Source organism: Electrona antarctica (assembly GCF_951216825.1).
Source record: "Electrona antarctica genome assembly, chromosome: 8".
Classification (NCBI taxonomy): domain Eukaryota; kingdom Metazoa; phylum Chordata; class Actinopteri; order Myctophiformes; family Myctophidae; genus Electrona; species Electrona antarctica.
The window spans coordinates 33,561,002-33,633,090 of record NC_136789.1 but is presented as its reverse complement, the minus strand read 5'-3'; the positions used below and the strand labels follow the sequence as shown (position 1 = coordinate 33,633,090).

The 72,089-nt window shown below is 43.9% G+C and overlaps 1 protein-coding gene and 1 long non-coding RNA gene across 2 annotated transcripts; one reads left to right on the top strand and one right to left on the bottom strand.

The window, feature by feature from the left end:
* Positions 1-26,941: 26,941 nt before the first annotated feature.
* LOC306928250 lies at positions 26,942-30,790 on the top strand. Its single transcript, XR_013790661.1, has 2 exons — positions 26,942-27,033; positions 27,402-30,790. It is a non-coding gene; the product is annotated as an uncharacterized lncRNA (long non-coding RNA).
* On the bottom strand, positions 28,677-62,613 carry LOC306928248 (homeodomain-interacting protein kinase 1-like). The gene is given in 21 exon segments (XM_079508216.1): positions 28,677-32,151; positions 32,942-33,051; positions 34,245-34,513; positions 35,038-35,193; positions 35,568-35,642; positions 38,041-38,207; positions 41,268-41,402; positions 43,981-44,099; positions 45,478-45,667; positions 46,989-47,148; positions 47,811-47,995; positions 48,387-48,473; positions 49,411-49,530; positions 51,039-51,162; positions 52,268-52,449; positions 53,151-53,342; positions 56,224-56,472; positions 56,474-56,703; positions 57,963-58,271; positions 60,048-60,208; positions 62,093-62,613. Coding segments are annotated over 20 exon segments (3,828 nt in total). The 5' UTR covers positions 60,133-60,208; positions 62,093-62,613; the 3' UTR covers positions 28,677-31,467.
* Positions 62,614-72,089: the final 9,476 nt, after the last annotated feature.

Sequence of the window (72,089 nt, the reverse complement as noted above, 5' to 3'; positions counted from 1 at the left end):
TCGGAGTGATTTTCGTCTTTTTTTCAAATCCTCAAAAATGATGGAAAACGGCATGCTATAGTATGCTGTTCGAGACCATGGGCTATAGCCCATCGCCATGGTCATAAATTATGAAAAACAAGGATTTGAAAAAAAGACGAAAATTACTCCGAGATGATGGGCTATAGCCCATGGTCTCGGAGTGATTTTCGTATTTTTTTCAAATCCTCAAAAATGATGCAAAACGGCATGCTATAGTATGCCGTTCGAGACCATGGGCTATAGCCCATCGCCATGGTCATAAATGATGAAAAACAAGGATTTGAAAAAAAGACGAAAATGACTCCGAGACGATGGGCTATAGCCCATGGTCTCGGAGTGATTTTCGTCTTTTTTTCAAATCCTCAAAAATGATGGAAAACGGCATGCTATAGTATGCCGTTCGAGACCATGGGCTATAGCCCATCGCCATGGTCATAAATTATGAAAAACAAGGATTTGAAAAAAAGACGAAAATTACTCCGAGACGATGGGCTATAGCCCATGGTCTCGGAGTGATTTTCGTCTTTTTTTCAAATCCTCAAAAATGATGCAAAACGGCATGCTATAGTATGCCGTTCGAGACCATGGGCTATAGCCCATCGCCATGGTCATAAATGATGAAAAACAAGGATTTGAAAAAAAGACGAAAATGACTCCGAGACGATGGGCTATAGCCCATGGTCTCGGGGTGATTTTCGTCTTTTTTTCAAATCCTCAAAAATGATGCAAAACGGCATGCTATAGTATGCCGTTCGAGACCATGGGCTATAGCCCATCGCCATGGTCATAAATGATGAAAAACAAGGATTTGAAAAAAAGACGAAAATGACTCCGAGACGATGGGCTATAGCCCATGGTCTCGGAGTGATTTTCGTCTTTTTTTCAAATCCTCAAAAGTGATGGAAAACGGCATGCTATAGTATGCCGTTCGAGACCATGGGCTAAAGCCCATCGCCATGGTCATAAATGATGAAAAACAAGGATTTGAAAAAAAGACGAAAATGACTCCGAGACGATGGGCTATAGCCCATGGTCTCGGAGTGATTTTCGTCTTTTTTTCAAATCCTCAAAAATGATGGAAAACGGCATGCTATAGTATGCCGTTCGAGACCATGGGCTATAGCCCATCGTCATGGTCATGATGAAAATCACTCCGAGACCATGGGCTATAGCCCATGGTCTCGGAGTGATTTTCGTCTTTTTTTCAAATCCTCAAAAATGATGCAAAACGGCATGCTATAGTATGCCGTTCGAGACCATGGGCTATAGCCCATCGTCATGGTCATGATGAAAATGACTCCGAGACGATGGGCTATAGCCCATGGTCTCGGAGTGATTTTCGTCTTTTTTTCAAATCCTCAAAAATGATGCAAAACGGCATGCTATAGTATGCCGTTCGAGACCATGGGCTATAGCCCATCGCCATGGTCATAAATTATGAAAAACAAGGATTTGAAAAAAAGACGAAATATACTCCGAGACGATGGGCTATAGCCCATGGTCTCGGAGTGATTTTCGTCTTTTTTTCAAATCCTCAAAAATGATGCAAAACGGCATGCTATAGTATGCCGTTCGAGACCATGGGCTATAGCCCATCGCCATGGTCATAAATGATGAAAAACAAGGATTTGAAAAAAAGACGAAAATGACTCCGAGACGATGGGCTATAGCCCATGGTCTCGGAGTGATTTTCGTCTTTTTTTCAAATCCTCAAAAATGATGCAAAACGGCATGCTATAGTATGCCGTTTGAGACCATGGGCTAAAGCCCATCGCCATGGTCATAAATTATGAAAAACAAGGATTTGAAAAAAAGACGAAAATTACTCCGAGACGATGGGCTATAGCCCATGGTCTCGGGGTGATTTTCGTCTTTTTTTCAAATCCTCAAAAATGATGCAAAACGGCATGCTATAGTATGCCGTTCGAGACCATGGGCTATAGCCCATCGCCATGGTCATAAATGATGAAAAACAAGGATTTGAAAAAAAGACGAAAATGACTCCGAGACGATGGGCTATAGCCCATGGTCTCGGGGTGATTTTCGTCTTTTTTTCAAATCCTCAAAAATGATGCAAAACGGCATGCTATAGTATGCCGTTCGAGACCATGGGCTATAGCCCATCGCCATGGTCATAAATGATGAAAAACAAGGATTTGAAAAAAAGACGAAAATGACTCCGAGACGATGGGCTATAGCCCATGGTCTCGGAGTGATTTTCGTCTTTTTTTCAAATCCTCAAAAATGATGCAAAACGGCATGCTATAGTATGCCGTTCGAGACCATGGGCTATAGCCCATCCTCATGGTCATGATGAAAATCACTCCGAGACCATGGGCTATAGCCCATGGTCTCGGAGTGATTTTCGTCTTTTTTTCAAATCCTCAAAAATGATGGAAAACGGCATGCTATAGTATGCCGTTCGAGACCATGGGCTATAGCCCATCGCCATGGTCATAAATTATGAAAAACAAGGATTTGAAAAAAAGACGAAATATACTCAGAGACGATGGGCTATAGCCCATGGTCTCGGAGTGATTTTCGTCTTTTTTTCAAATCCTCAAAAATGATGCAAAACGGCATGCTATAGTATGCCGTTCGAGACCATGGGCTATAGCCCATCGCCATGGTCATAAATGATGAAAAACAAGGATTTGAAAAAAAGACGAAAATGACTCCGAGACGATGGGCTATAGCCCATGGTCTCGGGGTGATTTTCGTCTTTTTTTCAAATCCTCAAAAATGATGCAAAACAGCATGCTATAGTATGCCGTTCGAGACCATGGGCTATAGCCCATCGCCATGGTCATAAATGATGAAAAACAAGGATTTGAAAAAAAGACGAAAATGACTCCGAGACGATGGGCTATAGCCCATGGTCTCGGAGTGATTTTCGTCTTTTTTTCAAATCCTCAAAAATGATGCAATACGGCATGCTATAGTATGCCGTTCGAGACCATGGGCTATAGCCCATCCTCATGGTCATGATGAAAATGACTCCGAGACGATGGGCTATAGCCCATGGTCTCGGAGTGATTTTCGTCTTTTTTTCAAATCCTCAAAAATGATGGAAAACGGCATGCTATAGTATGCCGTTCGAGACCATGGGCTATAGCCCATCGCCATGGTCATAAATTATGAAAAACAAGGATTTGAAAAAAAGACGAAATATACTCAGAGACGATGGGCTATAGCCCATGGTCTCGGAGTGATTTTCGTCTTTTTTTCAAATCCTCAAAAATGATGCAAAACGGCATGCTATAGTATGCCGTTCGAGACCATGGGCTATAGCCCATCGCCATGGTCATAAATGATGAAAAACAAGGATTTGAAAAAAAGACGAAAATGACTCCGAGACGATGGGCTATAGCCCATGGTCTCGGGGTGATTTTCGTCTTTTTTTCAAATCCTCAAAAATGATGCAAAACAGCATGCTATAGTATGCCGTTCGAGACCATGGGCTATAGCCCATCGCCATGGTCATAAATGATGAAAAACAAGGATTTGAAAAAAAGACGAAAATGACTCCGAGACGATGGGCTATAGCCCATGGTCTCGGAGTGATTTTCGTCTTTTTTTCAAATCCTCAAAAATGATGCAAAACGGCATGCTATAGTATGCCGTTCGAGACCATGGGCTATAGCCCATCGTCATGGTCATGATGAAAATCACTCCGAGACCATGGGCTATAGCCCATGGTCTCGGAGTGATTTTCGTCTTTTTTTCAAATCCTCAAAAATGATGGAAAACGGCATGCTATAGTATGCCGTTCGAGACCATGGGCTATAGCCCATCGCCATGGTCATAAATTATGAAAAACAAGGATTTGAAAAAAAGACGAAATATACTCCGAGACGATGGGCTATAGCCCATGGTCTCGGAGTGATTTTCGTCTTTTTTTCAAATCCTCAAAAATGATGCAAAACAGCATGCTATAGTATGCCGTTCGAGACCATGGGCTATAGCCCATCGCCATGGTCATAAATGATGAAAAACAAGGATTTGAAAAAAAGACGAAAATGACTCCGAGACGATGGGCTATAGCCCATGGTCTCGGGGTGATTCTCGTCTTTTTTTCAAATCCTCAAAAATGATGCAAAACAGCATGCTATAGTATGCCGTTCGAGACCATGGGCTATAGCCCATCGCCATGGTCATAAATGATGAAAAACAAGGATTTGAAAAAAAGACGAAAATGACTTCGAGACGATGGGCTATAGCCCATGGTCTCGGAGTGATTTTCGTCTTTTTTTCAAATCCTCAAAAATGATGCAAAACGGCATGCTATAGTATGCCGTTCGAGACCATGGGCTATAGCCCATCGCCATGGTCATAAATGATGAAAAACAAGGATTTGAAAAAAAGACGAAAATGACTCCGAGACGATGGGCTATAGCCCATGGTCTCGGGGTGATTTTCGTCTTTTTTTAAAATCCTCAAAAATGATGCAAAACGGCATGCTATAGTATGCCGTTCGAGACCATGGGCTATAGCCCATCGCCATGGTCATAAATTATGAAAAACAAGGATTTGAAAAAAAGACAAAAATGACTCCGAGACGATGGGCTATAGCCCATGGTCTCGGAGTGATTTTCGTCTTTTTTTCAAATCCTCAAAAATGATGCAAAACGGCATGCTATAGTATGCCGTTCGAGACCATGGGCTATAGCCCATCGCCATGGTCATAAATGATGAAAAACAAGGATTTGAAAAAAAGACGAAAATGACTTTGAGACGATGGGCTATAGCCCATGGTCTCGGAGTGATTTTCGTCTTTTTTTCAAATCCTCAAAAATGATGCAAAACGGCATGCTATAGTATGCCGTTCGAGACCATGGGCTATAGCCCATCGCCATGGTCATAAATGATGAAAAACAAGGATTTGAAAAAAAGACGAAAATGACTCCGAGACGATGGGCTATAGCCCATGGTCTCGGGGTGATTTTCGTCTTTTTTAAAAATCCTCAAAAATGATGCAAAACGGCATGCTATAGTATGCCGTTCGAGACCATGGGCTATAGCCCATCGCCATGGTCATAAATTATGAAAAACAAGGATTTGAAAAAAAGACAAAAATGACTCCGAGACGATGGGCTATAGCCCATGGTCTCGGAGTGATTTTCGTCTTTTTTTCAAATCCTCAAAAATGATGCAAAACGGCATGCTATAGTATGCCGTTCGAGACCATGGGCTATAGCCCATCGTCATGGTCATGATGAAAATCACTCCGAGACCATGGGCTATAGCCCATGGTCTCGGAGTGATTTTCGTCTTTTTTTCAAATCCTCAAAAATGATGGAAAACGGCATGCTATAGTATGCCGTTCGAGACCATGGGCTATAGCCCATCGCCATGGTCATAAATTATGAAAAACAAGGATTTGAAAAAAAGACGAAATATACTCCGAGACGATGGGCTATAGCCCATGGTCTCGGAGTGATTTTCGTCTTTTTTTCAAATCCTCAAAAATGATGCAAAACGGCATGCTATAGTATGCCGTTCGAGACCATGGGCTATAGCCCATCGCCATGGTCATAAATGATGAAAAACAAGGATTTGAAAAAAAGACGAAAATGACTCCGAGACGATGGGCTATAGCCCATGGTCTCGGGGTGATTTTCGTCTTTTTTTCAAATCCTCAAAAATGATGCAAAACGGCATGCTATAGTATGCCGTTCGAGACCATGGGCTATAGCCCATCGCCATGGTCATAAATGATGAAAAACAAGGATTTGAAAAAAGACGAAAATGACTCCGAGACGATGGGCTATAGCCCATGGTCTCGGAGTGATTTTCGTCTTTTTTTCAAATCCTCAAAAATGATGCAAAACGGCATGCTATAGTATGCCGGAGAGGGTGTGGGTTAACGTGATTATTGCCACGACAGGGATGCGGTGAGGAACGAGACGAAGTCGAGTTCCGCAAGCATCACTGAAGTGGCAATAATCACGTTAACCCACACCCTCGAGTGTAATATTGCAATTATACAACAGTTACCCTTAAAACTAAGAAAATCGCTGAAAGAATATATTTTTTTAATGACAGATGTAGTCACTAAGACCACAAATGTCCCAAGAAACTAGCTAGCCTAGCCACCGAGTTTGCTAGCGCTCTGGGAGAACAGAGCAGCTGAATTCTTTGTTTTGATTAGGTGGTGAATGGTGCTGGTTTAACCCACGGCTAGAAGGCTGTTTCAACCAATCAGATTGCTTCCTCGAAACGACCTGTGGTATAATAGCCCATCGCCATGGTCATAAATGATGAAAAACAAGGATTTGAAAAAAAGACGAAAATGACTCCGAGACGATGGGCTATAGCCCATGGTCTCGGAGTGATTTTCGTCTTTTTTTCAAATCCTCAAAAATGATGCAAAACGGCATGCTATAGTATGCCGTTCGAGACCATGGGCTATAGCCCATCGCCATGGTCATAAATGATGAAAAACAAGGATTTGAAAAAAAGACGAAAATGACTCCGAGACGATGGGCTATAGCCCATGGTCTCGGAGTGATTTTCGTCTTTTTTTCAAATCCTCAAAAATTGATTCAAAACGGCATGCTATAGTATGCCGTTCGAGACCATGGGCTATAGCCCATCGCCATGGTCATAAATGATGAAAAACAAGGATTTGATAAAAAAGACGAAAATGACTCCGAGACGATGGGCTATAGCCCATGGTCTCGGAGTGATTTTCGTCTTTTTTTCAAATCCTCAAAAATGATGCAAAACGGCATGCTATAGTATGCCATTCGAGACCATGGGCTATAGCCCATCGCCATGGTCATAAATTATGAAAAACGAGGATTTGAAAAAAAGACGAAAATGACTCCGAGACGATGGGCTATAGCCCATGGTCTCGGAGTGATTTTTGTATTTTTTTCAAATCCTCAAAAATGATGAAAAATGGCATGCTATAGTATGCCGTCTGAGGCCATGGGCTGAACTTGAACCCACGACCTGTGGCTCACATAGACAGGAGCTTATCACAGAGTGCCACCATGCTCTCTGAGAATCTCCTCAGCTTTCCATCTCTTTCCAGTTCTCTTCTGGATGTTATTCTCCAAAACATGCTGCAGAGTGAAAGTAGGAGGAACTCAGCTGGATTTTAACTCACAACCTCTGGCTCACATGGACGTCATCTTAACAAGGGTGCCACTGAGCTCTCAGTGATTTTTAGGTTGTAAGTTGTTCTTCTTGGTGTCACTTTTCAAATGGGGCCTTGGGATCATGTACAGAGCATTTGAATGGTGCTGTGCATCAAAGGTGTCTTTAGTGCTTTTAAGTGTTATCGTGGATGTTAATCAGATAATACAGAGGAGAGGCCATGACAGAACACAGACAGCCTGATAGCTCAATGTGTTAAGAGGCTGCCTACATGATCCAGACGTTGTGGGTTCAAATCCCACTCTGGTCTTTACTGTGAAACTTTACTTTGAATAAAGAAGAAGATAAAAGCGCCCGGAAGTCTCACTCAGTCAGGCTATAATTGTGATAGTGATGGTGCAGTTGGTAAAGAAAAGTCCATTCACACTTTTTATAATTCAGCTTACTGTGGAGACACATGCTGGAACTTTTTACTTTGAAATGTTTTGTAGTTTCTGAGTTATTGAACTTAAACGCCCAATGCATTCCCAATGGCAATAGCACAAACTTTGGCATGCTACTAGTCCTACATACTTACACCTAGAAACCCCATTCCAACCTATTTAAGTTCATCTTACGGTGGACATGTTTGCCTGAAAAGGAATCTTTGAAATGTTTCATAGTTTTAGAAATATAGTGCTTCCAAATTTGAGACATTTATAATGGGGCTCAATTGCAGCTCTATGGCACGTCAAAAAATCACTTTCACCCAGAAACTCCATTCACTTTTTTTCAAATCCTCAAAAATTGATTCAAAACGGCATGCTATACAGCTATAGTATGCCGTTCGAGACCATGGGCTATAGCCCATCGCCATGGTCATAAATGATGAAAAACAAGGATTTGAAAAAAAGACGAAAATGACTCCGAGACGATGGGCTATAGCCCATGGTCTCGGAGTGATTTTCGTCTTTTTTTCAAATTCTCAAAAATTGATTCAAAACGGCATGCTATAGTATGCCGTTCGAGTGATTTTCGTCTTTTTTTCAAATCCTCAAAAATGATGCAAAACGGCATGCTATAGTATGCCGTTCGAGACCATGGGCTATAGCCCATCGCCATGGTCATAAATGATGAAAAACAAGGATTTGAAAAAAAGACGAAAATGACTCCGAGACGATGGGCTATAGCCCATGGTCTCGGAGTGATTTTCGTCTTTTTTTCAAATCCTCAAAACAACGGCATGCTATAGTATGCCGTTCGAGACCATGGGCTATAGCCCATCGCCATGGTCATAAATGATGAAAAACAAGGATTTGCATCATTTTTGAGGATTTGAAAAAAAGACGAAAATGACTCCGAGACGATGGGCTATAGCCCATGGTCTCGGAGTGATTTTCGTCTTTTTTTCAAATCCTCAAAAATTGATTCAAAACGGCATGCTATAGTATGCCGTTCGAGACCATGGGCTATAGCCCATCGCCATGGTCATAAATGATGAAAAACAAGGATTTGAAAAAAAGATGAAAATGACTCCGAGACGATGGGCTATAGCCCATGGTCTCGGAGTGATTTTCGTCTTTTTTTCAAATCCTCAAAAATGATGCAAAACGGCATGCTATAGTATGCCGTTCGAGACCATGGGCTATAGCCCATCGCCATGGTCATAAATGATGAAAAACAAGGATTTAAAAAAAAGACGAAAATTACTCCGAGACGATGGGCTATAGCCCATGGTCTCGGAGTGATTTCGTCTTTTTTTCAAATCCTCAAAAATGATGGAAAACGGCATGCTATAGTATGCCGTTCGAGACCATGGGCTATAGCCCATCGCCATGGTCATAAATGATGAAAAACAAGGATTTGAAAATGACTCCGAGACGATGGGCTATAGCCCATGGTCTCAGAGTGATTTTCGTCTTTTTTTCAAATCCTCAAAAATGATGCAAAACGGCATGCTATAGTATGCCGTTCGAGACCATGGGCTATAGCCCATCGCCATGGTCATAAATTATGAAAAACGGGGATTTGAAAAAAAGACGAAAATGACTCCGAGACGATGGGCTATAGCCCATGGTCTCGGAGTGATTTTTGTATTTTTTTCAAATCCTCAAAAATGATGAAAAATGGCATGCTATAGTATGCCGTCTGAGGCCATGGGCTGAACTTGAACCCACGACCTGTGGCTCACATAGACAGGAGCTTATCACAGAGTGCCACCATGCTCTCTGAGAATCTCCTCAGCTTTCCATCTCTTTCCAGTTCTCTTCTGGATGTTATTATCCAAAACATGCTGCAGAGTGAAAGTAGGAGGAACTCAGCTGGATTTTAACTCACAACCTATGGCTCACATGGACGTCATCTTAACAAGGGTGCCACTGAGCTCTCAGTGATTTTTAGGTTGTAAGTTGTTCTTCTTGGTGTCACTTTTCAAATGGGGCCTTGGGATCATGTACAGAGCATTTGAATGGTGCTGTGCATCAAAGGTGTCTTTAGTGCTTTTAAGTGTTATCGTGGATGTTAATCAGATAATACAGAGGAGAGGCCATGACAGAACACAGACAGCCTGGTAGCTCAATGTGTTAAGAGGCTGCCTACATGATCCAGACGTTGTGGGTTCAAATCCCACTCTGGTCTTTACTGTGAAACTTTACTTTGAATAAAGAAGAAGATAAAAGCGCCCGGAAGTCTCACTCAGTCAGGCTATAATTATGATAGTGATGGTGTAGTTGGTAAAGAAAAGGACCTTGAAGTCAAAAAAACACTTTCAACTAGAAACTCCATTCACACTTTATAATTCAGCTTACTGTGGAGACACATGCTGGAACCTTTTACTTTGAAATGTTTTGTAGTTTCTGAGTTATTGAACTTAAACGCCCAATGCATTCCCAATGGCAATAGCACAAACTTTGGCATGCTACTAGTCCTACATACTTACACCTAGAAACCCCATTCCAACCTATTTAGGTTCATCTTACGGTGGACATGTTTGCCTGAAAAGGAATCTTTGAAATGTTTCATAGTTTTAGAAATATAGTGCTTCCAAATTTGAGACATTTATAATGGGGCTCAATGGCAGCTCTATGGCACGTCAAAAAATCACTTTCACCTAGAAACTCCATTCACACTTTTTATAATTCAGCTTACTGTGGGCACACATACTGGAACTTTTTACTTTGAAATGTTTTGTAGTTATTTAACTTAAACGCCCAATGCATTCTCAATGGCAATAGCACAAACTTTGGCATGCTACTAGTCCTACATACTTACACCTAGAAACCCCATTCAAACCTATTTAGGTTCATCTTACGGTCCTTTTTTTTGCCTGAAAAGAAATCTTTGAAATGTCTCATAGTTTTAGAAATATAGTGCTTCCAAATTTGAGACATTTATAATGGGGCTCAATGGCAGCTCTATGGCACGTCAAAAAATCACTTTCACCTAGAAACTCCATTCACACTTTTTAAAATTCAGCTTACTGTGGGCACACATACTGGAACTTTTTACTTTGAAATGTTTTGTAGTTTCTGAGTTATTTAACTTAAACGCCCAATGCATTCTCAATGGCAATAGCACAAACTTTGGCATGCTACTAGTCCTACATACTTACACCTAGAAACCCCATTCAAACCTATTTAGGTTCATCTTACGGTCCTTTTTTTGCCTGAAAAGAAATCTTTGAAATGTCTCATAGTTTTAGAAATATAGTGCTTTCAAATTTGAGAAATGTATAATGGGGCTCAATTACAGCTCAATAAAAATCACTTTCACCTAGAAATTCCATTCACACTTTTTATAATTCAGCTGACAATGGAGACACATGCTGGAACCTTTTACTTTTAATTGTTTTGTAGTTTCTAAGTTATTTCCGTCTTTTTTTTAAATTCTCAAAACCATGGGCTATAGTAGCCTGGATCCAGCCCAAAGACCCCGCCCACTCTCTGAGTGGACTGCGTCTCTTGAAGCTTCAAGAAAGCTACAGTCTGATAATCAGGCTAGGGCTATAGCCCATGGTCAAAAATGATGAAAAATGAGGATTTGAAAAAAAGACGAAAATCACTCCATGGGTAGAGACATTTAGAATGGTAACTCTTCATTTCTTGACCCCCACACGGTAACTCTGTCATTTCTCGACCGCTTCGGACGCGAGGCGGCTCGCCGGGAACCGGGCCGGCACCCTGGCCGTGTTCCTGTGGATCTGGAACTTCTGGGGACCCCCTGGGGACCCCCACACAGAGTTGCACTCACTTCACACGGGTGTGATTTTTAAAGCTTTGGTTCCAGTGTGCGGACCTTATTTTCTTTTCTAAGATGCTGTACATTGTACTCTGTTATCAACCCTAAATCATGCATGTTCAAGTGAATGCTATCAGACAATGAAAATGGAATTCAAGTGAACCTGACACTTCTGTCACAACTTCCAAGGAACCGTCATTGTTACCGTCATACAAAGGTACTTCCAAGGAACCGTCATTGTTACCGTCATACAAAGGTATTGTTGAAAAAACCAAGGTGGAGCAGTGCAAGTGAGTTATTCTGTAGTGTGGGAGTATACACTTTTCATGCCTTACTGAGAATCTTAATGTATAAATGTATGTGTCGGCTCAAAACTGTATAATTATTCTGCTGTGTAACCCCAGCTTCAGTAGCACTATGTACCGGTCTGCTGTGTAACCCCAGCTTCAGTAGCACCAGGTACCGGTCTGCTGTGTAACCCCAGCTTCAGTAGCACCAGGTACCGGTCTGCTGTGTAACCCCAGCTTCAGTAGCACCAGGTACCGGTCTGCTGTGTAACCCCAGCTTCAGTAGCACCAGGTACCGGTCTGCTGTGTAACCCCAGCTTCAGTAGCACTAGGTACCGGTCTGCTGTGTAACCCCAGCTTCAGTAGCACTAGGTACCGGTCTGCTGTGTAACCCCAGCTTCAGTAGCACTAGGTACCGGTCTGCTGTGTAACCCCAGCTTCAGTAGCACCAGGTACCGGTCTTCTGTGTAACCCCAGCTTCAGTAGCACCAGGTACCGGTCTGCTGTGTAACCCCAGCTTCAGTAGCACCAGGTACCGGTCTGCTGTGTAACCCCAGCTTCAGTAGCACTAGGTACCGGTCTGCTGTGTAACCCCAGCTTCAGTAGCACCAGGTACCGGTCTGCTGTGTAACCCCAGCTTCAGTAGCACCAGGTACCGGTCTGCTGTGTAACCCCAGCTTCAGTAGCACTAGGTACCGGTCTGCTGTGTAACCCCAGCTTCAGTAGCACCAGGTACCGGTCTGCTGTGTAACCCCAGCTTCAGTAGCACTAGGTACCGGTCTGCTGTGTAACCCCAGCTTCAGTAGCACCAGGTACCGGTCTGCTTTTTGGAAGCACTGGTATGAATGTTTATTGTAAAATGTACGTGTTTATGGGTTAGGGGTGTTTCTTCTCTGTATGTTGTCTGTTTTTATTGGACCCTGAGTCTGAACAAATACAGTTGATTGATTGTATTGGCATCAAATGTACTACTACTTCAAGTACCACAAGTAAAAGTACTCAATGTGGTGAATGTCCCATTTAAAGTATTCAAACGAAGGCTATATAACTCATTTGAAAATTGCAGATTTAATTCAAGCTCACAACGTGTCGCATCGCGGCGCATTGTGTGAGCTTGTAGATGGGCTATTTTAAAATGGCCGGAATGTACTGTACATAGGACTGAAGGGGTTAATGTATGTAATGAATGTACTGTACATAGGACTGAAGTGGTTAATGTACTGTACATAGGACTGAAGTGGTTAATGTATGTAATGAATGTACTGTACATAGGACTGAAGTGGTTAATGTACTGTACATAGGACTGAAGTGGTTAATGTATGTAATGAATGTACTGTACATAGGACTGAAGTGGTTAATGTATGTAATGAATGTACTGTACATAGGACTGAAGTGGTTAATGTATGTAATGAATGTACTGTACATAGGACTGAAGTGGTTAATGTATGTAATGAATGTACTGTACATGGGACTGAAGTGGTTAATGTATGTAATGCATGTACTGTACATGGGACTGAAGTGGTTAATGTATGTAATGAATGTACTGTACATAGGACTGAAGTGGTTAATGTATGTAATGAATGTACTGTACATAGGACTGAAGTGGTTAATGTATGTAATGAATGTACTGTACATAGGACTGAAGTGGTTAATGTATGTAATGAATGTACTGTACATGGGACTGAAGTGGTTAATGTATGTAATGAATGTACTGTAAATAGGACTGAAGTGGTTAATGTATGTAATGAATGTACTGTACAGGACTGAAGTGGTTAATGTATGTAATGAATGTACTGTACATAGGACTGAAGTGGTTAATGTATGTAATGCATGTACTGTACATAGGACTGAAGTGGTTAATGTATGTAATGAATGTACTGTACATAGGACTGAAGTGGTTAATGTATGTAATGAATGTACTGTACATAGGACTGAAGTGGTTAATGTATGTAATGAATGTACTGTACATGGGACTGAAGTGGTTAATGTATGTAATGAATGTACTGTACATAGGACTGAAGTGGTTAATGTATGTAATGAATGTACTGTACATGGGACTGAAGTAGTTAATGTATGTAATGAATGTACTGTACATAGGACTGAAGGGGTTAATGTATGTAATGAATGTACTGTACATAGGACTGAAGTGGTTAATGTATGTAATGAATGTACTGTACATGGGACTGAAGTGGTTAATGTACTGTACATAGGACTGAAGTGGTTAATGTATGTAATGAATGTACTGTACATAGGACTGAAGGGGTTAATGTATGTAATGAATGTACTGTACATGGGACTGAAGTGGTTAATGTATGTAATGAATGTACTGTACATGGGACTGAAGTGGTTAATGTATGTAATGAATGTATTGTACAGGACTGAAGTGGTTAATGTATGTAATGAATGTATTGTACAGGACTGAAGTGGTTAATGTATGTAATGAATGTACTGTACATAGGACTGAAGGGGTTAATGTATGTAATGAATGTACTGTACATGGGACTGAAGTGGTTAATGTATGTAATGAATGTACTGTACATGGGACTGAAGTGGTTAATGTATGTAATGAATGTACTGTACATGGGACTGAAGTGGTTAATGTATGTAATGAATGTACTGTACATGGGACTGAAGTGGTTAATGTATGTAATGAATGTACTGTACATGGGACTGAAGTGGTTAATGTATGTAATGAATGTACTGTACACGGGACTGAAGTGGTTCATGTATGTAATGAATGTACTGTACAGGACTGAAGTGGTTAATGTATGTAATGAATGTACTGTACATAGGACTGAAGTGGTTAATGTATGTAATGAATGTACTGTACATAGGACTGAAGTGGTTAATGTATGTAATGAATGTACTGTACAGGACTGAAGTGGTTAATGTATGTAATGAATGTACTGTACATAGGACTGAAGTGGTTAATGTATGTAATGAATGTACTGTACATAGGACTGAAGTGGTTAATGTATGTAATGAATGTACTGTACATGGGACTGAAGTGGTTAATGTATGTAATGAATGTACTGTACAGGACTGAAGTGGTTAATGTACTGTACATGGGACTGAAGTGGTTAATGTACTGTACATGGGACTGAAGTGGTTAATGTATGTAATGAATGTACTGTACATGGGACTGAAGTGGTTAATGTACTGTACATGGGACTGAAGTGGTTAATGTACTGTACATGGGACTGAAGTGGTTAATGTATGTAATGAATGTACTGTACATGGGACTGAAGTGGTTAATGTACTGTACATGGGACTGAAGTGGTTAATGTACTGTAATGAATGTACTGTACATAGGACTGAAGTGGTTAATGTATGTAATGAATGTACTGTACATAGGACTGAAGTGGTTAATGTATGTAATGAATGTACTGTACATGGGACTGAAGTGGTTAATGTATGTAATGAATGTACTGTACATGGGACTGAAGTGGTTAATGTATGTAATGAATGTACTGTACAGGACTGAAGTGGTTAATGTATGTAATGAATGTACTGTACATAGGACTGAAGTGGTTAATGTATGTAATGAATGTACTGTACAGGACTGAAGTGGTTAATGTATGTAATGAATGTACTGTACATAGGACTGAAGTGGTTAATGTATGTAATGAATGTACTGTACATAGGACTGAAGTGGTTAATGTATGTAATGAATGTACTGTACATAGGACTGAAGTGGTTAATGTATGTAATGAATGTACTGTACATGGGACTGAAGTGGTTAATGTAGGTAATGAATGTACTGTACATAGGACTGAAGTGGTTAATGTATGTAATGAATGTACTGTACATGGGACTGAAGTGGTTAATGTATGTAATGAATGTACTGTACATAGGACTGAAGTGGTTAATGTATGTAATGAATGTACTGTACATGGGACTGAAGTGGTTAATGTATGTAATGAATGTACTGTACATAGGACTGAAGTGGTTAATGTATGTAATGAATGTACTGTACATGGGACTGAAGTGGTTAATGTATGTAATGAATGTACTGTACATAGGACTGAAGTGGTTAATGTATGTAATGAATGTACTGTACATGGGACTGAAGTGGTTAATGTATGTAATGAATGTACTGTACATAGGACTGAAGTGGTTAATGTATGTAATGAATGTACTGTACATGGGACTGAAGTGGTTAATGTATGTAATGAATGTACTGTACATAGGACTGAAGTGGTTAATGTATGTAATGAATGTACTGTACATGGGACTGAAGTGGTTAATGTATGTAATGAATGTACTGTACATAGGACTGAAGTGGTTAATGTATGTAATGAATGTACTGTACACGGGACTGAAGGGGTTAATGTATGTAATGAATGTACTGTACATGGGACTGAAGGGGTTAATGTATGTAATGAATGTACTGTACATAGGACTGAAGTGGTTAATGTATGTAATGAATGTACTGTACATAGGACTGAAGTGGTTAATGTATGTAATGAATGTACTGTACATAGGACTGAAGGGGTTAATGTATGTAATTAATGTACTGTACATAGGACTGAAGTGGTTAATGTATAGGAGCCAATAGAAGGGTGGAATTATTATTAGATTATTTTCAGTATTATTTTTGACCACTTGGTGGCGGGCCTGAGAAGGACAACTGGGTGTGCATTTAGAAGGTGTACTAAGTAGGCCTAGACACAGGAATTGGGGTATGGAATTGGGGTCCAGGAATTGGGGTATGGAAGCATAAAGCTGCCAAAATTCAAATTTGGGGAGCCAAACCGTTCATACCAGCAGCACTCAGCAGCCACAAACAGACCAAACCAAGAACCATTCAATATCACTGGTATGTTTATTATTATAATATCACTGGTATGTTTATAATTTCAACTGCTCACTTCTGTTCAATAGAACGACAAAACATTGCATGGATGCTCATGGGACATATCCTCAGTGATCAATAAATAACACTCACACTGGATCAAAGACTGGACGTCCATCTGTTTCTGTTTGTCTGTGTGTGTAGCCTACTGGTAGGACCACTCCCACCATATATACCTGTGTGTGTAGCCTACTGGTAGGACCACTCCCACCATATATACCTGTGTGTGTAGCCTACTGGTAGGACCACTCCCACCATATATACCTGTGTGTGTAGCCTACTGGTAGGACCACTCCCACCATATATACCTGTGTGTGTAGCCTACTGCGTAGGACCACTCCCACCATATATACCTGTGTGTGTAGCCTACTGCGTAGGACCACTCCCACCATATATACCTGTGTGTGTAGCCTACTGGTAGGACCACTCCCACCATATATACCTGTGTGTGTAGCCTACTGGTAGGACCACTCCCACCATATATACCTGTGTGTGTAGCCTACTGCGTAGGACCACTCCCACCATATATACCTGTGCGTGTAGCCTACTGGTAGGACCACTCCCACCATATATACCTTTGTGTGTGTGTAGCCTACTGGTAGGACCACTCCCACCATATATACCTGTGTGTGTAGCCTACTGGTAGGACCACTCCCACCATATATACCTGTGTGTGTAGCCTACTGGTAGGACCACTCCCACCATATATACCTGTGTGTGTAGCCTACTGGTAGGACCACTCCCACCATATATAACTGTGTGTGTAGCCTACTGGTAGGACCACTCCCACCATATATACCTGTGTGTAGCCTACTGCGTAGGACCACTCCCACCATATATACCTGTGTGTGTAGCCTACTGCGTAGGACCACTCCCACCATATATACCTGTGTGTGTAGCCTACTGGTAGGACCACTCCCACCATATATACCTGTGTGTGTAGCCTACTGGTAGGACCACTCCCACCATATATACCTGTGTGTGTAGCCTACTGGTAGGACCACTCCCACCATATATAACTGTGTGTGTAGCCTACTGGTAGGACCACTCCCACCATATATACCTGTGTGTAGCCTACTGCGTAGGACCACTCCCACCATATATACCTGTGTGTGTAGCCTACTGCGTAGGACCACTCCCACCATATATACCTGTGTGTGTAGCCTACTGGTAGGACCACTCCCACCATATATACCTGTGTGTGTAGCCTACTGGTAGGACCACTCCCACCATATATACCTGTGTGTGTAGCCTACTGGTAGGACCACTCCCACCATATATACCTGTGTGTGTAGCCTACTGGTAGGACCACTCCCACCATATATACCTGTGTGTAGCCTACTGCGTAGGACCACTCCCACCATATATACCTGTGTGTGTAGCCTACTGGTAGGACCACTCCCACCATATATACCTGTGTGTGTAGCCTACTGGTAGGACCACTCCCACCATATATACCTGTGTGTGTAGCCTACTGGTAGGACCACTCCCACCATATATACCTGTGTGTGTGTGTGTGTGTGTGTGTGTGTGTGTGTGTGTGTGTGTTTGTGTGTGTAGCCTACTGGTAGGACCACTCCCACCATATATACCTGTGTGTGTAGCCTACTGGTAGGACCACTCCCACCATATATGCCTGTGTGTGTAGCCTACTGCGTAGGACCACTCCCACCATATATGCCTGTGTGTGTAGCCTACTGCGTAGGATCACTCCCACCATATATACCTGTGTGTGTAGCCTACTGCGTAGGACCACTCCCACCATATATACCTGTGTGTGTAGCCTACTGGTAGGACCACTCCCACCATATATACCTGTGTGTGTAGCCTACTGCGTAGGACCACTCCCACCATATATACCTGTGTGTGTAGCCTACTGGTAGGACCACTCCCACCATATATACCTGTGTGTGTAGCCTACTGGTAGGACCACTCCCACCATATATACCTGTGTGTGTAGCCTACTGCGTAGGACCACTCCCACCATATATACCTGTGTGTGTAGCCTACTGGTAGGACCACTCCCACCATATATACCTGTGTGTGTGTGTAGCCTACTGGTAGGACCACTCCCACCATATATACCTGTGTGTGTAGCCTACTGGTAGGACCACTCCCACCATATATACCTGTGTGTGTAGCCTACTGCGTAGGACCACTCCCACCATATATACCTGTGTGTGTAGCCTACTGGTAGGACCACTCCCACCATATATACCTGTGTGTGTGTGTAGCCTACTGGTAGGACCACTCCCACCATATATACCTGTGTGTGTGTGTAGCCTACTGGTAGGCCCACCCCCACCATATATACCTGTGTGTGTGTGTGTGTGTGTGTGTGTGTGTGTGTGTGTGTGTGTGTGTGTGTGTGTGTGTGTGTGTGTGTGTGTGTGTGTGTAGACCTGGCTGGAAGACATTGCAGTTACAGTAATAATGATAATCAAAATCTACAAAGCAATTAGTATCTAAAGTTTTCAAACAAATGTATAGTGGAGTAAAAGTACAATATTTGGATCCAAGATGTAGTGGAGTGGAAGTAAAAGTATTGGACATAATAAATCCACAAGGAAAGTGCAAAATATCTGAAATTCAAGTGTGTATTAATGCACTTAGATCATTTCCACTTTCCATTTCCATATAATAAGCACACAGAGACTCAAAACAGAAGGAAGGTTCCAAGGAAGGAAGGTGGTTTCATATCGACTTACACTGACCTACCTGGCCAGTTCCAAGGAAGGAAGGTAGGTTAGTCAATATATCTTGTAAGTTGTTACTTCCTAGGCTTCCTTGGAACCTCCGTAATGATACCATAAGGCCACGTGACACAAAGAAACAAAACCTGTCGTGACAGGCTGAACCTGTGAGTTTACTGAGGGGCAAAACACAGAGAGAGACGTATATAATCTCTCTCTCACACACACACACAGAGGCAACAAGAAGTCACAGATGTGCTTATCAAACTCTGGGGTAAGTCATTTTTTAAGTAAGATTATATACGGCTATATTATATTGACATTATATTGATATGTGTTTCTCTATGGTTAACTATTGACGATGATTATGCTGTTGAGGATGATTGTTAATAGTACAAAGGACTCAAATTATGGTTGAAATCAAATCAACTGTGCTCACATGAATAGTTCCTCTAGTTAATGTATGTAATTGGGTCTGATTTCTGATGATGTTAATTATTCATTTATTTATTTTTGATTGGGTTTTAGACTAGTGTTGTTCTATTTTAGAAAAGCCTCCTGCATGTGGACAGGTGTTGAAAACTAGCAGTCGGTGCTATAATAACACTTTAGTTTAAACAATGCATCTGGTTTGTCCGCAATGTGATTGTGATGTCCATGGCACGTCCGTTTGTAAATACATCAAAGATGCGATTATAATATCTTTAATGGATGAAGCCATGGCCTGGAAGAGAGGTCATCAGGTGGTCCCCAACCTTCTTAGAGCATGTCGACCCTTAACCACAACACTCTCCAGTTGGCGGGTCAGCAGTGATCGGCCAAATCACTGCCCCTCTCCTCCAGGCTTCCATGCAGCTACTGTCCTTTCTCTTATGCCAGGCTGTCTCTCTGCCTTGTGTGTTCTTGGGGGGACTGCAGGCACTGAGAGGTCTGTAGGACTGGTTTAATTGTGTCCTGCCTATAGGGTCCTCCTACGTCTCACCAGACTATAAGTCAAATACTATTCATTTTCATTTTCATTTATTTATTTATTCCGAACATGTTAAAATATAAACAATAAAAGACAAATTAAAGATTAAAAACAAAAAAAGAAGCGTCCAAAAAATAATAATAGTGATCTTTCATAATCCTTAACTTATTTTTATGTTCGAAAAAGGAGTAGGAAGAAGTTTATTGAAAACTTATCAAGTCCTACCCCTTCTTTGTGTAATACATCAAAACTTACCAAAATTATATTCTTGTTGATTTTTTTTTCTTTGTTTACACACTCACAGTATTAATAACAAAATGTAAATACAAAAAAATTAAATACTACATTACAGTGGTACTGGTAGTCTAGTATTCTTTCTTCCATAAACCCACCTTCTCCCATCCGGCCTTCGCTTGCGAGCTCCTTGTTGTGCCACAAAAAACAGGCACAAACATTCCTTTGTCCCTGTCTCTATTTGCACACTGAATGCTGCTGAGGGTAGATCTAGGAGCTAACCTTATGATAAGCACTTTTTACTTTTTACTGTATTGGTCTCGTGCCTAATGTCTATGCACACGCACTTTTTACTGTATTGTTCTAGTGCCTAATGTCTATGCACACGCACTTTTTACTGTATTGGTCTCGTGCCTAATGTCTATGCACACGCACTTTTTACTGTATTGGTCTCGTGCCTAATGTCTATGCACACGCACTTTTTACTGTATTGGTCTCGTGCTAATGTCTATGCACACGCACTTTTTACTGTATTGGTCTCGTGCCTAATGTCTATGCACACGCACTTTTTACTGTATTGGTCTCGTGCACACGCACCTTTTATGACCTATCGCATATAGCACTTTAACGCCTGCACTTGAATGGTTATGTGCACCTTACTGTACTTTGGTATCTGCTATGTGAACCGTTTGTTTATTTGTACTGTTTCATTGTTTAATGTACTGTCTATGCTGCAACCCAATTTGCCCTTCGGGGACACTAAATAAACTTGAACCTTGAACTTTGAACCTATCTTTATGTTTAATGTTTTTTTTGTACCGTTTGCTCAGTTTCAGGACCAGCAGTCTTCAAATCATTCGCGGTGAACACAACTGTACAGGCTACAGTACAACAACCTTCAACAGGCTGCAACCATCACAGAACTCTTCCCATCATCATCATCATCATCATCATCATCATCATGCCAGTGAACGAGGAGCTGGAGTGCGCCGTGTGCTTCCACGGGTACTCCCGCTGGCACCGCATCCCCAGGATGCTGCACTGCGATCACACCTTCTGCGCGCCCTGCCTGGAGGCCATGTCGCGGCTGCGCAGCGGCATCCGCGTGGTCACCTGCCCGCTGTGCCGCTGGATCACCTGCGCGCACGCCAGCTACACGCTCATGACCGGCGCCCTGTGGGTCAACACCGACATCTGGGACCGCATCTCGTCGCAGGACGAGCAGGAGAAGATGAAGAGCCGGGAGGAGGAGGAGGACAACGCTCTGCAGGAGTGGATTCAGAGCCACAGGAATGTGGAAGCCCTGAATGCTGTGAGGTAAAGACAACAATTAACTTCAACTGTCAGTCGCTGTGTCGAATTATACTGTTATCGTTATACTGTCAACAGTAGACTGCTGTGGGCTGTTGTTGGGCATTTTCAGCACGCCTGAAAACCTTTTCAGAGATTGTACTGATAAAAAGATTGTACTGATTGTTGTAAACAGATCTGACAGTGGTTCTCAATGTGGGGTCCAGGGACCAAAATGGACCCTTACAGGTCTGTAACTCTGAGAGTGTACAAATGGACCCTTACAGGTCTGTAACTCTGACAGAGTGTACAAATGGACCCTTACAGGTCTGTAACTCTGAGAGAGTAGTGTACAAATGGACCCTTACAGGTCTGTAACTCTGAGAGAATGTACAAATGGACCCTTACAGGTCTGTAACTCTGAGAGAGTGTACAAATAGAACCAAATGGACCCTTACAGGTCTGTAACTCAGAGAGTAGTGTACAAATGGAACCAAATGGATCCTTACAGGTCTGTAACTCTGAGAGAGTAGTGTACAAATGGAACCAAATGGACCCTTACAGGTCTGTAACTCTGAGAGAGTGTAGGCCTACAAATGGTCAAGCCAATGAGAAGCAGTAGAGTGGGTAGACGGAAATTGTGATGCCTTATAATGAAACGAATTAGTGAAGACCATGCAATTCAATGAAGACACTGTTGGAAATGTCATTACTGACAATCTCTCTCTCCCTCTCCCTCTCTCTCCTCTCTCTCTCCCCCTCTCCCCCTCCCTCTCTCTCTCTCTCATATATTTTAGCTCAGCTTCCAGTCCTGTGAGTTTTAAGTCCACGATGCACAAGCTGTTGAGATTCCTCTGTGGCACATCGAAGACCGCCGCCTGACGTCCAGAAGAAAGGCTAGTGATTACCAGCCTGCGACATTGTTGCACTTGGTAAACTAATGCAGGCGACCAGCAATCAATTCAAGGATGAATTGATCTCATCATAGTAGAATTACATGTCGGTAATAACGGTCAATAATATGTTTCATTGAGTCAGTTTCATCTGATAATGAGACCTGAGCATATTAACAGTTAATAGACACACAGAGAGATTTAAATGTCTTGGCGTGTACAGGTGTTCGTGCTCATGTTTATTTTAATTTGCATACCGGTAACATGATTAACTTATGCGTGTTATGTCTGTTCTTGTCTTATGGGTTTGGTACAATACATAATCAATACAGTATTATAGCAAGTATATCATACGTTTTAGTATGATGTCTTCTTTTTTATATGTATGAGAGAGATGTGAATTACTTTATTTTAATTCATTGTCTTTGTTTTTAAGTGGTGCGACCACTTCATTACGGAGCTTTGTGTGTCCCTGGCTGCCTTGGTCTGTCCGAGCATGAAAATAGCGTTCAAAACCAACTGTCACTGTTGTGCAGCCTAACACACACATACATATTAACTGTATATATGATGATTTCAGGTGTTACAGTACAGTACAGTGACAGTACAGTACAGTACAGTACAGTATAGGGACCCCCTGGGGACCCCCACACAGTAATTGTCATTTCTCAACCGTTTCGGATGCGGTGCGGCTCGCCGGAACCGGCCCGCCCCCCCATGGGCGCGTTCCTGGGGGTCTGGATGTTCCGGGGACCCCCCGGAACATCCTTCCTTAATGTTAATTGTGTTAAATAAAACACAATCTTAACAGGTGCTACACATGACCAGTATAGTAAACAAATTTCAATTCATGACCACCTGCAATATTTCGAAATGCATGGGATTTATACGTGAACCTGTTACCCTCCATTGTACTGTATGGTACTGCATCGGGTGATGGAGAAAACATTTGCATTTTGAAATATGACGAGTGGCCTTTATCGTTTTCTATTTAAAGAATTCTACAGGTCCGCGCCTGTTTCCCCTCAGGATGAATAAAGTAGGCTGCCAACTGAATCCATTCTCTTTGGATCTAATAGTAATCTCAGCAAGGCAGATGGCTTCTTGGTTAGAGTGGGTGACAATATTATCACACGAAAAGATTCAATTACCTACAACCTATAGGTTCCATCCTGGAGGCAAATCTTTCCGGTGATAAAATGGCCACCAACATAATCAAAAAAGTCAACCAAAGATTCCTATAGAGGATCTCCTCACTGGTCGACAAAAACACATTGAAGACCCTAACAGGAGCCCTCGTACAAGGTTTCTATGACTATGCATGCACAGCACCTCAAAGGCCCTTATAACAAGGCTCCAGACTTCCCAAAACAAACTGGTCAGGCTATACTGGGCCTCACCCCCCTCACCCACCTCACCCCTGCCTACTTTGACAGGCTGTAATGGCTTAGGGTTGATGACAGAGTACAGTATCTTGCAATGGGTCTGGTCCACAAGATTCGATACACCACCAAGATACCCATGTACCTGTCCAAATACATCCCTAATGTCAACGAAGTCCACAGCCACAACACCAGAGGGAGTTCAACAAACCATTTGCAACCCAGATTCGGCACAAACAAGGGACCAAATTCCTTCTGCTCCTATGCCACCAAAATGTGGAACGCCCTACCAACAGTCATTAAGACAGTCATGTGAATCCCTTGACTCCTTCAAAACCGCTCTCAAAGGGCACCTACGGACGGCTGCAATTCGAAACTGGCCCCCGTAAAATCTGAATCACCCCCCCCCCCCTTTTCCCCTCACTGTATATGTTTGTTCCCTTTTTACCTCCTTTTATGATGATTTTCTGTTTTTGGTTATATGGAAGTGTATGTCGCTACATGTTCTGATTAATTGAAAAGGATGGACCTTCTTGTAAACAAGTGTAATGTTTTTATGGGGTTCGTCCACATTTAACAGTTATTTGTATCGAGTTGTGCTTGAAATGTACTCTAATTCTCCAAACTGTTAATGAATACTTCAATCAAAACCTATAGCCATATCAACCGGTTAAGATTGATGTAATCACCAACTCCAGTAGGCCTATACATACCAAGATATTTCAATAACAAAGCAAAGCCGTTGAGACTTCAGTGTGGTTAGCTGCATATTTAATCACATCATCATAATGAAAGCTGAAGCTTATGACAGGTTGAATGAATCCACAATCCAGCCTCACATGCAATAGAGTTCGATCGTCTTACATCACGCTATTTACCGGTATTTGTTTTGGGATTACTATTTTTTTTAAATGTGACTCAATGTGAACAATGTCTTCAATGTTTTCAAACGTTGTGCCCCAGGCTCATACAACAAAGGGCAAGTCAAAACCTTAAAGGGCCACTTCACCCCTTTTGCAACCATATCTTATTCTAATGATGTTTGGGAGACAAGAAACACTTTCCTGGGGGGTTTTATGTGGGTAATATACTGTGTTTTTAGATATTTAAAGGTTTTTAAAGTGTCCATGGGCTCCGTGATGTCATGGACACTGGGCTCACTTGCTTCCTGGACTACATCTTGTCTCAGTAAGACAGCCCTCCCCCCTATCCACAAGGAGGAGCAGTGCACCAAAGCATTATGGGAATTGTAGGGTTAAAATCAAACCCATTGTGAATAATTTGTAAATATTGTTTAGCAAAAACTGTGAACTGTTATTTAATTTGTATTTATGAAATGTTTTAATGTTGTACAAAATGTAATTTACTAATTAAGGTCAATAAACCATGAGATTAAATCAAACCACCAGTCCAGAATATGTCTAGCCTATGATTATTGATATGGAGCAACCAATGTGACCATCTTTACATGATACTGAGTTACTGACCATGATACTGATATGATACTGACACAATACAGCACCGAAGAGGGCGCAAATCCACGGGTTCATGTACTTTTTATTTGCATTGTAATCCCCATAGGGGGGATTTTAGATCGCCTCATATAAGAACTGTGTTTTATTTGCATTGTAATCCCCATAGGGGGGATTTTAGATCGCCTCATATAAGAACTGTGTTTTATTTGCATTGTAATCCCCATAGGGGGGATTTTAGATCGCCTCATATAAGAACTGTGTTTTATTTGCATTGTAATCCCCATAGGGGGGATTTTAGATCGCCTCGTATAAGAACTGTGTTTTGTATATGAAGAATCAACGGACTGAGAGAAAACGCTATGTTACTGCTACTGAATTAGTTACATTTTCGCTAGAAACAGACGGTATCATATATGAGTGACTGACTGTCGCAAACGATACAGAGACACCTCCCTGACAATAACGCAGAGACAGCTTGTTTATTTTTGGACCACAAGGCTTATATGAAACGATTTTAAGATGAGCCCATGTTATCCTCCATAGAGAAGGTACTTCCGTGAACCGGGCAGAACCAGGGGATGAGAGAGTGATGTCAGGATTTAGGCGCTCTATACTGACCATGATACTGACATACTGATCATGACACTGGCCATGATACTGACAAGATACTGACCATGATACTGACCATGATACTGACCATGATACTGACAAGATACTGACATGATACTGACCATGATACTGACCATGATACTGACATGATACTGACCATGTTACTGACCAAGATACTGACAAGATACTGACATGATACTGACCATGATACTGACATGATACTGACCATGATAATGACCATGATACTGACAAGATACTGACCATGATACTGACCATGATACTGACAAGATACTGACATGATACTGACCTTGATAATGACCATGATACTGAGTTACTGACCATGTCACCGACATGCCAACCATGATACTGACATGACACCGTCATGCCAACCATGATACTGAGCTACTGACCATGCCACTGACATGCCAACCATGATACTGACATGACACCGACATGCCAACCATGATACTGAGCTACTGACCATGCCACTGACATGCCAACCATGATACTGAGCTACTGACCATGTCACCGACATGCCAACCATGATACTGACATGCCACCGACATGCCAACCATGATACTGAGCTACTGACCATGCCACTGACATGCCAACCATGATACTGACATGCCACCGACATGCCAACCATGATACTGAGCTACTGACCATGCCACTGACATGCCAACCATGATACTGAGCTACTGACCATGCCACCGACATGCCAACCATGATACTGAGCTACTGACCATGCCACCGACATGCCAACCATGATACTGCCATACTTGTAATGCATTATAAGAATGTTTAACACATTATACAAATGGGATGAATAGAACGTGTTACCAAACGTAGAACGCATGCATATTCAGGACTAAAACGTGCATATTCAGAGGAATAAAACAGCCACCGGTGTTGTTGGACTTGAGGTTATTTTTTTTATTGAAAACAGTGATAGTGAATTATTTGAGCCGAAACATCTTTCCCTGAATTAGTTCTATATCAGACTTAGTTCTATATCAGACAGCCTCTCTACTAAACCATTAGTTCTATATCAGACAGCCTCTCTACTAAACCATGTCAAAATGAATTAGTTCTATATCAGACAGCCTCTCTACTAAACCATTAGTTCTATATCAGACAGCCTCTCTACTAAACCATGTCAAAATGAATTAGTTCTATATCAGACAGCCTCTCTACTAAACCATGTCAAAATGAATTAGTTCTATATCAGACAGCCTCTCTACTAAACCATGTCAAAATGAATTAGTTCTATATCAGACAGCCTCTCTACTAAACCATGTCAAAATGAATTAGTTCTATATCAGACAGCCTCTCTACTAAACCATGTCAAAATGAATTAGTTCTATATCAGACAGCCTCTCTACTAAACCATGTCAAAATGAAAACACATAAACGGTTAAATATCCAGACATTTAAACACAAACTGATTATCAACACAACACCAAAGGGTTCTAAAGTAACCAAGGTCTCATTTGCATATTATAACATGATGATGGGGATTTAATTTATAGACGTGACTCCATCAGCTCAGGCTCCTTGAATTACATCACTTTGAAAGCGTTTGTATTTAAACGTGCCGAGTTCAGTGTTCTCACAGTCGTTTCCCTCTACGGTGTCAACTCCACTCGGGAACTGGTCTGCACACCAATTGTACAAACTGTATATATATAGATATATCATACAGTGCAAAGTGTGTACATGTTAAAATATCAATCGGTTATGATGACACTTTCACTAACATCCTCCATTCAAAACCATAATTATTTTTGCAGGCTTCTTATTTGAGTATTTTTAATCAATCAATGTTTCCAGTGAACATTTCAGAATATTTTAACATCAATGTTTCCGGTGACCATTTTTAAAATAATGTTTTTTTTAATACATTGAGTTTGTTTTTGTTGAAAGTTTGATATAGCAGTGGTTCTTCAGGAAGGGGAGGGGGGGGGGGGTCCCTCCAGAGCGTACAAATGCTTGTACAGTGACAGTACTTGAAAAATATATAAAAAGAAAAAACTTTTTTTCAAAAATAGCAGACGTACAAGCAGACCTATGAGCTTGTAGATCTGCTATTTTTCAACAGCTAAAGCATAACATGATGTTTAAAACACCAAAAGGGGGTTCCCGACCAAAATGGGTTTTAATAATGGTCTTATAATTAATGAAGCTTGGTATCGGGTTTTCAAACTAACTGTATTATGTTATAGTTAGTATACACAGTGTGGATGGTTGGTGGTGACACAGCTCACCAACGTTAACAGAGGTACGGTACATGGATGGTTGGTGGTGACAGCTCACCAACGTTAACAGAGCGGTACGGTACATGGATGGTTGGTGGTGACACAGCTCACCAACGTTAAAGAGAGGTACGGTACATGGATGGTTGGTGGTGACAGCTCACCAACGTTAACAGAGCGGTACGGTACGTGGATGGTTGGTGGTGACACAGCTCACCAACGTTAAAGAGAGGTACGGTACGTCCTAACCAAGCAGGTCGGACAACATTTCAAACACCATCAAAATGCCACACTATGCTATAGTGATTGGTAGTAACTGTCGATATAGTCACATCTCATCAGACAAGACATGAAGTTGCATGTCAAAATAATTAGTATGTGCATTTCAACAGCTCAGGGGTGGCTCACTCCCTTCGGTTTATTGTTTTTTTTTCAGATCCCTAATCAAAAGCTAAATAATAATAATATTAATAATAATAAAGTTCATTAATGTGTACAACTTGCAGATGTGATATACTCTTCCATCCGACACAACAGACAAACTATTTGTGTGTTATATAAGCCACATCAAAGTCCTTTTTCTTCTTCTTCTTCTTTTTCAAATCATTTCATTTCCTAACAAGTGGACAAAAAGTTTATAAATGTTCCATCATCATCAAACTTAATTACATTCAACACTCACAGTTGAAAGTTTAAAACGTTACTATTGCATGAGGACGGCGGCGTCTTTTAAAGTAAAAAAAAACACCGCCGTCGCGACAAAAGTAAAAATGTGTTTGAAAACGTAACGTGCATTTTAAATTAATACATGATTCCATCACAGCTTAGCGAAACCTTCCTCGACTTAAACAGAAACTCTTTATAGAACATCTTTAGAATTACTTCAGCGTGCGACAACCAAAACCTTCCTCTGCAACACCTCACACCCGTCCACAAAACATAATTTATGCAGAATAAAATAAAATGGAGAAGAAAAACAAAACGTGGGTATTTAAGCCATTAGTCATAAACATTATTTTATCCAAAGCACACACACACACACACACACACAGGGAATAATCAGTGGATTAGTGTGAATTAACTAACTTTTGTTAACAATAAGACGACGAACACAAAAGGACCTGAAACCCTCTTTGTTTGGTAGCTATCGACTAGCCGCGTGTGCTAGGCTCCTAGCTATCGACTAGCCATGTGTGCTAGGCTCCTAGCTATCGACTAGCCGTGTGTGCTAGGCTCCTAGCTATCGACTAGCCATGTGTGCTAGGCTCCTAGCTATCGACTAGCCGTGTGTGCTAGGCTCCTAGCTATGGACTAGCCGTGTGTGCTAGGCTCCTAGCTATCGACTAGCCATGTGTGCTAGGCTCCTAGCTATGGACTAGCCGTGTGTGCTAGGCTCCTAGCTATGGACTAGCCGTGTGTGCTAGGCTCCTAGCTATGGACTAGCCGTGTGTGCTAGGCTCCTAGCTATGGACTAGCTGTGTGTGCTAGGCTCCTAGCTATGGACTAGCCGTGTGTGCTAGGCTCCTAGCTATGGACTAGCCGTGTGTGCTAGGCTCCTAGCTATCGACTAGCCGTGTGTGCTAGGCTCCTAGCTATGGACTAGCCGCGTGTGCTAGGCTCCTAGCTATGGACTAGCCGTGTGTGCTAGGCTCCTAGCTATGGACTAGCCGTGTGTGCTAGGCTCCTAGGTTTAACCCAACGTGTCACGGCAGAGCTTTTTACGAGGAAGTAGGAGAAATCGTCTCTCTCTCTTCGACAACAACGCCCCCAACATAACAAACAGAATGTGTCATAATATAGGTTTTTTTTTACACTACATCTGAATAACATAAGGGATCAAATATAGGGTCGAATAAACGAGAAGACGTGATTCCCTAAAAAGAAAAAGGATGATAAAATATCAAATAATACTAAAATTTCATCACAGAACGTTAAAATAGTCCAAAAAGAAAAAGGAGCAACTAAAACTAGCCGGAAGTTAAAACACTGTCTCAGTTTTAAAAACCCAGCGATGATGAAAACATGTGACCATCTTTAAAAATCGTGCCATAATTGCTCCGGTCAAATGTCTAAAAGTCCCCTCGTTGCAATAGACGACACACAGGGGGGGGGTATTTCCTTTAACGCATTCCCCGCCGTTCCCGTAGATCACGCCAATAAGCTTTAGTCTCCGATCTCGTGACTTATGTGATAAGGGTTTTTTATTTAATTAATCCATGTTTTGATCCGATCGAGTCGACAGCCTGAGTCCCGTCCGTCTGCATGCTAGTGTCGAGTGCGACGCTGGAGCACCGTGCCATCTTAAGTTGCGCACGCATCTACGTGCGTTCGATGTGCTGCTTTCAATGGATTTCATCTCCAAATCGGCGCCATGAATGTCGTTTCTGGTCAAAACGAGGTTTTTCCAACGGCCGACAGCCGGCGCTGTGATACTCGTTTTTTTTCACACACACACACATCATCGTAACATCCGGTTACGGATATTTGGCTCTTCAAAATAAGGGTTGAAACTGGGGAAAAACCATGGCAATGCGCGATAAATAAATGAATTAATCCCGGCGGGGATTTAAGTGGGTAAAATGTGTGAGCCATCATTGTGACTAGGGTTGGGATCCCTTAGGATTGTAACGATTCCTATTCCTTACCAGTTCCCTTTAACTACTCATACAGGGGGGTTCCAAATGGACCCTCACGGGACTGTAACTCAGAGTACAAATGGAACCAGATGGACCCTCACGGGTCCATCTGGGTCCATCTGTAGACCCTCAGAGTGAAATTAAAATGTTTGAGAAATACTGGTAATAGTCAGTGTGATACAAATAAAAACGGTTTAAAAACCTAATTCCTGGGTTCTTCAATGTCTGAACCAGCCGGGTCTGAAAAGAACCGGGTTCCGGGTTTCCCAACCCCAACTAACTGAACCAACCGGGTCTGAAAAGAACCGGGTTCCGGGTGTCCCAACCCCAACTAACTAACTGTGACTAGTGGTGGTGGCTCTGTCATCTATAGGTACTGCGTCAGCACCCTCTACCCCTTTGTATCTATATAGTTAGGAGTACTACGTTAGTACCCCTACCCCTCTGGTATCTACAGGTAGGGGTACTGCGTTAGCACCCCTCCCCCTGCCCCGGCATCTATATCTACAGGTAGGGGTACTGCGTCAGTACCCCTCCCCCCGCCACGGCATCTAGAGGTAGGGGTACTGCGTCAGACGCCTCGGGCTGAGCTGGTAGGCACCGTAAGCCTCAGCGGCTCGCGGCGTCACGCTGACGTAGGGCGAGCCCACGGTGGCGAACTGGTGCTGGTGGTAGGCGGCGGGCAGGCCGTGCAGCAGGCCCCCCGCCACCGAGACGGAGGACGAGGGGTCCTTCCGTCCGGACGAGTCCCTCCGGGAGGACGAGGAGGACGAGGAAGACGACGAGGAGGCGGCGGCGTACGCGGCGGCGTAGGCGGAGGAGGGCGAGTGTCCGTGGATGTGAGCGACGGCGTGGTGGTGGTGGTGGCCCCCACCCCCCACGGGGCCCCCACGGCCCAGCAGGTGCTCCATGGCCTGCGAGGCCGAGGAGAGGGCGGCCGAGGCCGGGTACGTGGCGGTGTAGAGGCCCCCCCCGGGCCCCACGGTGGCGGGGAGGTGGTGGTGGTGGTGGTGGGGGCCCACCACCCCGGGGCCCACTGAGGAGGCCAGGGCCGACACCTCCTGGAAGTTGTAGTGGTGGTGGGAGGCGGCGATGGCGGAGGCGGCTGCAGCCGCCGCGGCTGCCGATGCCGTCGGGGGGAAGGTCTGCTGGCGACGCAGGGAGGAGGAGCCAGAGGAGACGCCGTGGTGGTGGGAGTGGCGAAGCTCCTGAGACGAGGACACCACGGGCTGCACCTGGGAGGAAACACACGCATACAATTTATTTTCGGATACTACGGCAACGTGATCTGTGAGAGTGACGACTCATTGTAACAATGGAATGCGGAAGTGCTCATTCTATCTCAATGGGATAGTTCCAATGTTTGGAACTATAGCCCATAGAGATCAAAGCGTGTCGTCACTATCTCCTTCTACGGCTCTGAGCTACGTTAAGTGAGCGATTGTTCAGTAGAAAGGGCTTATATAAAGTCTATTCCAAGTTTTATTGGTCATGAGGTTGAACTCTATATAAATGAACTTCTTTCTCATTCGCACATATCAAGGACATACAGTACGCACCCCTACATGAACTGCATGTTGGGTTTTGCTTATGGAAAATACACCCTCCTTTAGTCACTATATTTAGACCTGGGTGTAAATGTCATTAGTGAATCAGTCCCAAAGGGAGGAGTGCACACCGATGTCGTAGTAGACTACGGTGAAGAGTTCAAGTTGAAACATACGAAGCAGTCACACTCGTAGCCTCCGTGCAATGTGGACTTTTATCAAACATAAAACAGCCTTTCCACAAACAAACAAACTCGGCCTTGCATGACCCCGAAGAAAGCGTTGCTTGTCAAAACATCTTTCCGTTTGAATAAATAAATCCACATTGCGACTGCTTCATCCTTCTATCGTAGGAACTCTTCATGCAACATTAATTCATGGTAGTGGCAGCTATAGGCCTCGTCGTTACACACAGCAGGGCACAAGATGAAACCCCAAAGCAAGGAAAGCTTGTTCTTGGTCTCTTGATGGTTCTTACCTGGCTGAGGTTTAAGGGGTGAGACTGACTGGGCACCAGTCTCTGCCGCTCCATGCTCTCCCCAGAGCTGCAGGGCTGCCTGGACGATCGCTTTGGCTTCATGTAGCTTACTGTGGAGGGAACAAACACAGACCATCACATCCAACCTCATTCATCACTGTGGAGGGAACACACACAGACCATCACATCCAACCTCATTCATCACTGTGGAGGGAACAAACACAGACCATCACATCCAACCTCATTCATCACTGTGGAGGGAACAAACACAGACCATCACATCCAACCTCATTCATCACTGTGGAGGGAACACACACAGACCATCACATCCAACCTCATTCATCACTGTGGAGGGAACACACACAGACCATCACATCCAACCTCATTCATCACTGTGGAGGGAACAAACACAGACCATCACATCCAACCTCATTCATCACTGTGGAGGGAACACACACAGACCATCACATCCAACCTCATTCATCACTGTGGAGGGAACACACACAGACCATCACATCCAACCTCATTCATCACTGTGGAGGGAACAAACACAGACCATCACATCCAACCTCATTCATCACTGTGGAGGGAACAAACACAGACCATCACATCCAACCTCATTCATCACTGTGGAGGGAACAAACACAGACCATCACATCCAACCTCATTCATCACTGTGGAGGGAACAAACACAGACCATCACATCCAACCTCATTCATCCAATTATTGGAACTAGAGATTAGAGTTACTGACATGGAGCAAAAAAACTAAAAAAGGGCTACAACTTTCAAACAGGCGTCCCCCTATTTCGGTCCCGTCATTAAAATAGCAGATCTACAAGCACACAACGCAGTGACAAGCAACACTCTGTGAGCTTCTAGATCGGCTTTTTCCTGCTACTAGAGGTCCGGGTGGCCATGCGGTCTCACACCTAGAGTTTTTATCAACGACGGACAAAACCTTCAAAACTCCACTCCGCTGAATTTGGGTAAAGTGGTGTAATGACACTTATCTGACGATAGATACAATCACAATACCAACTTTGATGAGGCAGTATTGCTTCGTTTAAAAATCCCCCCCCCCCCCCCCGCCCCCAATTTCCTGAAAATTTAGTTTTTTTCATTTCCTGAACAATTGGGCTGGTTTCTGTTTTGTTTTTTTTTAACAAAAAACTAAAAATCTTGGAGCAAAAAATTGCTCCAAGATTGATTCTTTTCTGGTAAAAATCGATAATCAATAAACGATTAAATCGATTAGTTCAATTAACTGCTGCATTAACTACTACCCAGCCAGATATACTCACAGGTGTCGACCAGGCGCAAGCGGCTGCTGGAGGCCGAGCCGCCGCCCCTGTCCGCCGCCGCCCCCTGGTGGTGGGCTTTGACCGACGGTGCCACCACCGCCAGGGACTTGGCCTGGTGGCGCGTGGGCATGGCGCTGACCGGCAGGTGGTTGGGGTGGTGGTGTTGGGGGCGGGAGGAGGGCAGCGGGGTCAGCGGGCTGGCGTTGGACGAGTCCGAGTCGTGGAGGGTCACGCAGCTGATCACGTTGGTGCGCTGGCTCAGGCCCACACTGCAGCGCACGGACACACACATGAGCACACGCACACACACACACACACACACACAGAAGAAACAATGTCAGTGGATTGCACATGGTATTAACAGTGGTTGCCAAACTTTTTAAGCCAGTGACCACACAAGAGAGCTTAAGAGACGTTTGCCTGGGACCCCAACTAGTGAAAATAGCAGATCTACAGTACAAGCCCACAACGCGGCGCAAAGCGACACCTTTCAAGTGTTTCAACCTCGACTAAATGAAGCTAAAACTAAACCAATGTAATTGAGTGTGTTATTCTCATTCAGTGCCACCGGAGGTGTTGATTATGTGCCAAAAAGCCCATTATAAAAAAAGAAAGAAAATTTAAATCCATTGTGCACATCATGGGCATGTCGTCACTTGCACACCGGATTAGAGCAGTTTTAAAACAACATTTTTTTTTTTTTTTTAAGGCGTCCATGGAAATCTATGCCATATGGGACAGACGTCAAAAGGCGTCCTGTGGAATGGAATGTATTAACGGCTCTGGTACTGACCTGCTGGGGTGGAACTTGGGCTCGTCCTCCGTGTCAGTGTCGCTGTGGATGGTGATGATGCTGACCGCCGGGCTGGGCGTGTCCGAGATGACGATGGGCTGTGATAGGGTGGCGCTGCAGGTGGGCGGGCCCAGCAGCGACGCTGTGGACATCCCCCTGGAGAAGGGTGACAGGAAAACAAACGGTCGGTGAGGAGTTCTCTGTTTTATATCAAGCACTAGTGTGCACTTTTTTAAGTCACCAAACAGAGCTTGACCATGAGGAGGTTCTAAATGGACCCTTAAAAAAGGTGTCCCTCTTGAGAGTGTACAAATGGAATGAGATATATATTTTTACCAGCTGCTGTGTAAGCAATTTTTTGCCTCTCTCAGCCAATGGGATAGCATTTCAGCCAGCAACAACCCACTAGTGTGCGTGCGAGCAGCTGGTAAAATATGACAATAAAATAAGGCCAATTATTTTGGCCTTGTTTTCTTCCTGAACTGAAGTAGCCATTTTGGTGAAAGCACCAGGCTCGTAGTCGTACCAACCTGTTTTTGCTTTCTCCTCGCCTGGCCTTGACCTTCTTCCTCTCCGGCAGAGACCTGGCCTGGTTGGTGCTCCTGCTGAGGGCAAATGTCACATCACGTGAGCGTCACCACCAGCTGACAGATTGGTTTAACTGAGCTCTGCTAATGTACACACCAAAACCACTCAATGCTGCTCTGCGTGCGTGCGTGCGTGCACGCGTGCACGTGCGGTGTGTTGGGGGTGCTATGTAACGTGACTAAATCCCTAAATACGCGAGGAATGCATTTTAGCCAATGATGTCATAGTAAAAACATATATATCAAGAGATACATTGCTCATTTGTCAAGTACATAACTGTGATTTGTGTATTTGTTTACTGCTAGATTTGATTTAATAATGTGAATTTGTTTTTTGTGTTCATTTTAATTAGTATTTTCAGTTAATTTGCTTCATTCAGGACCTCATGAAGACTCATCCATGTGTCTCTAATGGTGATCCTTTAATATAAACATAGTTTTAGGACACCAGGCAGCATAAGGTGATGATGACAGCATCATGCAGTGATAGTGGCACATTGTATAGAACTCCTCTACACGCACTGGGGGAACACCACAATAACACTAGTATGCGTGTTGTGTGTGTGCGTGTGCGTGCAACATTGTTATGTCTTTGATTGACATGTGCATCGTCCTCATCCATGCCTGGGGCAATGACCTAAATCTATGATGGAATTCTGACACTGTAATTGCAGTCATATGATATTTGCATAAACGTCTGCTTGTGGTGGTGAGATTATTATGCATCTGTACATATCATTGTCAAGCATTCCAATGCAACACAATCCACCCCCCCCCCCCCCCCCCACCCCGCCCCCGGAATGTGCGTGCATCTGCTGGGAACTGAGCTAACGGCTTAGGGACAACTAGCTCTGCTAAGTCCTGTTTAGCAGAGCTAGGATTACTTAACCACGTTAGACAGACTGTTGACTGATTACTTAACCCCGTTAGACAGACTGTTGACGGACATCAGAGCTAGGATTACTTAACCCCGTTAGACAGACTGTTGACTGACATCAGAGCTAGGATTACTTAACCCCGTTAGACAGACTGTTGACTGACCCTAACCCTAGGATTACTTAACCCCGTTAGACAGACTGTTGAGCTAGGATTACTTAACCCCGTTAGACAGACTGTTGAGCTAGGATTACTTAACCCCCGTTAGACAGACTGTTGAGCTAGGATTACTTAACCCCGTTAGACAGACTGTTGACTGACATCAGAGCTAGGATTACTTAACCCCGTTAGACAGACTGTTGACTGACATCAGAGCTAGGATTACTTAACCCCGTTAGACAGACTGTTGACTGACATCAGAGCTAGGATTACTTAACCCCGTTAGACAGACTGTTGACTGACATCAAGTAAAAAGGAGAGCGCCGTTATTCCTTTGTTTTTGCCAATGGGTTCTCAGATTGCTTCCCTATGGGTTCAGAAAGCCTTTACTCCTATGCCTACACACATTATGTACCAAATAATGCAACAATCCTTTCCTACTCTTGACATTATTTGAGATATAATAAGGGCCCACAACACAACTAAATAAATGTAACCCATCTCTGAGAATACTATTTGTAAAGTAGACCAGACAGTGGCCTTGTGGTTAGAGTGTCCGCCCTGAAACTGGGAGGTCGGGGGTTCGATCCGGGTCATGTAAAAATGGCACCCAATGCCTCCCTGCTTGGCACTCGGCATCAATGGGTTGGAGTGGGGGGTCAAATCTACTAATCAAATGATTCCCGAGCGCGGCACGGCTGCAGCTCACCGCTCCTTGGCTGCGGCTCACCGTTCCAAGAGATGGGTCAAATGCGGAGAACAAATTTCACTGCGGTAACGTGTGTGACAAATCGTATGACTTTGACTTTTGACTATTTAATCTTAAAAGCTATCGAGCTATTGGATCTGGCGATATGACAGAAAAGAGGGGGGGGACCAAGCACAGACCCCTGGATACCCCCGGTCAACCAAGTATATTAGGGTTTCAAAGAGGAGGGGACCAAGCACAGACCCCTGGATACCCCCTGGATACCCCCGGTGGTCAACCCTATATTAGGGTTTTAGTGGTGACATTAAACTACTGTGGTCAGATGTGTGTCTGCCTTCTTAACACGTCAAAACCAGGAAAGCATCCGTGTCATTTTAGAACGCGTGTCCGGAGCCCGGAGCAGAGGCTTTTGTGCTGGTTCTGGACAACCGGTCCGGAGCAGAGGCTTTTGTGCTGGTTCTGGACAACCGGTCCGGAGCAGAGGCTTTTGTGCTGGTTCTGGCCAACCGGCGATCCGGCGGACTCGACATTGGACTCCCTGCGGGGGTGTGGAACGCAGGTGTCGAATTTGACGTCGGTGGGGCGAACGGTTTCACGAGTTACGTGGATTTACAGAGGTACAGAGACGTGGTGCATTTATAGACGGATGGTATTAATGGCGAGTGGACTCACCTCCAGCTGTGTGCCTGCAGAACGCCGGCGTCCGACTGGCGCGTCGTCTCCAGGGGCGACTCGGCGACGGCGGCCGACTGGTGGGCGGAGCTATGGATGGCCACGCCCGGGACCTGCTGCCACGACGAGGGGATGAGGATCTGCTGGGTGCCGCCGGGCCAGGCCTGCTGAGGGAGGCGGAGGAAGAACAGACTTCAATATGGAGTAACACTAACCTCTACCCAACAACATCATCATCATGAACAATCCCCACTGCTGGAACGGGCCAGGCAAGTCGAGCCATGCCAATGAAATGAGGAAGAGAGACAGAGACGAGCCAACGGCCAAACCTTTCTCTACTAGCAGCAGGAAGCGCACAAGAAGCAAAAAGGATTAAGAAAAGAGAGCAGCCTTTGTTTTGTTTTTTTGCCCAAAGCCATTCCTTTATTAGAGCACGGTAGCCCTGCAACAGATCTACAACCACGTGACCCCATGCAGAGCCAGGTAGCCCTGCAACAGATCTACAACCACGTGACCCCATGCAGAGCAAGGAAGCCCTGCAACAGATCTACAACCACGTGACCCCATGCAGAGCCAGGTAGCCCTGCAACAGATCTACAACCACGTGACCCCATGCAGAGCAAGGTTGCCCTGCAACAGATCTACAACCACGTGACCCCATGCAGAGCAAGGTTGCCCTGCAACAGATCTACAACCACGTGACCCCATGCAGAGCGGTCGGCTCGGGTGAAGACGAGTGTAGGCAACAACACCGTGGAGCCTGTTCAAAAGAGAAGAGATTAGCCTGGCTATAGTCGTTGTTGTTGTTGGGCCCCCACACTGTCTGGGGGAGAAATGGCATGCTGCATATCTTGGGGACAGAAATAAAAGAAAAGATATGTCTTGAAAACACCCAAAAGGTCAGAGTGAGTGGTTCTAAAATGTGCTTCAGTTGCTCCGCAATCTTCTTCACACTGAAACCAAGGGGGGAAAAAAAGGAGTCTAGAGCAGAACAATGAAGAGGCTGCAAGCAGAGCAACAGAGCAAGTCATCCACACATGCTCTCCATGCCTTCAGCAGAACCCTATAGGTCTCCATGCCTTCAGCAGAACCCTATGGTTGGGGATGGATGGAAACGGGACAACGGTAAAGACATCCAACAAAACGTGTCGAAATATGAATTCTTTGTATGTACATATTCATGTATAAAGATATAATTCTATATTCATGTGAGTGAAATCTCAAGTTATATTTTAGAGCTACTATGAAATATACCATGATTGATGTGTTATATTTTCTTTTGGGTGTTTGTTGTATTATTTATTTCCCTTTTTTGTGCAGTCTGTGTTTTTATTTCTTTATTGCACAGCTGCTCCCTTTGCCAACTTGTAGACTTTTGTGTTGTTCTTAATGAACTTTTAATCTGCTTAATCAATGACCTCTTCCATACAGGAAAGGATTCTTCCTTTCCTCGCATTGTATTTTTGTTCTTTGATATGTTATTGTCTATTTTTTGTACTACATGCTAAATAAATAAACCTAAACCTAATGTGACATGTACAAAATACTATATATATATATATATATGAGGCAGGAAAGGGCAGGATAGAAGTGAGGCGTAACATAAGATGTGGGAAATCGAAGAAGTGTAGTTTGGCACGAGGAGAGAATGGTGGAAGTAGAGGACGGTGAAGAGAGAGATGGTGTTGTTAGTGTTAAAGGGTTCATGACATTAATTCTCATTTATTTTTATGAATTTATTTGAACTTTAAACATTCAGTGGATTTTCTGTGGTCTGGGGGTTTTCTCTGTGTGTTCTGAAGCCTTTTAAGCTGCAATGAAAACAGGCAAAATCTGCATCTGCTGGCAAATTATTGTGTAATATATGGGATTTGTGGACTGTTACATGATGTAACAGTCCACAAATCAGTCCACAGGCAAATCAGAGCACTTGTTTGAGCCAGAAACCCCCAGACCACAGAAAATCTACTGAATGTTAAAGGACCACTTCACCACTTTTCAACCTATCTTCATATAATAGGTCCTCACTAATAATCATGATAAAATGGCACAGTCTGTGTCTCATAGGAGGGCTGTGGGCAGTTCAGACACCCGTGCACCAGTGACATCATCGATGGGGAATCCAAGCTAATAGAAACTGCAGGCTTTCTAGTCATGAAAAGTTGCAATGCGAAAATGGAAACCATCGTTATCGTCACGATAATGAAAATCTAAACATTTTTGTAAAACAATCTTGTTTAAAAATAAATCTGCCTAACTATGATGTCACTGGTGGACGGGTTTCTGAACTGCCCACAGCCCTCCTATGAGACACAGACTGAGTAGATTTATTTTTTGCCACTTTATCATGATTACTAGTGAGGACCTATTATATGAAGATAGGTTGAAAAGTGGTCCTTTAAAGTTCATGTTTTTTGGGTGGAATTGAGCTAAAAAATGTTAATTTTTGTTAAATGTTAATAAAAAAAGATTTTTTTAATGTCACAATCCCTTTAATTGTATTAGAACCAGACCCATATATCTGCCAGACCGGTTATTTGATTTTTTTGACAAAAAAAAATCTAATCTACAAGCTCACAACACATGATGTGAGCTTGTTCTTTGGGCAATTTTAATCAGGCTTAAGTAAATAAAATAACGTAAGTTTGCGTTTATTTTTTTTTGTCCAAAAAACACGTGTTTAGTTGGGTTAAGTTGTGTTGCACTTTTTCGACAAATATGGGTCAAAACAATCAGTAATCGGTGGTCTAGGACAGTGGTTCTCAACCTGTGGATCAGGACCCTGGGGTCCCCATGTGAGATTATTTATACATATTTAGTATGTGTGTGTGGGGGGGGGGGGGGGGGGGGGGGGGGTAACAGTAAAGTGACAAAAATAATACATATAAAAATAGAAATGAAACTATTAAAACTTGTCAAACATTGGCCAAATTGTCCAATGATATAAGAAAGAGGGCAGTAGATCTGCTACTTTCACAATATTTATCTGTGAGAAAAGAGTCAAACAAACTACATGTAATGACTCAATACCTAATTCTAAATGCTTATCAGGGTATGGGTTTGGGGGGGGGGGGGGGTCGTGACCTGAAAAGGTTGAGAACCATTGGTCTAGGACTGGTCAGACCCAGAACTGTCATCGGCCGGGCTCTAAAAAAATGAAAATAATAACAGAGAGATAAACGGCGTATAATGCGGAGTCTCTCTGGACAAGTCATCGGTTGGTTTACCAGCACTGTGGCTGTGTGCTCCAGGAGGGTGGGTCGACCCACCCCGGGCCCCAGGCCCAGGGGTAGAGAGTACTGGGGAGCTAAGCCTGCTGGGGGAGGGTGCAGGGTGGCCACCATCAGAGGTGTACAGGAGCCCTGGGGATGGAGGGGAGGGGCAGACATGGTTAGACATGGTTTAGGGCGGCTGTGACTCAGGAGGTAGAGCAGGTCGTCCAATGATCCCTGGGTCGGTGGTTCGAATCCCGGCTCCTCCTGTCTACATGTCGAAGTGTCCTTGGGCAAGACACTGAACGCTACATTGCCTCCAATGAGTTGGTCAGTGTGAGCTTGCCACCATTGGTGTGTGAATGTGGGAAGTGAGGACGCTGGCGTCGACTGTTCGCCGCTTCACCTCCCAATGTATGAATGAATGAACCATTGTAAAGCGCTTTGAGCACTTGGAAAAGCGCTATAAAAATGCAATTCATTAAAAATGCAATTCCTTAGGGCTGGAGGACCAATACATATCATCCTCCATCAAAGGCTGGAATTTGAGAGAGGGCGAGTAAAAGGATTGAAAAGGTCAATCGGATGCACGACGGGCCTCCTGTTCCTCCGTTCCTCTGTCTGGACACCTGGAATATGTAGGGTACAATATCACTGCTGTTGGGCAGGAACCTCTTATCTCCATTTTTGTTTGTTGTTTATAACTTTTGAGCTTTCAGATTTCGCCTTTTTTTTTTTTTTATCCTGAAAAAGTAACAGTTTTGGTCATATGAGGTTTCCACCCTGACAGAGACGATGAACGGAACCACATTGGAAACAAAGTCGTGACAAAACACACCTGCAACAAATAATAAAACTCACTCAACCAACAAAGCAAACCAACATGTCACTTCAACCAAACAGCCTGTGCATGTATCAGTATTCCTCCTGCCTTATTAACTGCAATGTGATCCTGGTCCGTGGGTTGGGCTCGGTGCTTTCACTGACAATTAAGTTGTTAAGACTTTTTTTCCACCGGCGTAACGGTGCCTTATTTTTTCCACACCCATTTAGGCGCCACTGCTGATTAGTTAGCGTTGCACACCAGGAGAAAGACGTGTGAATTGCAGTGGCATGCACAGATACACTAGGGGGTGCTAGAGCACCCCCTGCCCTTTTGGCAATGTGCCAAAAAACAAAGTACAGTGTACACTGTACTTATGTGGACCTTCTTGATAAAAAAGCTTCTAATATATTATTTAGGCCCCAAAATCTATAAATCTCACACTATTAAGGCAACCGGCCGGTTCCACGCGCTGCACAAGGTGCCCTTTTTTCACTTGAGCACCTGCCCCTCTAAATGTCTGTGCACGCCACTGGTGAATTGCATCAAAATGTGCAATGCAGAATGTGTTGTTCTTTCCAATATGATGAGCACACACTACACGCTAAATGCATGTTGGAAGATCAGAGCAACCATCCATCACTCTGAAGACGTTACTGATGGAATTCCTTCAGAGATTTAGGGTTGTCACAATTAATACATAATGTCTCATAATGCCATGTCTCGCCCCCCCTCCACACCACCAATACAAACTGACTGCAAAAATAACCTTAATAATAGAGAAAATACATCATAAATAAACACTGAAAGCAGATATAATATCATCAAGGAAGGTTTATGCATGCGCCACGTACTGTAAATTGTCACTTCCTTCAGTACAACATCATGAATTATGCAACTGATACAGAACAACTAACGGAGGTTCTACTGGGAACAGAACTCAGAAACCATGAAACCAACTAAGTGGAAAAAGCGGCAGTCCAAAATTAACCCATTCTGGGCGGGAACCCCTTTTGGTGTTTTAAAGCATTATGTTATACTTTAGCTATTGAAAAATAGCAGATCTACAAGTTCATAGCGCTATTTTTGAAAAATCGTGAAAATGTGGCGCAAATCTTTGAATATATATTCTTTCAGAGCCAACGTTTTCAACTCAAATCTTTGCTACTGGGAGGGTCCCTGGAACAACATATTTCCAGATTGGGGTCGGCGGCCAAAAACAGATAATCTTGGGGGTGGAATAGGAATAGTTGACATGGAATAGTTTTGAGAATGACCGACATAGAAACAGAAGACATTTGTAGAATCGTTCCCAGGTCTAAACGGGTTAAAGATGCAAGATTGGCTCAGATGCAATTTTCTCATGTTTATTTGAGAACGTCGACGCATTTATGGCAGAAAAGAGGCCTTTTGTGGAAACGCGTCAGAAAAGAGGCCGTTTGTGGAAACGCGTCAGCGTTCTCAAATAAAACATGAGAAATTGCATCTGAGCTGGTCTTTTATTTTGGAGTGCCGCTTTTTCCACTTAGTTGGTTTATGAGTCAAGTTAGTTTCAAAGCTGAGCTGCCTCAACCAATCAGAGCTGAGCACCCTGCACTGCCTCAACCAATCAAAGCTGAGCACCCACTGCCTTAACCAATCAAAGCTGAGCACCCACTGCCTCAACCCATTACTGATGATCATTACACGGCTGGGTCAAATGCTTGATTCTGATTGGTCAAACACTGAATTCATCGGTGCGTTATTTCTGGATACTGACCGCTGAACTCGATGTCAGACTGGCAGCCATGTAAACAAATTGGCGTTATAGGAACCCGTTGCGACCGCATGCCCTTCATGCTGACGTCGACCCCAGGCAGGGTTGTATGGTACAACATACAACGATCGTACCATGAGTGATCGTACCTGTGCGAGCATGCTGGGCTGGATCTGTAAGGACTGCGTGGACTGGCTCTGGGGCACTACAGGCACCGAGCTGTCCATCCTCACTGGGAAACTGGAGTTCTTACTGGAGGACTGCAGCCCTGGAGAAAAACCAACACAAAGGCAATTTAGGGATGGAGCTCGATAACAGATACTCAGGAAAAACAAGCTTATGGAGTCCCCGGTATCAATAAGCTTTGGGCTTATCATGACGTCATGTTTAAACAATCAAGACAAGAGGCGATCAAGACATAAATGTAATCATCCATAATGGCACAAACATGTCGGTCTAAAAGTGTATCGATACCTGCCGACAATTAATGGTGAACTTAAATGTAGAATGGTGCCAGCCTTACTTGAGATGCCTTACCGTTTAGCCCTCACCTTGGATGGTGGAGGGCGGGAGGGAGGGAGGGAGGGAGGGCAGACTATGAGACTATTCCCCTCACCTTGGATGGAGGAAGGAGGGCAGACTATGAGACTATTCCCCCCACCTTGGATGGAGGAAGGAGGGCAGACTATGAGACTATTCCCCTCACCTTGGATGGTGGAAGGAGGGCAGACTATGAGACTATTCCCCCCACCTTGGATGGAGGAAGGAGGGCAGACTATGAGACTATTCCCCTCACCTTGGATGGTGGAAGGAGGGCAGACTATGAGACTATTCCCCTCACCTTGGATGGCGGAAGGAGGGCAGACTATGAGACTATTCCCCTCACATCATGAATTATGCAACTGATACAGAACAACTAACGGAGGTTCTACTGGGAACAGAACTCAGAAACCATGAAACCAACTAAGTGGAAAAAGCGGCAGTCCAAAATTAACCCATTCTGGGCGGGAACCCCTTTTGGTGTTTTAAAGCATTATGTTATACTTTAGCTATTGAAAAATAGCAGATCTACAAGTTCATAGCGCTATTTTTGAAAAATCGTGAAAATGTGGCGCAAATCTTTGAATATATATTCTTTCAGAGCCAACGTTTTCAACTCAAATCTTTGCTACTGGGAGGGTCCCTGGAACAACATATTTCCAGATTGGGGTCGGCGGCCAAAAACAGATAATCTTGGGGGTGGAATAGGAATAGTTGACATGGAATAGTTTTGAGAATGACCGACATAGAAACAGAAGACATTTGTAGAATCGTTCCCAGGTCTAAACTATGGGGGGGAATAGAGGGGGAATAGTCTATGAGACTATTCCCCTCACCTTGGATGGCGGAAGGAGGGCAGACTATGAGACTATTCCCCTCACCTTGGATGGAGGAAGGAGGGCAGACTATGAGACTATTCCCCTCACCTTGGATGGAGGAAGGAGGGCAGACTATGAGACTATTCCCCTCACCTTGGATGGAGGAAGGAGGGCAGACTATGAGACTATTCCCCTCACCTTGGATGGAGGAAGGAGGACAGACTATGAGACTATTCCCCTCACCTTGGATGGAGGAAGGAGGGCAGACTATGAGACTATTCCCCTCACCTTGGATGGTGGAAGGAGGACAGACTATGAGCGTCTGCTGGAAGGGCTCCGTCTGAGCACAGAGGCCGGCGGCGCGCGTCTGGATGGGTACGACGCTCTGCTGGGCCAGCCCGGGGATGTTGATGGTGGCCTGCTGGTAGAGCGCCGGCTGGTAGTTGAGCAGAGGCACCGCTCCCCCTGCCGAAGGCACCTGTACAGAGGGACAGACTGGTGGTTAACACCCTGATGAAGGCCCCTGTACAGAGGGACAGACTGGTGGTTAACACCCTGCCGAAGGCACCTGTACAGAGGGACAGACTGGTGGTTAACACCCTGATGAAGGCCCCTGTACAGAGGGACAGACTGGTGGTTAACACCCTGATGAAGGCACCTGTACAGAGGGACAGACTGGTGGTTAACACCCTGATGAAGGCACCTGTACAGAGGGACAGACTGGTGGTTAACACCCTGCCGAAGGCACCTGTACAGAGGGACAGACTGGTGGTTAACACCCTGATGAAGGCACCTGTACAGAGGGACAGACTGGTGGTTAACACCCTGATGAAGGCACCTGTACAGAGGGACAGACTGGAGGTTAACACCCTGATGAAGGCCCCTGTACAGAGGGACAGACTGGTGGTTAACACCCTGATGAAGGCACCTGTACAGAGGGACAGACTGGTGGTTAACACCCTGATGAAGGCACCTGTACAGAGGGACAGACTGGAGGTTAACACCCTGATGAAGGCCCCTGTACAGAGGGACAGACTGGTGGTTAACACCCTGATGAAGGCCCCTGTACAGAGGGACAGACTGGTGGTTAACACCCTGCCGAAGGCACCTGTACAGAGGGACAGACTGGTGGTTAACACCCTGATGAAGGCACCTGTACAGAGGGACAGACTGGTGGTTAACACCCTGATGAAGGCACCTGTACAGAGGGACAGACTGGAGGTTAACACCCTGATGAAGGCCCCTGTACAGAGGGACAGACTGGTGGTTAACACCCTGATGAAGGCCCCTGTACAGAGGGACAGACTGGAGGTTAACACCCTGATGAAGGCACCTGTACAGAGGGACAGACTGGTGGTTAACACCCTGATGAAGGCACCTGTACAGAGGGACAGACTGGTGGTTAACACCCTGCCGAAGGCACCTGTACAGAGGGACAGACTGGTGGTTAACACCCTGATGAAGGCCCCTGTACAGAGGGACAGACTGGTGGTTAACACCATAGACATATATACGTAGACGCCCTTTCCGGCTCTGAGGCGCGTGTCACAATTGAAGGCACAATTTCCCCCGAGATTCCTTGCAAATTATTTGCCTTCAATGAGCAGCTTCCGCGTGCGTAACATAAGTCCCGGAAAAGACGCGTTGTGATTGGCCAGTAGTCACTTGAGTGACAGCGAGAGGAGTGACATGGAGTAGTCGCATGAGTGATGTCACTTGTGCAGCGACGCAGAGTGCCTTCAGCAAATTCCTTCAGCACTTCTAAATAAGAAATGTGCGGTTAGGGTTAGAGAGGTTACCTGGTTGTGCTGGTTGAGCTGGCTGCTGAAGGTGACCGTGAGGTTTCCGGATGCCGCGGCGGCGCTGGGCACAGCGTTGGTGGAGTACAGGGCCTTGCTGCTGTCGTAGGCCGAGCTGCGGCGTTTGCAGATCTCCATGTTCTGGAAGCACGACTTCACACTGAAGGGAGGGAGAGAGGAGAGACATTGTTTCACTGAGAACATACAAATGAGGCTCTATGCATTAATATGCACACACGCCATTTTGGAAATAACTTATATTGGGTGTTACTGATGATACTAACTGCAAAATATCTGTGATCCCCACAGACTTACTGAGAGCTGTACCGTATTAGTAATCCCCACAGACCAGGGGTGGGCAACTGGCGGCCCAGGGGGGGCCCACCTTCGCCCGCAGGTTAATATCAGAATACTGATATAGTATTGATTTCAGCGGTTACAATTCCAACCCCGCTTTAATTACTTCATGACTAGCATTAAATAACTATAGTACTTAATGATTAGTAGTAACATGTTATTGTCTTTGTGTCCAATGTAGTTATGTTAACAGTTCATAAAGTTAACATAACTATAACTAAATGCATTTGAAATTCAATAAAAGAAGTTACTTTTCAACAAAAATCGGGTTTTCAATTCAAATATAGCAAAAATAGCCGATATACAAGCTCAAAACGCGCCGCAGTGCGACGCGTTTTGAGCTTGTAGATCGGCTATTTTTGCTACGACAGTAACATGCACTGTGGCCCTCTGGAGTGACTGTGGAAATATAGTGGCCCTCTCCATGGTCAAAGTTGCCCAGCCGTACCACAGACTGTAACTTACTGAGAGCTGTGTGGGTAGTCCATGAGGTGGCTCATTGTGACAAAGGGGTGACCCAGCGTCTTGGTGGGCGTGATCCTTTTGTCGGCGTCCAATCGCAGCATCCGCTTCAGGAGGTCTATGAACTCGCGCCGGTCGGCCTTCTCGGCCAACATCTCAGTGCCCTCCAGGTGAGACGACAGGTTGACCTGTGGAAGCATGGGTTAAAGGTCATTTAGGTGCCCTCCAGGTGAGACGACAGGTTGACCTGTGGAAGCATGGGTTAAAGGTCATTTAGGTGCCCTCCAGGTGAGACGACAGGTTGACCTGTGGAAGCATGGGTTAAAGGTCATTTAGGTGCCCTCCAGGTGAGACGACAGGTTGACCTGTGGAAGCATGGGTTAATTAACTGTCTCAGTGCCACCTGACGCCTTTGGACGCCTCCCCCTGGTGGCCGAGAGTGCCAATGGCGCCTTTGGACGCCTTTCTTCTTCATATATTCTTTTTTCATCCATATTTTGAAAATTCCTCTAATCTGGTGTGCAGGTGATGACATGCACAATAGCATTTCTTCCACAATAGGAAGAACAGCTAGTCTACCTGCATCATGTCATCCAGACAGTTGAAGATGTACTTCCTGGCTTCCTTGGACTTGATCCCCATCTCCACCTCGTGCTCCGACGGCGTCTGGAACACACAGACAACAGTTATGGTCATCTGGTTTCAGCATTTATCCACAAACCATACATATTTAACCCAACAAATATCTGTACAAAAGGCTAGTATAAATAAAAGTATTCTTTGCCAATACTTTATTTAGCTTTTTTGAGTGGTGCAAACCACTCCAACAACCAGCTTTGTCTGTATCTGTGTATGTGTGTACCTGTACGTGGGGCCACGTACAGATGAGCACGGTTGCTATGGTTAGTGTGTGACGTCACTGCACCACTCAGTTCACACGGGTGTGATATTTTTTTTTAAATCAGACCTGTGTGAAGTGAGGGGCGCTTTTTCATCATGACGTAACATGTCTATTTACTCAGATACATATGACGAATTTTTTTGTGTAGGACAAAAAAAACTATTTGCTCAGACACATGACGTAAATTCTCCATTCATTGTCAATGGGAATTTAGTTTGTGTAAGACGAAAATCTACATCAATAGCTGAATATAGGTAACCTGACTCCGCCAGCTGGGGCAGGAGGGGGGAACCCAGTGTACTCTCTGCTGCCCCATCTGGCGGAGTCAGGTTAGAATATAGGCCCTCAAAAAAAGAATATGACATACATACATACATACATACATACATACATACATACATACATACATACATACATACATACATACATACATACATACATATACATACATACATGTGTGCATAGAGTCCATTTAAAGAAGAGCATCTATGTACCTTGAGTCTCCATAGAGGATAACTAGACAGTATCTATCTATGTACCTTGAGTCTCCATAGAGGATAACTAGACAGTATCTATCTATGTACCTTGAGTCTCCATAGAGGATAACTAGACAGTATCTATCTATGTACCTTGAGTCTCCATTGAGGATAGCTAGACAGAGTATCTATGTACCTTGAGTCTCCATAGATATCCTCTATGTACCTTGAGTCTCCATAGAGGATAGCTCGAGTCAGGGCCTCTGTTGAAGAAGCGGCTGGTCTTGGTTCCAGCACTCAGCAGGTACTCAGCAGGCAGACCCTGGGTCTGGGAGATGTAGCGAATCTGGACACAAACACAACAACAATTAGCAGCCTGTAATAAGATCTGGACACAAACACAACAACAACAATTAGCAGCCTGTATTAAGATGTGAACGGTGGGTCGCACTGGGTGACCAATCACCTTGGAAAACGGCCAAGTGATATCGTGCCATAAAAAGGTTTGCCCACAGCTGCTTTATTAGGCTCCATTTAAACACAATCGGCACTGAGATTTTTCAAAATCGAAGCTCGGGGTGCCCGGAAGATATGGCCTCTTTTACTCTGTAAAGCCCCCCCACCCTTCCGTTCCGGACAAAAAACGCGACATATTTTTGCTTGATTACCTCGCTATCGTTACCATAAAGTCGCTTGATAATCCCTCGCGTTCATATTTTGAACGAGAGGCAGGTCAGAAATGAAGAGCTTAGTATATCCATCTGGTCAAAACCATGGAGAGCTCCCTAGATTAGGAGATACGAGGGATTCTTTCTGCAACGGTAAACTGGGAAGTAAACGGGACCAAGTGCGAAGAGCAAGGAGTATGGTGGCCTTGGAGGCCAACTCCAAAAAAAAAAAAGAAAAACAATTCAGAATATTTTTCTCTCGTTTGATATCCATGAAAATGCGTCCTAGGAACCCGTCGGTTGGATTAGTTATGACGTTCCCACACGTCGTACGGCACTGAATGGGTTAACAGATTTGACCCATTTTATGATTTTAACTTGTTTTACTTGTTTCTAACTTGAATGTACAGCACTTTGAACTACATTTATGTCTGAAGTAAGTAAGTAAGTAAGTTTATGTATGAAGTGTTCTCTATAAATATATATTGTTATTATTAGGCTAGAATTCCTCTCAGGGCAAAGTTGACTTAATTTTTCCCCCATGGAAAATAATAAGAGGCAGCCTGAAAAGCCATGTCTTGATTCGTGTTGATTTCGTCGACCAAAACTAAGACGAAAAATGTTCGTCGACTACCTTTTTCCACTGACGAAAACTAAATGAAAACTAAGCTATGGTGACTAAAACTAAGACTAAATATACTGACAATTTCGTCAACAAATAAAAACTAGACTAAAATGTTAGGAAGGGACTAGTGGACAAGAGATCCACTTTAAGTCATTAGTTGCATGCTGAAGATAGCCGATCTACAATTAGTTGCATGCTGAAAATAGCCGATCTACAAGCCCACAACGCGTCGCAGGGCGACGCGTTGTGGGCTTGTAGATCGGCTATTTTCAGCAAGTGTATAAATAGTCATTACGGCACCATCAAGGCCCACCAAAACACATTTTGTTCGACTAAATCAATTGTAGATTTAGCCGACAAAAACCTTATGATATTTAGTCGACTAAAACTAGACTAACACTAAAACAATCCGGGTGACTAAAATGTGACTAAAACTAAATGAAAACGTTTCAAGAGACCACGACTAAAACTAAATGAAAACGTTTCAAGAGACTACGACTAAAAACTAAAATAGAAATTCGCTGCCAAAAACCACACTGCATGTAGCATGGTTCTACCGACCTGGTCGTACTCGGAGGCTCCGGGGTAGAGAGGCCAGCCCAGGAACAGCTCAGCGATCACACAGCCCAGGGACCACATGTCGATGGCTTCACAGAACGGCAGGCCCAGGATGATCTCTGGAGCCCTGAGAGCAGAAAAGACCCACGATTAAATCTACTGGTACAGGAGAGCAGAAAAGACCCACGATTAAATCTACTGGTACAGGAGATACGATACAACTTTATTGTCAGCTTTCACTGAAATTTGCTTTGCGTCCATGACGTCACCATTCAAGATACAGACAGGACATACACAATACATTACAGGACACAACTCACAGAAGCAGACAGGAACAAGAACAATAGAACATAATCCTCTTGGTTTACAGCCTGTTTTTCTTATATTTCATCATATATTTAATATATGATGATGATGCCATCAATATATCATTGAGGACACACCGATATACAAGCACTCTGAAGACCAGTTTGGGCGGGAACCCCTTTTGCTGTTTTAAGCATTACTTTAGCTATTGAAAAAAAAGCAGATCTACAAGCTCATAGCACGGCACCGAGTGCCGTCTATTGTAATCGTGATGGCCACACACACACACACACACACACACACACACACACACACACACACACACACACACACACACACACACACACACACACACACACACACACACACACACACACACACACACACACACACCCCTCTGGTGGTAGAAACGTGACAAAGCACGCGACTACATAGACGTGTACACACCAGTGTTGATTTCGTCGACTAAAACTAAGACGAAAAATGTTCGTCGACTAGCTTTTTTTTCCACTGACGAAAACTAAATGGAAACTAAATAAATACTAAGCTATGACTAAATATACTGACAATTTCGTCAACAAATAACTAGACTAAATGTTAGGAAGGGACTAGTGGACAAGAGATCCAGCATAAGTAATTTTACAATTAGTTGCATGCTGAAAATAGCTGATCTACAAGCTCACAACGCGTCACAGCGCGACACGTTGTGAAGCTTGTAGATCAGCTATTTTCAGCAAGTGAAAAGTCATTACGACGGCATCAAGGCTCGCCAAAATACATTTTGTTCGACTAAATCAACTGTAGATTTAGTCGACTAAAACTAGACTAACACTAAAACATTCCAGGTGACTAAAATGTGACTAAATGAAAACTATTCAAAACTAAAAATCTAACATTTGCTGCCAGAAACCACACTGGTTCCATACCTGTAGTAGCGGGACTGCAGGTAGGTGGAGCAGACAGCCTTGGACACGTGGCTGGCCGAGCCGAAGTCGATGACCTTCACCCTGTAGGGCTGTCTGAGAGGGTCCACCAGCATGATGTTCTCTGGCTTCAGGTCAGCGTGGATCAGACCCAGACTCTTCAGCTTCATCAGAGCCGTGGCCACCTGGAGGACGACGAGACACAGAGCGGGTTAAACACATTTAGGATCAGACCCAGACTCTTCAGCTTCATCAGAGCCGTGGCCACCTGGAGGACGACGAGACACAGAGCGGGTTGGATTAAGAGCGTCTGCTAAATGCCTAAATTGTAAATTGTAAATAAAAACTAAGCCTTGATGCCTAAAACTGAGACAAAATATATTGACAGTCAATTTCATCAACAAATAAAAACTAGACTAAAATGTCAGAGAGGGACTAGTGGAAAAGAGACCGAGTAGTAGAACTAAAAAGACAAGATGTCCAGGCACCTTGGCTGGTAATCCAGTCTGGCAGTGTTCCGCGGGTTCGACTCCTGATCCAACGGCCTTTAATGCATGTCACCACATCATATATTTTTTTATCTTACTTTTCAGGAAAAGTAACAAATCTACAAGCTCAAAACGTGTCGCTTGTGGATGTGGATCTGCTACTTTTGAATGCGTACATAAACAAAACAACAAAAAGAAAGCGAGTTATACCTGTTGGAGGATGGGTCTGATGTGGCGGAGGGGCAGCGGTTAGTTACCTGTTGGAGGATGGGTCTGATGTGGCGGAGGGGCAGCGGTTAGTTACCTGTTGGAGGATGGGTCTGATGTGGCGGAGGGGCAGCGGTTAGTTACCTGTTGGAGGATGGGTCTGATGTGGCGGAGGGGCAGCGGTTAGTTACCTGTTGGAGGATGGGTCTGATGTGGCGGAGGGGCAGCGGGCTGAACTTGCTGTGCTTCAGGAAGTCGTAGAGGTTCTGCTCCAGCATCTCGAACACCAGACAGGTGTGGCCCTTGTGTTGGAAGCACTCGTAGGAACGCACAAAGTTGTACTCGTCCGCGTTCTCCGCACTCAGCCGGTTCAGGATGCCCACCTGTGTGTGTGTGTGTGTGGGGGGGGGGGGGGGGGGGGAACAAGCCATTAACACTCATTCACGTTCATAAGCCTACACACAAGTAATAAAACCGCTATACAATTATAGCAAGAACAACAAGAAAAACATTTGAGAACTAGCGACTTAATGTAACCCACATAGTAGACATACTAGTAAAGCCCCTCAGTTTTCATTCAAAGCTGCAATCCATACGTTGTTTTTGTTTGTGACAATACAACATTATTTGAACCTATAGGCATGGTAGAAATACAGGGGTTAACCCATTTTGACCTGGGAACGATTCTGCAAATGTCTTCTACATCCTGACAGTTTTCTGAAAAAGTTATGTTTCTATGTCAGTGGTTCTTTGATTTTTCAAAAATAGCAGACCTACAAGCTCGTAGCGCGCCACTCGGTGGCACGCTATGAGCTTGTAGGTCTGCTATTTTTCAATAGCTAAAGCATAACATAATGCTGACACCAAAAGGGGTTCCTGCCCACAAAAGAAACAAGACGGAAAATGATTTTCAGACAAAACCAGATCTGCTATTTGCTGCATGTCTACTCTGCGCAGCAGTGCGCAAGAGTCATGACGCAAACACATCTGTGTGGCCGTGTCGGGTTACATTCAGCAGCGTGTTGTGCATTCTGAGCAGCTGATCCATGTAAATATTATCTGAGTGCGAATGGAAGCTTGGTAGTTTGGACTTTGGAGAGATCTCTTGACTAGTAGCAAGTATATGCTGCGTTTTGATGTCATTCACAGTTCACACCATGGCCATGGCTACATAACCCCCCCGTTATATATATGTTTTGCAGATCCGCATTGATCTCATAAATGGCCCAAATGAAGTCCTCAAGCCGGAAATCCGTCCCCAGGACAGAGAACTTTAAGCCCTGAGAATATAATAAATGCTCTCATTCTGTGGAAAGACACAGCAGTTGGTACAGCCCACCATCAACTAGCTAAGTGTCAGGTATCTAACTAAGGTATCTTAGTTCTCCAATTACTTTAGGGCAGAACTGCAGGTTTCAGCTGTTTCAGAGGTCGGAGGCATAGTTAAGTGTAACCTTATATGTTGCGTTAAAACACACGGCTTAATCTCTTCCTCAAACGAAAACACACTGGTGCTTTAAATGGGTGGTTCTCAACGTGGGGTCGGGGGACCCACAGGGGTCCTCGGGTGGGTTCTGGGGGGGGTCCCCAGCCAAATCAACTAATAGTGTCACATCATTTTTAAACACTTTATACATATTTGCATACGTTGGCAATTAAAAAAATAGCCACAAAGTGACGCGCTGTGAACTTGTACATCTGCTATTTCTGAACGGCGGCCAAATATATATATATTTTGGAGGTCCTCGACATGAAAAGGTTTGAGAACCACTGATGTAGCAACATGCGTTTTCCAGAAAACTGTCAAGATTTAGACGTTTTTTTTTTAAATCGGACTCAGTCTTTATGGGTTTACCCATTGAGACCAGTTTCTACAAATGTCTTCTAAATCAGGGGTTCTCAACCCGTGGGTCGCGACCCCTCGGGGGGGCGCCAAATTATTTTAGGGGGTCCCCAAATTATTTAAAAAATAAAATAAAATAAAATAAGATTTTAATTTTTTTTTAATTTCACGATTTTTCAAAAATAGCAGACCTACAAGCTCGTAGCGCGCCACTCGGTGGCGCGCTACGAGCTTGTAGATCTGCTATTTTTCAATAGCTAAATTGTAGCAGTCAATTTATATTGGGGGTCGAGAGGGGGCGGGGCGGGGGTCCCGAGACATTGCCAAAGCATTTCCGGGGGTCCCCGGCCAAAAACGTTGAGAACCCCTGTTCTAAATCATGAGTTTTCAGAAAAACCTATGTTTCTATGTCAGTGGTGCTCAAATGATTTCATGTCAAGGACCCCAAAAATGATCTGTATTTGGCCGCCGAGCCCCACCAGAAGCAAAGATATGAGTTAAAAAAATGCTTGACGTTAAAGATTTGCACACGTTTTCATGATTTTTCAAAAATAGCAGATCTACAAGCTCGTAGCACGGTTAAAAGATTCTTATCCCATTTAGACCTGAGGATGATTCTACAAATGTCTTCTAAATCATCTCTGAAACCCAATGTTTCTATGTCTGTGTTTCTATGTCTGTGGTTCTCACAGGGTTAAACCCTATGTTTCTATGTCTGTGGTTCTCACAGGGTTAAACCCTATGTTTCTATGTATGTGGTTCTCACAGGGTTAAACCCTATGTTTCTATGTCTGTGGTTCTCACAGGGTTAAACCCTATGTTTCTATGTCTGTGGTTCTCACAGGGTTAAACCCTATGTTTCTATGTCTGTGGTTCTCACAGGGTTAAACCCTATGTTTCTATGTCTGTGGTTCTCACAGGGTTAAACCCTATGTTTCTATGTCTGTGGTTCTCACAGGGTTAAACCCTATGTTTCTATGTCTGTGGTTCTCACAGGGTTAAACCCAATGTTTCGATGTCTGTGTTTCTCACAGGGTTAAACCCAATGTTTCTATATCAGTCGTTCTCAAACATTTTCATGTCAAGGAGCCCCAGAATTATCTGTAATTTGCCGCCGACCCCCATCTGAAAATATGTTGTTCCAGGGACCCCCCCAGAAGCAAAGATTTGAGTTAAAAACGTTCGCTCTGATAGAATATATATTCAAAGATTTTCGCCACATTTTCACGATTTTTCAAAAATAGCAGATCTACAAGCTCGTAGTGCGGCACTCGGTGCCACGCTATGAGCTTGTAGATCTTCTATTTTTCAACAGCTAAAGCATAACATAATGCTTAAAACACCAAAAGGGGTTCCCGCTCAGAATGGGTTATGGTGACACAGATGACATTCCAGGGTTTTTCTTTACGGGGTTAAAATACCTCGATTTGTCCCTGGCGTGCGTACGACGGGTGGTTCTTGAGGATCTTGATGGCCACAATCTCGTTGGTGCCTCGCTTCCAGCACTTGGCCACCTGTCCGAAGGTGCCGCGGCCCAGGAACTCCAGCACCTCGTAGCTGCACGACACCGAGCACAGGATCTCGTGCTGCACCAGCTGGTAGTCGCCCTCGCCGTTGGAGCTGCTGCTCTTGGTGGTGGGTGCCGAGTGGGGCACGGACTGGCCCGTGCCCGCCCCCCCCTCCTCCTCCGCCCCCACCGCCCGTGCGCGTGGAGGAGTAGGGGGCAGCGGGCGCCGACAGCTCCTCCAGGATCTGCACGCTGCCGCACCCGCTGCCCCCTCCGCCGCCGCCTCCGCTGCCGCCGCCCGCATCGCTCGCCACCTCCTCCACCTTCCTCTTCTGCCCGTGCCGATGGTGGTGGTGGTGGTGCCCCCTGGTGGTGCTCGACGACGATGACGTCTCTGCAATTTATGAGTTCACAATTTAGCTGCATTTTGGCAGACGATCTTTAATCCAGAACGATTTACAGTAAGCAAAAACATGAGAAATACATCAAAATAGTCATCGAGAATCATACGTAAGCTAAGAGCCCAACAGTGGAATATCTAAGGTCTTCCACTGCTGGCCTGCTCGCTTTGCCTAAAAAAATGGCAACTAAAAAATACGGGGAAGCAGCTTTTTGCTTCTACGGGCCGACGGCGTGGAACAAACTCCCACTGTACCTTCGACAGGCAGCCTCTGTGGACATTTTTAAAGCTCAGCTCAAGACCCACTTCTACACTCTTGCTTTTAATTGACCTTTTAATTTTTTTCTTATTCATGTCCTCACTGTACTGTACTGCATTATTTTTAATGTTTATGCCTTACTTTTCTTTTTTCTTTCTCCATTGCTCTGTAAAGCACTTTGAGCTGCATTTCATGTCATGAAAGGTGCTATACAAATAAAGTTGTATTATTATTATGAAACTATGCGTATACACTATATAGAGTGCTATGCTACATAAAAGGCTATCTAAGTTACATACATATCTAAGTTACATAGGTCGCTGAGGCCAGGGCACGTGCTACGGTAAGTGTTACGGGCTAAGATGGCTCAGGGGTAGACTAGAGTGGCTGGACGGTAACCGCAAGGTTGCCTGTTCGAACCCGGGCTCAACCCAGAGTTAGTGTCGAAGTGTCCTTGAGCAAGACACTGAACCTCAAATTGCTCCTGATGTGCTGGCACGGTAGTGTGTGTGTGTGTGTGTGTGAATGGGTGAATTGATGCACAATCTATGTAAAGCGCCTTGGATAAAGGCGCTATATAAATGCACCATTTAAGATGGAGTCTGAAGAGGTGTTATAATAATAATAATAATAATAATAATAATGGAGATTAAAATAGGGTGCATTTTGCATCCCAAAACGCAGTTTATAGTTAAGGGACGCAATAAAACAACGACCTCTGCATCCACAGGATGCACTACTGTACTGTTTTTTATTCTAGTTTATTATGCTAGCTTTAGTTATAATAAACATTTATTCTGTTTTCTACATGAATATAACCACATTATAATAATTTTAAAAAAATGGCAAAATATGACTCCTAATGTCGTTGAAGTGGGACTCATCTATAAAAGACCATCCCTGGGACTCATCTATAAAAGACTATCCCTGCATCCCGGGACTCATTACATTGAAAACCTATTTACATCACTGTAATAATAATAATAATAATAACCTTGGTAAGTGGTGTGTTCGCCGACGCGCCTGCTGGACCCTCGGGGGAGGCTGCCCGTGCTGTCGGCGGCGCGCACCACCACCTGGCCCCGGGAGCCCGGCGCCGCGGGCGGGAAGACCAGGGCCGGGGCGAAGGGCGGCACGGCGGCCATGGCGGGCGTGAAGCCGTAGGCCGAGCCACCGCCGCCGTAGGAGTCGCTGGTGGACACGTCCCACACGTTGCTCTCCACCTTCAGCTTCTTCACGCGGCAGAAGGCACTGGACGAGATGGAGGGAGGAGAGAACACCTGCAGCTGCGAGCTCATGATGGCTGCGGGGATGAAAGGAACGGATGGGAGTTAAAGAGAGAGATAGCCAGCACTCCAAACGTCCATTAACGGTACATTTATTGCATATTGTGCAGCAGGTCAATCACAACATGGACGCGGTTCAGCGTAAAGCCTTCCTCAGCGTGTATATAAAATCACACCTGTGTGAACTGAGTGGTGGTAATATAAACCCACAACCCCCCCATTATAGGCTGTAAGACTCGGAACAAAGTGGGACCACAGACACACAGCGACAAGAGAAGAAAGACAGAAAGAAAAATCACACGAGCGCTCCACTTGCCACAGAATACTCTACAGTTCTCTCTGGCTATGATCTAGGCCAGGGGTTCCCATACTTTGTTACGTCAAGGACCCCCAAATTGACACTAATTAAACCGCGGACCCCCCCCCCCCCCCATTTAATGGCATTTCTATCTCTGAGACCCCAATTTGTATTGTACAACATCAATGTTAATTTAACTCTGAAAGTGTACAAAATGGAACCAAATTTCGTTCCATTTGTACACTCAAGAGTTACAAACCCATATTAAGGGCCCACTTGGTTACAAACTATCACTATCAACTGCCTCAAGGACCCCTGGGGGTCCCCGGACCCCACTTTGAGAACCACTGATCGAGGCTTATCCCCCCCGGCCCTCAGTGTATTTACACACAGTACAGTAGATACAAAACCCCATTATTCAGGCACATTTTTGCCACCTAATTTCCCCATTAGGCCCACCCTATGCAACACCATCACACAGGGACGAGAGAGAGAGGGGGGAGAGAGACACAGACCCTATGCAACACCATCATACAGGGACGAGAGAGAGAGGGGGGAGAGAGACACAGACCCTATGCAACACCATCATACAGGGACGAGAGAGAGAGGGGGGAGAGAGACACAGACCCTATGCAACACCATCATACAGGGACGAGAGAGAGAGGGGGGAGAGAGACACAGACCCTATGCAACACCATCATACAGGGACGAGAGAGAGAGGGGGGAGAGAGACACAGACCCTATGCAACACCATCATACAGGGACGAGAGAGAGAGGGGGGAGAGAGACACAGACCCTATGCAACACCATCATACAGGGACGAGAGAGAGAGGGGGGAGAGAGACACAGACCCTATGCAACACCATCATACAGGGACGAGAGAGAGGGACGAGAGAGACACAGACAGAAGACTTGTGTTTACATCAACACACACTGTCTACAAGCGACGCCCGCCACTCCTCCCCTCCCCTCATACACACACAGCACCACCTCCAGCACGACAGGTTACTCCCGACAGCGAGGTGCAAATATGCATGAGTCTGTTTGTTTAAATTAGCCCCCCCCCCCCCCCCCCCCCCAATCGCCACTGGAGTCAACAAACTGTTACTAGTACTACACAGATGCCGCTGCATAGCATCAGTGATCGGCCATCCTGCTGACTGACAACCCCCGAGTCTGACAATCCCAAACAATTACTTACGAGCTGTATTTATACCGGCCATATGACTCTCACAGCACCGCGTCATTTAGTGCACAGACTAAACAAACATTAAAGTCCACTCCATAGACTCGGCTGGCAAACGGTTTATGTTGAAAGAGCGCTAAACAAACATTAAAAGTCCATAGACTTGCTGCTGCCACATGACGTAAAGCCATGCCTTGGCGGGGCTAGTGCCCCCTCAAAAAAATAAATCACACCCGTGCGAAGTGAGTGGGCGCTCTTATCATCATACATCATCTCATTCCGCCGGCCAATCACAATTTGCGTCCTCACCTTCGTCATCAAAGTTTATGTTACACGATGCTTGTGTTGGTAACAGGTACGGTACAGGTAACGGGTACGGTCGCCCCACTTCCATCTCACCCCAGCTTTTTTCCGTCAACCTCACGCCGACAGCTTGGTGCGGCGGTTCTTGTATTCTTTATTTTGTCTTACTGAGAATAAGGTTAGAAATAAGTTCAGGGTAAGGCATAGTTTTACTGGGGTTAAGTTTAGGAATAGGGTTAGGTTTAGGCATATTTTTACTGAGGTTATGGTTAGGAATAAGGTTAGGTTTAACCGTTTGAGCATCATTTACTTAGATGACTTGCTGTTCCACCGGCTGTACGCCCGGGGCGAGTTGGTAAAGGGGCGAGTTGGTAAAGGGGTGAGTTGTTTGGTATTCCTTGTGTTTACATAAACACTCAAATTGTCCATTCATTGTCAATGGCATTTAATGTTTGTGTTGGGACAAAATTTGGGTTACACACACCAAAAACTGGACATAGGATCACCCCTCAAAAATACATTCTTTACAAGCATGAGGTCAGTCCGAGGTCAGTCCGCTGCCCCCCCAGGGGCTACACAGAAGTGTAGCGCCCAGGATTACATTAGATCACACACACACACACACACACACACACACACACACACACACACACACACACACACACAATCCAGAGCAATTTACAATAAGCAAGAACAAAAAGCATGGCAATACATCACATACATAAAAGTAGTTATCATGAAACATGCATAAGCTACGAACGTAACAGTGGAATATCTAGATAATGAAACTATACATATATACACACACACACTTTCAGCATATCCGCTCTAGAGCGGATCTGCAAGCTGCAAAGCAAATTGATCCTGCTACTAGCCTTCACAAGACATAACTCAAGATACGATATGGACCCTAGAGAGAGAGAGGGTAGGGACCACCAATGTCCATGGCACGAGCAACACGACCCGACCCCCGACCACAGCACACACATCAAGGTTCCAGGCAGCTCGAGCTACCATGGAGATCACTTCATGATCACAGGGGATAATGTTACATGGTGACCTAGTAAGCTTAGTTTCCTAGTGTAGGCTACTAAAACAGACTGGGCTCGGTGGGGGGAATCATGGGCTCTCTTTGGCCTGGCTGGCTGGAGATGTGTTGTCGGGGGACTAAAAACAAGCCATGTTCTATAAAACAGGCATTACTCTATAATTAAAACAAGCAATGGTGTAGATGTATAGAAAACAAAGCAAAGGAACACCATTAGCCATCCAAAAACGTACCAACAACCAGGGCAGTTTTCTGTGCTAAAAGAAAAAGGCTGGGCTCTAGTCGATGGGGAAATGGGCTTTGGCCTGGAGATTTGTTGGGACTAAAATAAAACCTGATCTTTTATAATAAACAACTCTATTAAACAACGATGCAGAAAACAAAACCAACATCTAATGTCTCGTCCAAAACATATATATATAGTACCGTCTGATTGTTTTTAAAAGCCCGTGTTTTGACATGTTACGTCACACCGACTTAATCTGGTATTCACCACCAACTGTAAAAGCAAAGCTTTCAGTTTCAGCAATGATCATTTTGTCGACTGACTAATGCAATCTGTAACAGTCTAGTACCCATCTACAACACTTTACTTACTGACAATATAAAATGCAGTTAAATCCTAAACCGTTCTACATAACCCACAGACATGGAAAAATACAGGAATCGACATCCACCACCACCATCCATTGCTAACGACCGGGGCTAACAACGGCCCCAAAAAAACACCGAAATGTTACAGACAAGACAAGTTATTTCTTCAACCACAGTCAATTCATCCCAACAACAAACAAACAAGCTAAAATATCCACTGTTTGTTTGATTTGTATACTCTCGTAATGTTATTTGATCGATTCTGACAAGCTTGGAAAAATGTCAGACAAGACAGAAACAGAATCGATAAAAATACATCTAACAGAGTCTAAATCTTTAGGCTAATATTAAATTCCCAGCCCAACAACTTCATCATCAAACCAAAGAAATGACAAATGACATTACATACCGGGGTTGGTTGTGTTGTGTTGTGCTGCTGTAGCGTCGAAATAAATGTCGTTGATGTTGTAACGACACAGGTTTAAATCCCCCAGTATACTGCAGCACAGTGGAGAGGCTAGCAGTTAGCAACTTAGCAGCTATTCGTTAGCCACAGTTAGCTTAGCTAATAGCTAGGCCTGCATTGTCTGACTGCTGCTGCCTGCTAGCTGCACACACACACACACACACACACACAGCGCGAGCCTTATTCTCTACGCATTCATAGTTCTCCTTTCAACGTCTCCTGAGAGCCACACGGAGGAGGAAGACATCCGTGACACTAGGAAGGATGTCTCAAAGAAGAAGAGTAGTGTGTTGTGGTGTTTTCGAGGAACGTAGAACGGCGGTTATGTTGTGTCCGTAAAATGGACTTGTTCTTTCGGTGGAGAGGAATCCACTTCTCGCCGGAATACTCCAACCAACCACGTCCCTTATCAGCTGAACTGCGAAACCAACCCACGGCATTTCCGGCAATTTACCGTAATTGCCGTGCCGTTTCCTATGGGTTACCGTAATACCCTATGGCAGTGGTCTCTCTTTTCAACCCTTTCCTTAAAGATGGAGTGCCACAGTTTTTGTATTTTTCCATGCCAGTTTTTCATGTGTCTATGAGGTGACAGTACTTCATTAGACACCCTGAAGTCGTTTTTGTGTGCAATGGTGTATAACTTTGTATTTAGGGTTTCTTCCTGGAGAACCCTTGACAGTCAAATGGGCCAATGAAATAAACAGTAATTCAATTATTTATTTAAATGTCATCAAAATGGTCTGAATCAAATGGTTTGATGACATTTAGCCTCTCTCAGACCCAAAAACTAAAGAATATTGTGTTATCGTTGGATAAGATTTTGTCCACAACAATTCCATTCTGTATTGATGTTGGTACCGCAAACGTTGATCAAAATATAACAATTATTCTACAACATACTCTATATTTGTGTAGACTTCTTGTAAATTAAATAATGCAGATGTTTAACATTAATGTAACTCACTCTCAAGAGTTAAAGATCTATTATCTATAAGGGTCTATAAGTTGTGTATATTCGTACGTCTTTAAATGTTTTGATGAATTGAAAATGGTGGGCCCTGTCGTCCACTCACAGTTAACAGTTTTTGTATTGAGTTGTACTTGAAATGTACTGTAATTCTAAGTAAGTAGCCTTGCCGAGCCATGAGGCCCATAGGGGCAGGAGCCTATCTCCTGTTTCTGTAGCGTGAGGCAGCTTGATGTACAAGTACACCCCCTGGACATGACGCTAGTATGTCGCAGGGACTTACCCCCAATCCAACCCTTGATGCTGAGTGTCAAGCAGGGAGGCACTGGGTCCCATTTTTTAGAGTCTTTGATATGACCCGGCCGGGCATTGAACCCGACCTCCCAGTATCAGGGCGGACACTCTAACCACAAGGCCACTGAGCTGGTAATTCTGCAAACTGTTAATAAATCAATCAATCAATCAAAAGTCCACCTTACCAACTGTACCAACTCTCCCTCATTTTGCTGGGGACCACCTGGAACCCCCTCAAGGACCACTGGTGGGCCCCAGACCACTGGGGACCACCTGGAACCCCCTCAAGGACCACTGGTGGGCCCCGGACCACTGGTTGAGAACTACTGCCCTGTGATAATACCCCACCACTCTCTTTATCCTCTGCTGCAGAGCTGCAGTGGTCTTCAACCTTTTTCATCAAGGCCCATTAGCGTACCTATGTTCCCCATGCAGGTTCTATGTTCCCCAGGTTCTATGTTCCCCAGGTTCTATGTTCCCCAGGTTCTATGTTCCCCAGGTTCTATGTTCCCCACGATGCAAAAAAGGTTATTTGTTCCCCACTTAGAATAAACCTAAACCAGTTTTAGTAATTCTAGTAAGACTAAAAGTATTTTAGCAACTTAGTGTTACTTTTAGTAGCAAATTCTGATTTAAGCTCAGTCTTTGAACAATCCATTGAACTTTAGTCCTGCCTAGGCTACTTCAACTATCTAGTTTTAGCCAACTAAAAATGAACACTGGCATAAAATAAACTAAAACATAATTGCTCAGACTCTTCAACAAAGATGGCAAAAACAAACATTCTTTGTTCTGTACTTATACAATTATATAGTACAAAATACTGAAGTCCTTAAACCAGAAACCTAACAGAATGCAGACCCAAAACTAGAGAATGTTGTTACGTTGATAACGTTTTTGTACACAATTACATGCTCTATTAAGTGGTACCATAGGGAGAGATAATTAGGCAAACGTTGATCAAAATAACAATTATTTTACATGCTTCTAAGTAATGCAGACGTTCAAACAACAAATTAACTCTTGAGAACGTAAATTGAAACCAAATGGACCCGTCAGGGTTCATTTGGTTTCATTTTACGCAATCAAGAGTTAAAGATCTTAAATGAGGGTCCATTTGGTGGTTACCAACTTCCTCCATCATTTAGCTGGGGACCACCTGGAACCCCCTTAAGGATCACTGGTGGTCCCCGGACCACCGGTTGAGAAGCACTGCTGACTGCTCTGCTGGGGGAGGAGGAGGAGGAGGAGGAGGAGGAGGAGGAGGAGGAGGAAGGGAGGAGGAAGGGAGGAAGAGGAAAAGGAGGAGGAGGAGGAGGAAGGGAGGAGGAAGAGGAGGAGGAGGAAGGAGGGAAGAGGAAGGGAGGGGTAATGGTGTCTCCTCTGGGATCACTAGTTAATCTCAGAGGTTCATCGCCATGTTGGCTTGTGGAAGTTGTGGTGGACATTTTTGTCAACATATTTCTTTTGTCACGGACATACAGAATGAGTGGACAACAATATTACCGAAAACACATTTATAGATAGCCCTGAATAACAGGTCTGTAACTCAGAGAACTCTCAGAGTTACAGGGGTCTTTGCAGGTGAGGTAAACATTGAAGATGCTTTGCTACAAGCAGAATCTGCTAGAGCTATACAGTACTTGTCTTACAGGTCCCTCCTCTTCCTGGTAATCCTCGGTGGATGGATGGTCTGAGCGTTGCGAGTAGGCTATACCAGCTGTCAGGGTCATCAGCTGGGAGCCATCCTTCCTTGATGTTTGGCCCCTTTCATTCCAGAAACATGTCCGGATGGTGGGGCCCGCACTCAGGGACTGACTCAGTGTTTTTGTATTTTACACTTGCTGAAAATAGCAGATCTACAAGCTCACAACGCGTCGCAGCGTTGTGTAAAATGACTTATACTGGATCTCTTGTCCACTAAAGTCCCTATAGTTCACATATGAATGTGTCCAGACATGATCATTTTAATCCAAATCAATCTCACTACTTCGTTAAAGTTATATACATAGTGAATTGTTATTAAATTATGACATTACATTACATTACATTACAGTCATTTAGCAGACGCTTTTATCCAAAGCGACTTACAATAAGTGTATTCAACATAGGTAGGGAACAAAAACTACTAATCACCAGAAGTCTTTAGTGCATTTTCTGCAAAAACAAGCAACCAAGAGTATACCTAGCGCTAAGGTAAAAGTGCAATATATCAGCTACCTATTTCCTTAAACAGATGAGACAAAATAGCTAAATCAAATGAGCATGAGCTAAAACAATTAAGTGTATCGACTAAACAAGATCCAATAAACAATACAACAATAGAAAACAAGCGTTCGTACAACTAGTTAACAACAAGTAGGTCAGGCAGAGAGGAAGGGTAGTGTTTCCTGAAGAGGTGGGTTTTCAACCTGCGTGAAATTTGGGCAGTGACTCTGCTGTCCTAACATCAGTGGGAAGTTGACCTTAATAACATGCAGCTTCAATTTTTTAATCACATTGCTGCTCACTGTTTCTTATTCTCCAATGGTTCTACAGCATTGTTCTTCAGTCTGTCTCAGTCAAACTGCAGACAGTAGATCACTTTTGTTATTATGAAAAAACAAATACTGCCGTTTTTAAGGAGCCCAAATAACCATTTGAAAGTAGAACGACATAATTTGAAGTGAAACATTGCCACGAATGACGGAGTTTTTTTGAAAGTGAAATAACTACTAGACACTGGAGAAAACTGCCACCCGATATCGGGTGACTGCATGTGCATACTTCCAAATTGAGTAGGCCTATACTGCGTCAAATTTAGCTCCCTTGCATTCTTTCAGAGAAAGGTGTGTCCAAAATGAAGCAAGCTGTTCTGTCTGTTCCTTAACTATTGCACGAAAAACCTGCCAGGTGAGTATGCTGTGCTGTGCCAGACCCCCACCTGCCAGGTGAGTATGCTGTGCTGTCCCAGACCCCCACCTGTATGCTGTGCTGTCCCAGACCCCCACTGCATAAAGACAAAAGCAGACATTTGCATCCCTCCCTATCGGGTCACTCTACTGAATGGGCCTGCCTGCAGCAGCCTGTGTATGTTTTGTTGGGTGTCTGATTAAGGGTAGAATACAGAGTACAGCAACTTTAAATAATGGGCCTGGTCTACACATGATACACTACACCTCATTGATATGCATGTATACCTAGTGTCTAGTTCACACTTCAGGGCCCTGGTTGCTTGAGGCCCCATGTTGGATTGTATTTAGGGGCCCCCGAATGGAATGGTGTATGGGATCTTGTGGACCAGGCCCATTGCAAGATGCTGTACTCTGTCGTCGACCCTAAGCCATTCCAGCCTGTCAAAGTGAGGTGGGTTCAGGGGATGAGGCCAAGTAGGAGCCTGACAAGTTTGTTTTGGGAAGTCTGGAGCCTTGTTTTAAGGGCCTGTGAGGTGCTGTGGTACCAAGAGGAAGTCTGGAGCCTTGTTTTAAGGGCCTGTGAGGTGCTGTGGTACCAAGAGGTGCATGCATAGTCGAAGAAACCTTGTATTGAATTGAATTGAATACAATTGAATACAATTGAATACAATTGAATACAATTGAATACAATTGAATACAATTGAAATGAACATTGTGGACCCTATTGGAAACAAGTGTAATGCTTAATTGGGTCGTCCACTCACAGTTAAGAGCCTTTGTATTGAGTTTGTGCTTGAAATGTACTGTAATTCTGCAAACTGTTAATACATTTTTCAATCAATCAATCAATCAATCAAAATTCAATCAATCAAAAAGTACGAGGGCTACTGTTAGGGTCTTCAAGGTGATGAGATCCTGTAAAGGAATCTTGTTCTTTGGTTGACTTTTTTGATTACGTTGGTGGCCATTTTATCACCGGAAAGATTAGCCTCCAGGATATAACTAGGTAATTTCATCTTTTCGTGTGATAATATTGTCACCCACTCTAACCAAGAAGCCATCTGCCTTGCTGAGATTACTATTAGATCCAAAGAGAATTGATTCAGTTTTTCCAAGGTGTATAGATATCAATGAGCCAGGTGCAGATTCTACCGAGTTCAGAGCGTGAGTGTCCCATTCACCTCCACCATCTGTTCTCTCCCCTCCAGGTAGGATTGCATCCAGCTCACTGATGTGCTATGTAGAAATAGAATACTGTATTGATGAGAAAAATATACGAAGATCTCTTTTGATGTATTGCTTATTGTAATATTTGGTGGGTCGAAATGTACTTCCACAGGTAACCAGAGAACTTGACGGTTTTCTGACTCGCCGCGGTTTAGTGCAATTTAATTTTACTTCACCTTTATTTAAATTGCAGTGAATTGAGAGAGAGCGAGAGAGAGAGAGAGAGAGAGAGAGAGAGAGAGAGAGAGAGAGAGACAGAGACAGAGACAGAGACAGAGACAGACAGAGAGAGAGAGAGAGAGAGAGAGAGACAGAGACAGAGACAGAGACAGAGACAGAGACAGAGACAGAGACAGAGAGAGAGAGAGAGAGAGACACAGAGACAGAGACAGAGACAGAGACAGAGATAGAGACAGAGACAGAGACAGAGACAGAGACAGAGACAGAGAGAGAGAGAGACAGAGACAGAGACAGAGACAGAGACAGAGACAGAGAGAGAGAGAGAGAGAGAGAGAGAGACACAGAGACAGAGACAGAGACAGAGAGAGAGACAGAGACAGAGACAGAGACAGAGACAGAGAGAGAGAGACAGAGACAGAGACAGAGAGAGAGACAGAGACAGAGACAGAGACAGAGAGAGAGAGAGAGAGAGAGAGAGAGAGAGAGAGACACAGAGACAGAGACAGAGAGAGAGACAGAGACAGAGACAGAGACAGAGACAGAGAGAGAGACAGAGACAGAGACAGAGACAGAGACAGAGCATAGTTGTTTAGAGTTTACACTAGATGAAGTAGGAATGCTAAAGTTTAAACACCAAAGTACCGAAACAATTCATGTAATTCATTAGTAAACAATATCCTGAAATATCATCGGTACTATCATTAGTATTCACATACTCACCTTTTTTTATCATTATCTGGCTGACCATTTAATTGCACAAAATAATTTGATCACTTTGGAAATTAACTATAACATCTGTGGGTTTGACATACTAGACCAGGGGTTCCCAAACGGTGGTGCGTGCACCCCTTGTGGTGCGCGAACGCCTTCTAGGGGGTGCGTGAGATGAAAGGGTAATGGCAGTTTTATGGTGTTATTTAGCAGCACAAACGGCAAAATCTGGTAAACCACTGTTGTAAGGAGATGTATAGAGCAGCTGTGGGAGTATACAGCAGATGCATGTCTTTCAGTGCAGTGACATTCTGTGATTATTTGCCATAATCATATTAAAAACATCATAATTTTCGGCCAAATACAACGAGACTTAGCGCTGGGGGGGACCTAAGGACCTTATAGCTAGGTTAGGAGGTAACAAGGCGTGCACGGCCAATAAAGTTTGGGGACCGCTGTACTAGACAATACAAGTTATCATGTTATTATTAAAAATAAATAATAATAATAATAATAATAATAATAATAATAATAATAATAATAATAATAATAATAATAATAATAATAATAATAAATCTAATCGTGGACATAGGATAAATTTAACACCAGACCAAAGAAAATAAATAAAGTGCAAATTTTCTTTTTATTCTGATTTCATTTTACAGCAGAAATTATGTAAAGCATTCAGAGAAGACATTTTCCACATATAAGGGCAATTCAAAACACTTTTGCATGGCCTCAGCAACAAAATATTATTATTTTTTCTTTAAAAACATCAACCATTTTTAGTGATGCTCGAGCATGCACAGTTGTAAAAACAAAAACAAAAACAAAAAAAACAAAACAAAAACAAAAAAAGACCTATTTGGCTACAAAATAATTAAGGGATTTTATGGAGTATAAGAGTGAGACAGGCCTCATTTAATACTCGGCTGTATGCCGCCGGCCGCGCCGCTGTCCGGCACGTCGTACACGGCATCAGCAGAGTTTAAACTATAGCGCTATGAAGAATCCAACAGCAGGCAAGGTGGAAGGAAGCAGGACATGAGAATGCAAAGGTAAGGAGGTAAGGAGGCAAGGAGGTAAGGAGGCAAGGAGGCAAGGAGGTAGGGAGGTAAGGAGGTAAGGAGGCAAGGAGGTAAGGAGAGGCCTAGCCATAGAAGTTATTTATAAGGGTCTACCATTCTAGCATGCAATGTGAGGTTAGGCCATGCTTTGTTAAGAGCAAGGGCCCGTTGTACTATTATCATTCATGTCTACAGTAGTTTGACCTCTGACCTCTCGGACATACAGCAGGCCAACTAGTGGAGTTTCTAGTCTACCGTCTGTCTCCTATGACAAGTTATTGTTTTTGTTTTTTATGCGTTTTTTTTTCTTCATGTTTTACTGTTTTTTTTTGTTTGTTTTACTCTACTTTTGTTTTGTTTTTTTCCCCTACAGTCACCATCCCTCTCCGTAAATATGAACGTAGGTTTTAGTGCATGAGAGCGCGTTTTGTTGCACGCGAGCTAACTGAGAATTCTGCATGTTGTCGTCGTTGTGTGAGCGTTTTTTAGACCCGTGTGCATGTTTCTTTGTGCACAGTAAAATCCTCTGCGTGATCCCGTACGTGTTCTGCTTCTATATATAACTCTGAGAGTGTACTATTAAATATAACCAGATATACATTTGTACACTTTCAAAGTTCGACGACGTCAACGAACCGTACGAAGCGTATACAGGTGTAAAAGTGGCGTGTGACACTAAACTTCCGTACAAGTTCCCGCTGTTTTTACACAGAGGATTTTACTGTGGGATGTCAGGGAGACTATATGAGAGGAAGGGGGGGTGACATATTAGCGACAGATAAAGTGACAGAGTGAATGAACGCGCGGCAGCCGGCCGCCACAGACCACACCAGGATACTGTTTCAGATACATGGTCACAAACAACTCTTATAAAACAAGACCTCGGCTGCCTGTCTCTCAGCAACGCACGGTAAAAAAAAACAGTGTTCATTTAACCAATTTAGACCTGAGAACGATTCTACAAATTGCCTTCTAAATTCTGTTTTCTGAAAAACCCATGTTTCTGTCAGTGGTTCTCACAGGGTTAAACCCATGTTTCTATGTCAGTGGTTCTCAACCTTTTTCATGTCAAGGACTCCTAGAATTATCTGTAATTGGCCGCCGACCCCCATCTGAAAATATGTTGTAGGGACGAAAGATTTGATAGCAAAGATTTGAGTTAAAAAAGAGAATATATATTCAAAGATTTGCGCCACATTTTCACGATTTTTCAAAAATAGCAGACCTACAAGCTTGTAGATCTGCTATTTTTCAATAGCTAAAGTATAACATAATGCGTAAAACACCAAAAGGGGGCAATCGCCATTGATCAACGGCAATGGCGGTAAGCATAGTATTAAATAATAGGCTTCAATTGACCTAGATCTACGCCAATGGCGCGGAGGGTGTTAAATGAACACTGACGTTTTGTACCGTGTACGGACGCCGGTCAAGACCAGATGAATCGTGACGTCGTGTACCATGTACGGTCAAGACCAGATGAATCGTGACATCGTGTACCATGTACGGTCAAGACCAGATGAATCGTGACGTCGTGTATACCATGTACGTACGGTCAAGACCGGATGAATCGTGACGTTGTGTACCATGTACGGTCAAGACCAGATTGAATCGAGGGAAACCAACTTAGAAGAGATGCTCCAAATGCGATACTTCTGGAATTTATTTTGTATTAAGTCATTCGATCAGCTTGATGCATATCTGATGCCGATTTATTTCACGATAGATTTTAAGAATTAATTGTATATAAAAAAAGAAAAGATTGTGCGTTTTACTAACCCTCAAGACAGTTTTTTATTAGTGTTATTGTCTGATGAATATAAAAATGACTTGATTACTCTTTGAATTTATACGTGGAGAATAAAAGGAAGGCCATTTCAAGCCGACCCTTATAGAAGACAGAATAAACTGCACAGCTTGATGTCAGTAGCTCACAATTTATGTTTCACAAAATCAGACTGGAATCTTTGCCAATCGATGTGCAGAATATGTGCAGATAGCGACTGATGGCAGATCGATTGGAGCATCCCTAACACCTAGACACACAAACACACATGTATCTACTCTCTCTTTCTCTTTCTCTTTCTCTTTCTCTTTCTTGCACGCACGCACGGCACGCACGCACGGCACGCACGCACGCACGCACGCACGCACGCACGCACGCACGCACGCACTCACTGCCTCAGCCTGATGGCCTCAAAAGTCTAATAGCTCCCCTGGTCCAGAGGGATATCCCTTTGGTCAAGTGGTTAAGATATTGGACTTTCACGCAGGAGACCCGAGTTCGAATCCTGGGCGTTGCGCATGCATGCACATACACACACGCATGCGCACGAACGCACATATACACACACACACACACACTAGTAGTTGTAATGGGGATCATTCCACACTCCACCCAACTGTCCTTCAACCCTGAGCAAAATCTAAGGGACTTTTAACTGTCACCAAAGACATTAAGGACAGACAGAGGGAGTGTGGCACGTCACTGTGTGTGTGTGTGTGTGTGTGTGTGTGTGTGTGTGTGTGTGTGTGTGTGTGTGTGTGAGTGTGTAACGATTCACGGAGCGATAACTGTGTGTCTGTGTGTATGTGGG